This window comes from Mastigoproctus giganteus, chromosome 6 (assembly GCF_048544385.1).
Source record: "Mastigoproctus giganteus isolate SK-2022 chromosome 6, ASM4854438v1, whole genome shotgun sequence".
Classification (NCBI taxonomy): Eukaryota; Metazoa; Arthropoda; class Arachnida; order Uropygi; family Thelyphonidae; genus Mastigoproctus; species Mastigoproctus giganteus.
Window position 1 is genome coordinate 2,222,164 of NC_143580.1, and position 64,359 is coordinate 2,286,522.

Here is a 64,359-nt window from a genome sequence, read left to right on the forward strand (position 1 = left end):
TTCATTGAGCGGCAGAACACAACGGAGCATTTGGTCTAATTAGAAACACTTCTTCATAAAGTGAACATATTTGACAGAAGTGGTACCCCGTAATTAGAGACTAAATTTTGATTATAGAATAGATGTTCCTACCATAAGGTAGGAATGTGTTCCTACCATAAAGTAATGTTCCTACCTTATTGTAGGAACATCTATTCTCGATTTTTCTGTCTCTGTGTCATTAGTACAATGTATTTTGTTTCTACTGTAATCCAGTATGAAAGTAAAAGTTTTCAGTTGGTGCCCATTGTAATCATTCATGTATGTGTGTCTATTCATTGATTAATTGAATTTACTAGCATATTTTATTGTAATTTCTTGTCCTCATTAATTTCATCGTTATATCTTGTGCAGGTTGTGGAATACGTCCTGTATCTACTAGAAAAGTTGGTAAGTGTTTTCTCTAATCAGCTGATAATGTTTTATAGACGTCCTTTCGGGGTAGATGGATAAAACTTGAATTACTTCACCCTTTTATGATCGTTACTAAATTAATATATTGGTAAACTGCAGATATTATCAACCCTCTACAGGATGGAAGCCTCCTCAACAATTCGTGATGAGGGAAATGGACCATAATCTGCCGCGCTCTTCCAGTATGGCAGATCAACCGAATTCAGCAGTGAGGGACTTGAACCCCGGTCTACTCAAGGAGCGTGTGCTACTGCATTCCCGCTCCTGACCACTCGGCTACGGAGGCCGTTGTTCATTAAATACAAGAAGAAAAATCTGCACTCAGTTTGAAGTAGGAGCAACGGGCTGTGAGTTAAAGCGTTGAACAGATTTAGTGAAGTCATTTCGCTTATTGCGTTTGGGTACAATTGCAAATTTATGAAAAGCAATCATTACGAAAAACGTTACTTCAATTAGAAATGTTTTATTTATATAAAAACGTTTTTAATTATTTAAGTAATAATTTTAATTATTACTTAAAGAATTAAAATTACTTAAATTCAAATATTAAGTAATAATTTTAATTATTACACGTAGGTTAGTGCAAAAGCATCATTTTAACGTAGCCATCTACCAAAGTAGTTAAATTAATTAATTAAATTGGCATCGTTTTCGTTAATCTTATAATTTTATTATAATATAATAATATAATTTTAAAATATTTTATAATCTGTATCACTGCACACCATTAGGCATCTCTCATGTTGTGAAGTTACACTTCATAACTGGGTTGTCACTATTGTAACACCAGGGTACCTGCCACCCACCGACGAGAAGCCAACAAGCTTTGAAACGGTGCCGTCTGGGTGGTGGTATCCGCTGAGAATAAATAACAATAAATAATTGTTATTTATTCTCAGCGGATTTATTGTTGGCTTCTCTTTGGTGGGGGGGGGCATGTACCCTGGTGTTGCAATAGTGACAACCCAGTTATGAAGTATAACTTCACAATATGAGAGATGCCTGAAATGGTGCCGTCTGGGTGGTGGTATCCGCTGAGAATAAATAACAATAGTATTCTCCACTGGTGAAGTGTTACTTATTCGAGGTAGTACAATACCATGGAAACTCGTTGTGAAGGCATTCATAATATGAGATATAAGCAAAACGATGCCAATTTAATTAATTAATTTAACTACTTTGGTAGATGGCTGCGTTAAAATGATGCTCTTGCACTAACCTACACATTAGTCATTCTACCTCGCAGCATGAGGCCTTTGCCCTTAAATATTTTTTAATTATTACTTAATAATTGAATAACGTTACTTGTACTGTACATAGGAGGTAGAAAAACAAACGTTGTTCTGTGTACCATATGGTCTGTCTTGTTGATACACAGAACAACGTTTGTTATTCTGTTTACCATAACAAATGTTGATTAAAATTTAGCTATACATTGAAGAGCACTCAGAAACTGAAGAACGGTGTGCAGAAGCAATGAATGAATTTCATTAGTATTGCAATCAAACTGCAGCATGATCAAAAGAAATACCGCAAAAGATGCTCGAAATAAGCAGATTACGATTCTACTCCAAAAGAATTTCGAAAAATTTGGCTTCTGTAACAAGAATTAGCTGTTGAATAATAATCCTGATTTGCGTAGGTCTAGTGTGCTTAAGGTGTTCATTTAAAAGTAGGATTTTACATTGAGAAGATTAATTTTCAACTTGTTCCGAATCGCCCATTCAAAAGTTTCTATAAAACAGTTTAGCTTTAGAGATTCTATCATCAGACCTGGATTTTCCTCATATAATTACAGTAAAGTTACTGGCTTAAGGATGACATATGACTTTGGGAAATTCCTATTTAACCATTTGTTTACAACTAAAATCCAAACTACAAGTCCCGAAACGAAGCCTTGAACCCTTGAAGCCTTGAAAATCCAAACTACAAGTCCCGAAACGAAGCCTTGAACACAATATCTACATACTGACATGGTAAGAATGATTTTTCGATTTAGCATAGATGAAGACTGTCTAAAAATATTCATGGAATAAGTAATAGCGTCGAGAGCTACAATTGGCTGATCTTAGGCGTTGGAGGGCGCTGTCCCACTACAGAGAATCAAACTTCTTCTTCTTCTTTATCTTCGCCTTTTTCCCACGTTTATATGGGGTCAGAATTTCCGTCCTTAATTCTTCTCCTCCAACCCTCCCTATCCTTGGCTTCCTCTCTCCTCCATCCTCTCTCTTTTAAATCCTCTGCCACCTTGTCCTTCCATCTCAGCTTGAGTCTCCCCCTCTTCCTGTTCCCTATCACCTCCAACTTTTCACACCTCTTCCCCACATACCCCTCACTTCTTCGTTTCACATGTCCAAGCCACCTCAACCTAGATTCCTGCATTTTTTTACCCAGAGGCCCCACCTTAACCGTACCTCTGATGTAGTCGTTTCTTATCCTGTCCTTCCTCGTCACACCACACATCCATCTTAGCATCCTCATCTCCGCCACTTCCATCTTTTTCTTCTGGGCCCTTGTAATCGCCCATGTCTCAGCACCGTACATCAATGCGGGTCAGTCTAACCACAGTTTTGTACACTCTTCCCTTCATTTTACAATTTATTTTCTTATCACACAGCACCCCACTCATCTTTCTCCAGTTCAACCATCCACATTGCACTCTGTGCTGTATTTCTGCACGCAGTCCTCATTCCCTCTCAACGTTCGATCCCAGATACTTAAATTTCGAAACTGATAGTAGCCTTTCCTCCTGCAGTTTTATAGAGCTCTCATCTTCTCCACTTAATACCATATATTCTGTCTTTGTTCTACGTATCCTCATGCCTCTCTCTTCCAACGCTTTCCTCCATTCCTCCAATTTCTTCTCTACCTTTCCTTGAGACGTTTCGCACAGTACGATATCATCCGCGAACAGCATACTCCATGGTTCTCTACTCTTCGCTTCTCTCACCAACACATCCATTACCAGATCAAACAGATATGGGCTGAGGTGCTGATCCCTGGTGCAGTCCAATTTCTACAGAGAACCCCTCAGTCATACCTACACTACTCTTAACCTGAGTCACCGCTCCCTCGTACATTTTCTTCGCAAGCCTTATATACTTTTCTGATGCACCCTTCTCCCTCATGCATCGCCATACCTCTTGTCTGGGCACTATATGATTTTTCCAGGTCTATGAACGCTATGTGCAACTCTACTTGCATCTCCCTGTATCTTTCCATCACCTGCCTTAAAACAAAGACCGCATCTGTTGGTCCTCTTCCCGGCATGAAACCAAACTGTCCCTCTCCTATTTCCGTCTCCTGCCTTATCCTTCCTTCCACAATTCTTTCCAAGATCTTCATCGAATGAGACATTAACTTTCTTCCCCTGTAGTTCCCACATTCCTGCATATCCCCCTTTCCTTTATAGATTGGCACAAGTATACTTTCCCTCCACTCATCGGGTATCCTCTCCTGCTGCCACAGTTTTTCCATCAAGTCCTATAGGATATCGATCCCTTCTTCTCCCAGACTTCTCCATACCTCTACTGGTATCTGGTCAGCACCTAGTGCTTTCGCCCTCTTCATTTTTCTGAGTGCGCTTTCCACTTCTTTCCTGCTTATGCCTTACACTACTCTTACATTCGTCTCTCCATCCTCGCATAGTGCTCTTGGGTTTTCCTCATAAAGTAGTCTCTCCACCTTTCCTTAACCTTCTCCTTGTCCTATATAACCACTCCCCTCTCATCTTTAATCTGTTTTATTGATGAGAAGTCCTTTGATGCCTTGTCTCTCGCTTTGGCTATTCTCATCAATTGCCTATCTCCATCTTTCCTTTCCAGTTCCCCATAGGCCTCATCCTCTGCCCTTGCCTTTGCTATTGCCACAGCCCTTTTTGCCTCCTTATTTGCTAATTTATATGCTTCTTTATCTTCCTGGCCTGTTAAATCCCATCTTTTCTTCTTCTCCTTCTTTTATTTTATCACCGCTTGCACTTCCTCATTCCACCACCAGGCCACCTTTCCCTCTGGCACTCCCTTTCCCGATGTTTTCTCCAACAACTCTTCTCCAACTTTCCTTATGATACAACTATTTAACTTCCACCACTCTTGCACGTCTTCCGGTAACTTTATTCCTTTTAGCACCTTTTCCCTGAACTCCTTCTTCAAACCCTCCTCTTTCAATCTCCACCATTTTATCCTTTTCTCCCCCTGTCTTGAATATTTCCTACTTTTGTCCACTGCAACCTCCCAATCGACCACGAGCAATCTATGTTGTGCAGACACACTTTCTCCGTTTATCACCTTGCTGTTCCTCATTTCCTTTAGATGCCTCCTACGGCACATGATATAGTCAATCTGGCTTGTCCTTTCCCCCCTCTTGTATGTTATCAGCTGGCTTTCTTTCTTTTCAAAGTAGGTGTTAACTATCGCCAGGTCGAATGCCACTGCGTGTTCTACTATCCTCTCCCCTTCTCTATTTCTTTCCCCAAATCTTCAACTTCCATACACTCTTCCTTCCTCTCTCTTGCTTCTTCCTAAATGTCCATTTAAATCGCCCCCAACAATCAACCTCTCCTTCTCAGGTATTGCCATGACCACTTGATCTATTTCCATCCAAAAACTGTCATTTTCTTCTTCCCCGCATCCTACTTGCGGGGCATACGCACATACTATCGTGGTCAAGTGTCCACCCACTTCCAGCTCGATGCTCATAATCCTATCACTCCTTCTGTTAGACTCACACACTCCATCTTTTAACTCCTTATCAACAACAATACCTACTCCATTTCTTCTTCTCTCATCCGCTCCCCCGTTCCACCTTGTCTCTTGTAGGCATAGGATCTTCACTCATCTTCTTTGCATCAAATTCACAATCTCTCTGCTCTTTCCATTCATCGTCCCAATGTTCAATGTTCCTATTCTAACAATTTTCATCCTCTTCTTCTCTAGCTGGACTAACTTCTTTAACTGAACCCGTCCTTTGTTCGGTAGCCCTGACCCTTTTCTCACAGTTTCCGGGCGACGTGACTGTGCGTCGCTTATGGGGTACGCCCTAGCCATTCCACATCTATTTTCCGTCATTCTATCATTTTCTTTTGTTTTGGCATAGTTTTTTAGGGCCGGATGCCCTTCGTGACGCCAACCCTCACCATTTTATCCGGGCTTGGTTCCGGCACCTATTGAGGCTGACTTGCCCCCCTCGGTGGCAGGCTTACTATAGAGAATCAAACCCTCCCTGAAAATCAATGAATATAGTTAGCTCGTATTTGGCTGCTGAATTGTTAATTAAAAGAGTAAATTCACAATGGCCTCCTCACAGAAAACCGTACTTCTTGTTGGATAATAGTTCTTTTTCTTGGCAATAGATCATGTATTCTCAGGGCGATCAGTCTCTCAAATCTTCAACATCAACATCATCATCATCATCATCAGCAATTTTCAATCCACTGCAGGATTTATGCAATGGCCATCCATTTATTACCCACGAACTCGTGAATTTCATCTGTCTAAATCCGTTGTTGTCTTCAGATTTTCTTTTAGCTCCTCTTGGGTATCATTCTGTTATTTTCTTAGTCCATCTGTCATCATGTCTTCAAGCAATGTGCTCGAACTCCAAGTCCCTTTCAGTTATTTAGTTTTGATAAGAATTTCCTTTATTTGTGTTTGCTGCTTAATCCATGCGATTCACTTCTTATCCAACTTATCTTCCGTTCTTTTGATGAGTGCCCAAGTTTCACTTCCATAAGTCATGGTGGGGAGTATACATTGGTTCATTATTTTACGTTTCAGACAAATTGGGATATTGCTCTTCAGTATGTGACTATATTTCCTGAATGCTATCCATCCAAAATTTATTCTTCTCTTGACTTCCAGCCACTTATCATTATTACAGCTAATAACTTGTCCCAGATAAGTATATGACTCCACCTTTTCAATTACTGCTCCTTTAATCATTATGTCCCTTTCTGTGGCATACTTGTTCATCATTACTTTTGTTTTAGCCACAGTCATCTTTAGTCCAAAATCCTTACTAACTCTGCATAACTGATTAAGGTTTTCCTCTAATCCTTTCGGATCATGGCTGATGATCACAATGCCATCTGCGTATCGTAAATGGTTTAGCTACTCTCCATTCATATCGACTCCTTTCTGCGACCAGTCTAATCTTCTGAAAGCTTTCTGTAGGGCAGTGGCAAAGAACGTCGTGTGGCTCCTTGTCCTATTTACTATAACTTCCCTTCCTGCGCTATTTTGTCTCTTTCCAACCTTAGCATCGACGTCCCCCATAATAATGGTGCAGTCAGTTTTTTGTTCATCTAGAGTCTCTCAAGTAGTTCCACCTCTCAACACACATTTGATAATAGTGCAATTAGTTTATACGCTTTAGGATCTAATGATGGTTTTTCTGGTTAATGAATTAAACGTAATAGGGCAATTTTCCAGAACACATTTATTATATAATAATAATAATAATAACAAATATAATAACCTCAAATAAGGAAGGAAGAACCTGTACACCCTCACCCACCTAATGTACATGGATGACATCAAGCTCTACGAGGAAACCGAGAAGTACCTTCAGCAACTACTCCAGATCACCGAAGAATTCAGCAATGCAAGACCAAATTCCATTTGGTCCCACGGATTGCACCAGGTAATTCCAAGACCCACGGATTGCACCAGGTAAAATTAGTCAAGCGAAATTACCAGCAGCAGACTGGTAAAGAGATCGAAGCCATGGCTCAACAGTTACAGCACAAGGAAATTAAGGCCTGCCTGACCGAAAAATTCCATCAGAGGCTCAGAAACCTGCTGAAAGAAAAGCTGAATAGAGGGAACACAGTTAAAACCATAAACACCTATGCAGTCCCAGTACTAACATACTCCTTCGGGGCCATAGATTGGACTAACACCGAGCTGGAGGATATCATGAGAAAGACAAGGACAATGATGACCAAGAGCCGCCAACACCACCCGAGATCTGCCGTGGAGAGACTTACAATTGCCCGGGAAGAAGGAGGAAGGGGAGTGATACACCTCATTGAGCAACAGAAGACAGCGAAAGTTAACCTGATGTTGTTGTTATTTGGTTTTTAGGAGCATTAGCAACTAAGGCCATATTTCTCCGGGGATATGCGGTGGTCATTCCCTGACCTTTCCGCATCCTCTGTATCTGGTGGACACGGGCTCGAAACCCGGTCTAATGAAGAAGCGTGTGCTACGCACTGCTGCTCCTGCCCACCTGGCTACGGAGGCGCCAAAGTTAACCTGAAGGATTACTTCCAGAAACACACAACAGCACTCCACCAGACCATAAGGAAGATCGACAAGCGGTATATCCCACTCAACCGAAGCGAGGAGTCTTCCCTCAATCAAGAGGTACAAACGAAGCTAGAAAGATGAGCAGAGAAGACACGCCATGGCAGACACTACAATGATCACCATCAAGATCACATAGATAAAACTGCTTCCAATGCATGGCTCACGAGCGGAAGGCTCTTTCCCGAGACTGAAGAATTCATGCGGGCCATCCGAGACCACGTAATCAACACCAGAAATTGTAGAAAATACATCGCCAAGGAACCCGGAGTGTTAGATGACATATGTCGACGATGCCACCTGGCCTCAGAAACGATCCAACTAATCACCGCGGGGTGCAAGGTGATCACCCAGACTGAGTACACTCATAGACACGACCAGGTAGCCAGGATAATACATCAGAAGCTAGCGAGGAAATACCAGTTGACCAAAGCATGTGTACCATACTACAAGTACAAACCCCAGGCAGTACTAGAGACCCGAACCCACAAGCTGTACTGGGATCGCGCATAATAACGATAAGACCATCCCGCACAACAGAACGGACAAAACCCTTGGGAGTAGAAGGAAAAGACTACCTATCTGATTGATATGGCGGTACCCAACACTGGCAACCTGCAGAAAACCCATGGGGAAAAAAATCAGGAAGTACCCGAACCTAATATGAAGGGGCAAACAACTCATTGGTATAAGAGCTGAACGCTTGTGGTGTCCCACTGTTTAAAAGATTTCTAATAGTAGACATGTATTCTCATAAGGAGTTTTTCAAGAAAGTTGCAAAATAATGGCAATTAGTATGAGTCGGTAGGCTTGAAGACATTATTGAGACGAAAAAGAGGGTTTGGATTGACACATTGTGTAAAGCTGATTTAATGACAAAGATGTCTGTTTGCGATCTGTTTCTGATGGCAAGTTGAATAAAAACGAAATGACAACGAAGATCTTCACACCATTTTTCTGGACATGAAATCCGCTTTTGACTCAGTCCAAATAACACCCCTTCTTGCTTTACTTGAGAGATTCTACGGGATATCCGGAAATATGCTCGAGATCCTCAATAATTTGCTATCTAGGAGAATGCTTCACTTCAAAGGCGATGGCATTACAGTCACTAAAAGCGTCGACGTAGGGGTCACACAAGGTGGTTCTCTCTCAGCCTCGCTATTTGCAGAAATATTCGTTCCACTAATGGATCAAATTCCAGCTTTCCTATCGTATGCTGATGATATTGTATGCTATTTGCCATGAAAACGTCATGTTGGGGACTCACAAGAAAGACAAACCGCCTCTGAATCTGTAAACAGCTACCTAAATACATTCTATAAGTATGTTAAATTTTTTGGCCTGTCAGTCAATCCAGAGAAGTCAAACTATTTCATCTTTACTACAAGTCGGATGACTTCTTGTGGCACTGCATCTTCTCTACTTCCGGAATTGGTACGAAATGTTCTGACTCCCACAGACAGTGTCAAATTCCTAGGAGTAATCCTTGATGTCAACCTCACCTACAAAACACAAATACAGGTTCAGTATTTCAAAGCCCTGAGTGCGTTCTGGGGAATGAAAAAAGATCTGTGCAGAACGCACAATAAGCAAATAATCAAGAAATACCTCGCAACTTCTCCTCGAATTCTGGGTGCTGAAGTGGGCCAACTTGTGGTCGCACCAGATCTACACGACATCCAAATCTGCACTCTGCTCCAACCTGAAATACATGCCCATAGTCCACACAGCCCATATGATAAAAATAAAGGCATTCCTTCATCTGTGCTCAGCTAAGCAGGATCACATCAACATCTGGAACACGGTTGGTTGGCGTTTGCCAGGCAGACATCTCCGTAGTACCCCCTCCTTGTGCTCAAGGCTCCAGCGGTTACAGAATTTCAAGAGACACTTCCCAAATGTGACTTTGGACACTCTTAACTCGTTCAATCTCGACCTGCGGACTATAGACAAGGCATATCGCGATGGCATCTTGTCCCATCTTGCTGTTTGTAAAGGACATTTATGTAAGTGCCGATCTTAGTTAGTTAACCGATGTCATTTCATGTTCTGCTCAACTTGTAGTTCTTTTTCCTTGTAATTACTACTTCCTTTTTACATTTTGATTATCATCTTTGCTTTGATCTATTAATTATTATTTAGTTATTATTATAATAATTATTTTTATAAAACAAAATCAATTGTATAAACAACGAATTGTAAGATTCCTCTGGCTTTCTGTATAAGGAATCACTATTGTATAAAATTCATGTTAATAAAGAATCTTATCATTATTAAAATATTATATAAGAATGTTAGGTATGGATATTTGTTGTATGGAGTTGTGATGGTGTGTTTACTATTATAATAAATAGATTCTAAGCTTTACGATTTCGAAATTAGCTCGTCTTTTCAAAATCACATTTTCTATGTATTTCATATGAAATTTTCGAAAGCGCCATGACGGAGGTGAAGTAACTGAATAAAATCATCGGAAGGGAATCTGTGTTATTAAAAAATACGTGTTAAATCAGGGAATAACCCCGGGGCTCACATCTGGTGAGTATGGAATTGGCACACCCAGGGTCCCATAAATTATGGGGACTAGGCCTAAACACTACAATACAGCTCTGCTAAAAATCATGCAAGTCAATGCACAACGAGCTCGAGCAGTGGTCGAGCAACTTCGAAAGAAAGCCGACGAGGAAAACACAGACATATTGATCCTTCAGGAACCGTACACGCATGTTAAAAAAGTACGAGGTTATCCAGCCAATTACAAGATCGTCCAAACTGAAGAAGATACCCCCTGGGCAGCGATCATTATCCGAAACCCAGCCATTACAGTAACACGAATATCTCAACTATGCACGGCCTGGGCTGCTTATGCCCATATTATCTCCCCATTGGGCGCTTTCTTTGTGGTGTCCCTGTACTGCAGGCCAGGGGAGGATACAACCCTCGCAACTAGATATCTTCAGACCCTCTTGGACACATTGCCTAATCAGAGGATCATCATAGGGGCAGATGTAAACTGCCGCTCCCCGGCCTGGCACAGCAGACCCCAGACAGGAGAGCCACGAGAAATGGCCAGATCCTGGAAGATCACCTGGCAAACACTACATTTGAGATCCTCAATTTGCCACACCAACTGCCAACTTTCTGTAACACTCCGTGGGAGGCCACAATAGATGCATCACTCGCAACTGCGAACGTCGCCCGATGTATTAAACACTGGACGGGCCAAGACTCCTAGACCACGTCCGACCACAGAGTGATTACATACCAGATACAGAACCAACTCAGTAGAGCCCCGATGACAAAAACATCACTAAACCGCTTCGCAGTTAATAAGGCAAATTGGGAAACTTTCAAGGAAAAACTCATTGCTGAGGTTGGGGAGCACTAGCAGACTGCGAGCCGACCCAGAGAGGCAAATGACCTGCAAAGAAAAGTAACTGAAATCATCATAAAAGCTAGCGAACAGGCAATGAAAAGGAAAATCCCAAAGCCAGGCGCCATGCCCTGGTGGACCCCCGACATTGAAAACCTGAGAAATGAGGTAATGAGACGACGAAAGGACTTCCAATGGGCCCGGCGATCTTGGCCGGTCGCTGAGGTCGCGGCCATGAGGGATAGGTATAAAGACGCAAGGAATCGATACACAAAATTAATAAAGGACACCAAGCGCAAAACCTGGGAAAATCTTGTTTCCACAGCAGGGAACGCTAACCCCTGGGGAGTGGTTTATAAAGTAGCCACTAACAGACACTCCAGAGGAGAAGTCGCAGAAGCAACAATGACCCCGCTGGGTACCCTGACCACTACGTGGGATGACTCGGTGACCAATATTCTAAACACCATCTTCCTTGAACAGGTAACTCCTACCCTCCCAGAACAACTGCGGATCTGTCAAGAAAATGACTCACACTTCACTGACCAACAAGAAACACCCCTCACTGTGGATGAGCTGCATGCGGCCACCATGCAAATCAGAAGAAAGAATGCCCTGGCCCAGACCTAATTGAACCGGAAATTGTGAAGAAATCGGTGGAATACACCCCGGATCTGTTACTCACGCTATATAACACCTGCCTCCAAGAAGGAACCTTTCCTAATGACTGAAAAATTGCCAACATCAAACTTAAATTGAAAAATCCATCAAAGCAGCCAGAAAAACCAGAGTCCTGCTCCGTTCGCGTTACTCCCAGTTGTAAGCAAACTATTCGAGAGAATGTTGCACAAGAGGCTACTCCACTATTACGAAGGGGCAAACCTAACAAACAATGCAATTTGGATTCAAACCTGGCCTATCCACGATCGAAGCTCTCAAGACACTGCTGGATAAAGTAGAAGCCTGTACTACCAAATATTTTCTAGTTATCAGTATTGACTTCGCGGGGGCGTTTGACGCCATCTGGTAGCCGAGTGTCCTCGCGAGACTTAGGCGGGCTGGAGTGCCCCTAAACCTGTATAACACAATCAGGAGTTACCTAACACAGAGAACGATCGAAGTACATGCACCGTATAGGAAGCTAACTAGACAAATCCACAGGGCGTGCCCGCAGGGCACTGTCCTAGGACCCCTCTTATGGAATATGATTTTAGATGAATTCCTGGCCCTTGATATTGGCGAAGTCGGCGCCCAGGCCTTCGCCGATGATTTGATAATAACTGTTGCTGCTGACTCACGTTCGCAGATCGAAGAAAAAGCCAACCACGCGATAGGAATTTTGCAAAACTGGGCTGCAATCCATTGCCTACGGATTTCTCCAAGACCTGCTCGGTACTCCTAAAGGGCAGACTCGACCTTGCCAGACCACCACAAGTGAAAATCCAAGGCACCACAATAAAACTTGCTACAGAAATCAAATATATCGGAATCATCATTGACAAAAATCTGTCTTTTCAGCCCCATCTAAAGTACATTAAACAAAAGATACGGAAATATTCTGCATTGGTTGCAAGAGTGACCAGGAGGGACTGGGGGGCTTAACAAGCGGACCCTGTCCCTCTACTACAAATCTACCTTCATCCCGGTCATCACATATTCTTCACCAGTTTGGTACAAAAAGGTAACCATAGTGGTAAATAGAAGAACCTTGGACAGCATCCAGCGGTCAATAATTCTGACAATCATACGAGCTGTCTCCGCAGTCAGCACGCACGCACTCCAGGTTCTGGCCGGAGTCCTCCGGCTGGACTTGGAAGTCATTAGATGCGCCCTCACATATAATATGGCAAAAGAAATACCGTGCACTATCCTGAACTTCACGTTGGATCTCGCCAACAACAGGAAGCTTGAAAAAACCAGACTGCTCTACCACCTTCCACAGGAATGGCAGGATCGGTGGACAGAATCCAGTAAAGGGGAAATCACCAAGAAGTTCCTCCCTAGCGTAAACAGTCTTTCCAAAACTCCCGAGTTGGTTCCAACCAGGGCTCCACGTCACCTTTCTGCTCACAGGGCACGGACCATTTAATGCAAAACTATCTAACTTCGGAATCACTGAGGATCCCCGTTGCCTCTGTGGCCACCAGGAGACATGGCAACATCTCATGTATGACTGCGACCAGTATGAGGACCTGCGATGCAGGCTCACCACTGCTATCACCTACTTCCCGCAGAACATGGAACAGCATCTTCTCGACTCGGATCAAGCATACAAAGTCCCCTTACCATTTTTGCACAGAAACTCTTTGCTAGAAGGCGAGCACTTATAGCAAACCACCATGCACAGAACCCAGAAGCTGATGATGAATCCCAAAACCAGGACTAGAGAAAACCGGAATACACAAGAAAACTGTACCAAATAACCCACAACCACGAACATTACCATCATTTAGCCTTGTTCACGAGGGAACTGACAACCAGAAAGACCTAAGCTGAACCAGAGACAACCTGACACAGGACTTGATTCATGTATGACCCTGCGACTGGGATCTGACTCCTACATTGAAAAAGAACACCACAGAAGATCCGGTTGAGATCGCTTGGACCCCCACGTGCTCACAACTGTCAATGCCTGATGGCGATCTGTACCGGGCTCCCTTGCCTGTTACTTTTACTCCCTTTCCCCTGGTGGGGAGAGGAGACAGTCTCCTTTCCACCCCTGCCAACCCTGATTCTTCTCCTGGTGGGGCTTGGGCCTGCCTCACTGAAAATCCTGGGGTCGCCTTCTCCATCGTCTCCATACTTCTGTCTTTCCCCCCCAGCCTTCAGTCTTCCCCCCTACTCTGCCTAATACCACCGTATAACCCCACACAAACTGCGAAAACTTAACTTCGTCCAAATTAAACCGCATAAACCTCAATTGGCTTTTCTAATTCCAGCGCTCACCCCTACCGAGTGTTTTTTTTTTTTTTTTTGGCCCTAGTCACTGAAATCTCAGGAAACTAGGTGGCAGGGTCTGCCAGAGTAAAACTTCATTCTGTGTACCTGGTCTGCCTCCACGAAGCCAAGTGTGGACAATGTTGGGCCTCAGTAGGGGTCCAGCGGCTAAACGGCCAGATGAACAACGATACACAACACTACACATATACAAACTCCACACTCTTTTAAATCTCTGGCCTTCCCAGTGAACTGGTACGCCTACAATGAAAGCAAACCCCTGGTTCCGTTAGACATCAATACACTTTACATGTTACACTTACCTAGGGTCCCGAGTTGGATATCATCATTCTTCTCTTTCTTGGTGATTCCCTTCTACTTTTGACTCTCTCTCTCTCTCTCTCTCTCTCTCTCTCTCTCTCTCTCTCTCTCTCTCTCTCTGTCTTTCTCTCTCAGGGTAACTTGAAAACGTTTTTTTCCTGGTGCAGCATAAGCCTGAGGCTTCCTTGCACCATATGGCTCATAATAATAATAATAATAATAACCTAGAATTTTACGACAAAAAGTAAAAATCGATGAATATTTACTAAGTTTGGTCAGTGATTTTTCTTTGTTTTTCTCCTTAGATCTTCGGTTGTCATCGTACATAGTGGGCGGCACTGAATCAATCCCTCATTCTTGGCCTTGGATGGTATGTTGTCATTTTAGCTTAAATCCAAATAGGACGTTTATAATGAGAATAGACTGAGTACTATCATTTCTTAATAGGAACTTATATAAATCCTAATATGCCTTCGTTAATAAATACAGAAAAGAACAATGGTCTAGCACTGAATCATGGGGGACACCGCTAATAATATTAATTCATAAAAAGTACTGTCCATTGATTACCATTCTATTTCTTCTTCCACTCGACTATCTCTTTATCCAAAGCAGTAACTTGTCTTTAATGCCATATTGCTCCAATTTGGACAGCAGTCTTTTGTGTGCAAAAGTATCAAAAAAGCTTTTCAGAAATCCAAGCATATGACTTAAAAATTATTTTTTGTATCGGGTAATTTTGTTATTGCAGCATAGTAACAATGAAATTGGTGAGATTGCCCCTTAATAAAAATACACACTTTGACAGCTGTATAACTGTACACCTGTCTAGATGGTCCTGCATTGATTCTTTAACGAGTGACATCATTATTTTCCCTGGAGCAGAAGTTAAGCTAACAGGTCTGTAATTACCCATGTCACCCTTTCAGTCCTCCTTTTTGAATTACAGATACATTCGCACATCTGCGGTCCACCGGGACCTTCCCTGAATCTAATGATGCTCTCATAATTATGGATAAGGGTTTGGTTAATTCCTTTACTGCCTTCACATTATTGCGCAGATGCGATCCATCCCAGTTGCCTTCTCTATGTTTAACTTCGGCAATTTTTCTTCCATTTTACTCTCATTAGCAGAAAATCGTTTAGCTCTCTTATAGAGTTTGATAAACTTCTGGTATCCCCTTCCGTAAAGAATTCCTGTTATGTGAATGTAGACGCAAAATAACGATTCAGTTTTTCGGCAATCTGAACAGATCATTAGTAGCCGACCCATCGATATCAAGTAGACCAATTCGATTCATCCTGTTCCTTCTAGTATTTACATAAGAAAGATGTCTTTGCTGGTTTTCTTTGTCAAATATTTCTCGCTATCTGGTTGGTCTTTTCTTTCTCCAGACGATTCGTCACTCTCTCTCTCTCTCTCTCTCTCCCACACACACAAACACACACAATGAAACGCTAATGCTCTTCTCGATAGGTACTAATATTTTAAAAGAATTATAATTATTCTCAACAAAATGTGTTTGAAACATTGTGTGAACTAACGCTTCATCGTATAAGGAAGTGCATCCATCATCGACGCTCTTTGAACGTCGCATACCATGATATCCCATGATATCACAGTGTGATTTCGCATTTACGCTGCAACGGCGAAAACGCATCGAATTCCTCTTATTCCACAGTTATAGCTCAGTGTCAGTCGCGATACACAGAAATACTTGGGTTTATTTCCCTGCAATGCTGTCCAATCTTTGTGCATTAACGAGGTGGATTAAAACGAATGTCTCGCCACAGTCTTCTAGTAATCTAATAAAACTGTTGCACAGCGTAAGAGCTCAGTGAATTGAGAAGGAATCTCCTGTACATCGTTGGCAAAACCCTTGAGCAGTATTGGCAAGCTGTCTGCACTGTCAGAGAACTTCGTGTGGGACACAGGTTTATATGAACTATTTTGATTGTTTTCAAATCCTGAAGGAATCTTGAACGTTACAGCACACTGTTAGGAAACACCCTGCATATCAGAGATGACTGGAAATATTCTAAAAAAGAATCCTATTTTAAATGACATTTGGGGTCATTCAACAAATCTTCAAAAGATCTAAATATGAAATTTCACGAAAATTCGTCCACTAGGGTTCAGTTCTTATGCAGAAGGCTAAAACATTTTTAAAAATATAATAAAATAAAATAAAATAATAAAATGAAAATTGTGGGGAGCAGGTAAACGGCTAACATTTATTGAATCTAGTAAAGGCAGAGTAGGAAATAAAGTTTATTTTCTACTTTAGTTTTCACTCTAAATATTTCAAGTATTATAAAAATAATAATAATCATTTTGTGGTACTATATCAGCGCCTCTTTTAGGCAATGGTTCTTTCATACTCAGGAGGATTGTGTGGTGGAGTTGTGATCAGTCGAAGGCATGTCCTCACAGCTGCTCATTGTTTCTTCAGTAGCAGGTGAGTGAAATGTATATGATACTTTAGTTCATTTTTGTATTTGTTATTGTGACAAGCGAGGACATGGTTCTTACATACCAACTGAGTCCTGGGTTCAGGACGTTACAACCCAAAATGCTCTGCCAATAATTGATTATATGTATAATAGAAACCAAAAAGTAATCTACCATCATCAGTTTCAGTTTATTAAACTTGAATTACCCACCTGTACAGCTGGTTGACTAGAAGGGTGTGCACAGAATTACGAGTGAAAGCACATACATTAAAGGGACAGCTGACTTATACAACGCCTACCAAGCACTTGCCCGTTAGGCGTAGTACAAGTATACATATTTACGCGAGGGAGATAACTCAGGTTTAACCATGTAGACAGAAGAAAATTAATTAAATTTACAATATGAATTCAGTCAACAATTTATTCAAAACAATTTGTTAAACAGACAGCTAAAGTAGTTGTAGTAGTAGTAGTAGTAGTAGTAGCGGCACGTGATGCAAGAAAGCAAGTGTAGGAGCTTATGCAGCATCAGCCAAAAAAAAAAAAAAAAAAAATCACACCATTCCCTCCAAATGCCTGTCCACTTCCTCCTTAAATTTATTCAGCCTATCAACTTCCACAATGACAGATGGAAGTTTGTTCCAGCAATTAACCACCCGCTGGCTAAAGGCAAATTTCCGCACATCTATTCTACATCTGTCCTTTCTTAATTTGAATTTATGCCCCCTTAGGTTCATAAACTGAACAAGTGGAAGAATCCCATCACAATTCAGCATGCTCAACCCATTCAAGGCCTTATACACCTCAATCAGATCACCGCGCAGGTGCCTAGTCTCCAGCCACTGCAATTTGCAGAACTTAAGCCTCTCTTGGTAAGAGGATCCCTTCATTCCCCTCACCAATCTTGTTGCTCTTCTCTCCAAATAATAAAGTTCCTGATTTATACATCCGTAGATGGCAGGTGATGGACTGGTAGACGGATTTACTTGATCGCGTTAATCAGGATTCACTCGAGGTCGCTGCTTCGATGCCAGTCTTCCAGGATATTCTTCCCGTATTGTCATCTAATAGTTTGTTGGGGTCAATTTGCAGCTTGTTGAAATGTTCCCTAATGTTTGCTGGGAACATGTCTGTAAGACAGGCAAAGTTAGTAAGAGTCGACCGATAACGTTCTTTAAGTCGCTCTCTTGGATGGGTATTTGGGGCTGAAATGATTTCTTGCACGTTGGAGGATTCAATACTATTAAATAACAGTTTGGCAAGAGAGACGAGCTTCTTTTAATTAATTAGCTGGCAGAATGAAAAAAAAAAAACTCAATAATATTGAAATATAAAGAAAACGAGCAACGTATAGGTATTTTGTAATTAAGACCCTTGCAGGAGGAAAAGCGTGAAAGACATGAAAATAATTTAGAATAAATTAATTACTATTAATTAATTTATTCTAAATTATTGCAGAAATGCAGAAAATTTAAAATGGAATGAGAATAAATTTAAAGCGTGCCCACCTTGAATTTTCACCAAAGCTCAACGAGTGAATTTCACAAAGAATACTGAAAACAAACACAAAATGGTGGCAACATAACGAAGCGGGAAAGGAATTTAAAAAATAATAATAAATTGATTTAGAAATAAAAGGTAAAACAATGAAGAATTAAAATAAAAGCAACTAATTAAAAAATAGAATTAATTACGCACACTCGTTCAAGTTTCAGGGTTTTTGATGGTGATCCCTAACTTTATTGTGACACTTAAACTTTACGAAGCACAATTTATAGAAAATGTGGAAAAATCCTTCAACATCCTAAATGTAACGTGCGAAAATATCAGCACTTAGAAAAACAGCGACATAAATCATTATAATTATTATAACGTGACAGGAAAAGGTAATTATTATAAAATATTGCAATATGGAGAAAACTAGAAATGTAAAGCCAAAAATGTATGTGCCTAAAATGCAGTAATCAAATTAAAAGTACAAACAAAATCAAAAACCATTCACTCCATTCTCAACGCGTCAATAATCAGTGGAATGTCCTGATTTCGCGAATCTGCTTCTGTGCGCCTCCTAAACACGAAACCCCACAATAACATATGTGAGTGGAGATTGCAATAAGCCAAAATCGGAAATTGTAAACAGACTAAAACTTACAGAAAAATGAGCTAAACAAAACCTCTACAACCTGCTTCTTAAAATAATTGGCCGAATCTGTGGTTTGATATTATCCTTATACGAGTCTTTGTGTGCCCCCCCCCCCCGATGCTTTTTTGATTGAATTGAAACGAGAGTTGGGGAAATGTAACGTAACTTACCATAAAAACTGCACAATCGTCAGAAAAGCCAATGAATTTAATATTATCTAATAGCTAAAGGGACCACAGAGCAACACTTTTCTGTTAATTTACAGTTTTGGTTAGTTACACCAATGCGATTATGCATTAGGAACCGATAAATGTAAGTAAGATAGTTAAAATATGGTGATAAGGTGCGAATTAAATTTTAAATAAGAATAATAACCAGGCGTTGCATGTTTCTTAATTTGGGAATACTAGCCGTATATTGGGTATAAATTTTCTAGTAATTTCACCCTTGCTTGATGCTTGCTAGCGGTTTTGCGTACCTGCTGGAGGTATATGGAGAGATTTTACGTTCTGATCTGGACTCGTTTACAGGGTCCACAATGAAGTCCAAGTGGGTAGCTCCTCGTCCTTGGGAGAGTTGGTATACCAAACGATGGTGGGCAATCTCCAGATCGGGGGGAAGAGCCCCCGCTAGGGCCTGGAGCGCATGTGTGCTTACGGTGTTGCAAGCCCATGCGATTGTGAGTAGAATGTACCGCTGCGTGGTTTCCAATTTTCTTCTGTTAACGGCGGTGTTGTCCTTTCCGTACCACACACCTGCAGTGTACGTAATGACAGGCAGGAAGACAGTTTTATAGAACAATTTGAGGGTTCTTCTTCGCAGGCCCCAGTCCCTGCGGGCGACCCTCGCAAGTTGGGAAGAGTATCCTCTAATCTTTCTTTGAATGTAGATCAGGTGGGGCATAAATGAAAGGTTCTTGTCCAATATGACACCGAAGTGTTTTAGTTTCTTTGTGAACTTTATGGTGGTTCCATGGATGCAGATTTGAGGGGGTATCCTTATATCTAGGGTTCCTTTCAATAGTATTTAACTAGTTTTTATAGAGCATATGCGAAGGTTATTATTGTCGGCCCACTCCTGTAGGACATTAATGGGACGGGTGCCTGAAACTTCCAGCATGGCTCTGCTATCCTCCCTCAGTACCAGGACAATGTCATCCGCATATGCCTGGGATGCGACGCGGCCAAGGTCCAGGTTCAGAAAGCCGTCGAGAACCATATTCCAGAGCAGTGGTCCCGAGACTGAGCCCTGAGCCCTGAGGGCAGCCTCTGAAAATCTGTCTAGTAATGGAGCAGTAGGGGGGACTAAACGGTGACCGATCTGTTAGCGAGGTATGTCCTTATGCATTGGAAGAAGTCTGCTGGAATGTTGGCTTTCCGGAGTCGGCCGGGGACGCTTGGCTACTACAAGGTATCAAATGCCCCGGCAAAATCTATTGCTATTACCAGAAGGTATTTTTCGTTAGTTGTCTCTGCAGTTCTAGTGATGTTTTTTTATTATTATTATTATTATTATCTGTTTATTTCCATAAGGAAACCACCCCGGGACGGCAAAGTGCCAGGAGGGTGCTAAGTACATATCAGGGTACGAGATACTACGTGCAGTGGGTTACATATACTGAACACGTAGTCTCGTCCCGAAATATTATATACACATTTTATGTTTAATATATACAGTATTTACACATTAATGATTCTGTACATACATTATACAGCACATATAACTTACATATTAACATAACTGTTACAGAAGGTATATTTTTACAGTCAACAGATTATTGTTCTTAAAGCAGAAAGCTTCACTTTTATTCACAATTCTTTAGTACTTTGCAGCCGATTCATATTTCAGTAAGCCTGTACGAATCCTGGAAGATCTCTTTCCGGTATGTTGCATCCTCACACAGTTTTTCGGCATCTATCTGTAGTGAGTTAAATATTCTCGCTGCATTTGATGGGAAGAATCTTTGCAGGCTACTAAGATTGTTCAGGACTGAACGCAGTGGATTATTTAGTTCTCCGCAACGTCTAGCAGTGGCACGCGGTTTAACTAGAATATTATCCAGGACTGGAGCATCCACTCTGCCTGTGAGCATTTGTGCGAGAGTGTGTATGTTCCTGTTAATTGTCCGCTGCATCCAGGGTGTGATGTTAAGGTTTGAGTAGAGAATGGCCCTTGAGATAGTAAAAGGGTGGCCAGCAACTCTGTTAAGCCATCGCAAGAACCAGTACTCGATCCCAAGGACGGACTTATAATGTGAATCTGGAGCTGAAGACCAGATTTGCGAGGCATACATTGCAATTGGCAGGACACACATTAAAATGTACTTGGTCGCTAGCTGAGGATCCCTAATTCCTACCAGTTCCTGCCTAGTAGCCCATAAAGCGGCGAATATTTTTGTCTTCATATGGGCGAAGTGTTGAGCAAAGGTGAGTCTGTCATCCCACTTAAGACCCAGGTCCAGGTGAGAGTGCACTTTTTCCACACTAGACCCGTTCACAGAGATTGAGATGTCATTTTTATTCTGCTTGTAACTTATGGTCATTTGGGCAGACTTCTGTGCATTAATACGGAGCCCGATGCAATCCAGGTAGCTCTCAAATTCTCGGATTGTGCTATTTGCCATCTGGCAAATACTTTCTGCTGATTCATGGTCTTTGGAAGTGATGAAGAATTTTACATCGTCAGCATATGTTATAAAATTGTAGTACCGTGCAAGAAACGGCTCCAGGACGGCCGCGAAGAGAGTAGCCGAAAGAACTCCCCCTTGAGGCACTCCTTGCGAGATGGTAAAGCAAGATTGTAGCTTTTGGTGCTTAACAATAAGTTTCCTATGTTCTAGCAGGCTGCTTATTATAGTTAACAGATTTCCTCTTACATTAAAATAATTCTTTAAAATCGCAATGAGCGCTGGAATTGAGACGTTGTCGTAGGCTGCGGAGATATCCAAAAAAATAATATCAATTTGCTTTTTCTCATTTAGTGCTTTCTGCACGCGAAAAAGGGTTTCCAGTAAGTTTGTTATTGTTGATCTACCCGAAATAACTGAGTGCAAATGTGGTGGTCTATGGCTGAAGCAGTGTTGATTGATGGTGGGAAGAAGCGCTTTTTCGAATACCTTCTGTAGGGTGCAACTAACAGAAATTGGTCTGTAATCCTTAGCCAATTTTGGGTGTTTAATCTTTGGTATTGGGGTTACAATGTAATTTTTCCAAGCTTGCGGGAAAGATCCTGTCCTGATGATTTTCTGATAGATGTGCAGTAATAGATCTATTATAAATGGGCTACTTATCTTAAGGATGAACATTGGAAATTTGTCTGGTCCAACAGTGGCTTTATTGGGCAGATCGTTGATTGCTTTCATTACGCTCTCTTTGGTGATTTGTATTTCACTCAATGGAGGTCTTGTTGGTTCCTCTCTTGCCGAATAGTTTCGCTTGTTTAAATCTTTCAGGAATTCCAAAATTTTGTTACCATTATCAGTGTTCTCAATTTGATTCAGTCCATGCAGGTTACTAAAAGTATTATTAGCCCATTCCTTGAAAATGCATTCTGTCATATTCTCTGTGTTATTTCTATTGCTAGTAATTCTTTTTGCTCGTTTTAGTTTGTTATGAATAACACTGCAGTGTGCCTGTCGTTTTGCTTTGATGAAATGTGCTCTTTCTTTCTTATAACGAGTGTGATCGGCAGGATGACCCGTTCTTTGCCATTTTCTATACAGTTTTTGCTTCCTGAGGAAACTTGCTTTCAGTTGTGGGTTAAACCATTCTTTTGTTCTCTCAGATATTTTGATTTCTTTTGCTGCTCCTTCCAATGCTGTTTGGTATAGCTTTTTAGTGATCATTTCTAAAGCTTCATCTACTGGCTTTTCTTGCAGGTCATTCCAGTTGTAACTAGTCAGGTGACTGAGAATGACCTCTGCATTAATATACTTCACGGAGAAAAGATACTTCCTTTGCTTTTCCCAGTTCGTGTGGTTACCCTGCATGTATTTGTGTATCTTCAGTGCTGCTTCTATTTCAATGGGATTGTGGTCCGACTTAAATTTTATGCAGTTTTGCGTTAGCCTTATGTCTAAGGAACTATGGTACAACAGGTCAAGTTGCTGCATTCCCCTTGTCACTGGTGTCGGAAGCTGCGTTAAGTGCAATGCACCCAATGTCGCATCCAGCTCTTTCTTGGCCTCCCTGTGTTTCGGAAGAGGCAAATTAAAATCTCCCGCTATTACTGTGTCGACTGATGGCTTTAGATTTGCAGCAAGCCAAGCATAGAGTTCGTTTCTTGTCTCCTTTGTGTGCTCAGGTGGGAGGTATATGATGCATATCTGTATTTTCACGTGCTCTTTTGAAAAGGTAACGCAAATCCCTTCAAAATTATTTGAATTGGTTTTTCGTTCTCTTATAGACTGGTATTTATTTTGATAGCAAATTATAACTCCCCCTCCTCGCCTATCTGTTCTTCCGGTTCCCACACATTTGCAGTTTGCTGCCGCAGTTAGCCGATCTAACTGTTTTCCATTTCCCAACCAGGTTTCGATTAGGCAAATGAAATCCAGGTCCCCGTACATCATCATCGTTTGTAGGGTGTGGAGCTTATTTGAGATGCTCCTCACGTTTTGTGCAAACAGGTGGATGTGATGTTCTGCATCCCCAGCTGGGGGTAGTTTTCTTGATTGCTATTGAGCCCGATTCCTTGCATCATTTTTAACCAGTGGTCTGGCCCATCTGTCTCTGTAGGGCTTGACTAATGTACCTACTGGCCAGGCGCTTACGTCTTGTAGGCGAGTTGCCTTATCTGGTGGACAAGAGATTATAAAGGAGGAGTAAGCTGGGTGTCGTGTTTTCACTTGCTTTACTTCCACAGTTATCCCATGTTCGCCCTCACACATGGCTTTAATATTTTTGGGCTGTGTTGTGGGTCCCAGCCTTGATACAAAAATTTGCTCTCTGGTTGCAACGGAAGTAATGTTGTACATTTCAGAAAACCGTTTGTTTGTTTCTGGTGTGTTACAGGAAGACACATTAATACTTTCTCTGTGAACTGGATTACGTCGTCGGCCGTCCTCGGCGAGAGTAGGCATGAAATTTTGGGATGGGCGGGTTTTTCTACCCTCAAAAGTGTTATGCTTTTTAGGTAGCATAGTGATATGCGCATAAGTGAGTGGGTTTGCAGGAACATGATTTGAGGGGGAAGATGTAACTCTCGCGATCGTACTCTTGGAATACATGGATGCCCCAATCATTTCAGTTGATTCCTGTTGTCCTAATATTTCTGAGACTTCTTTATTTTGGTTTCGACTTTTCCTAGTGGAATGTGTGGAGCCATTTCCTTGTGCTGCCCCTAAAGTTTCACTGGATTTTGTGCTATTGCTTGCGAGGTCCTGCTGCAAACAGACAGTTCCCGGCTGGGCTTGAAATTCACATATTATTTGGCTGTCTTGTAGTTTTGCAATTCGTTCTGATATGTTTTCCCCCGAATTCAATTCTTTTCTTGTCTTCTGTTTCTGATTTTGAATGCTTTCTGTCCTCCTGTACAATCCATGCATACCACTTCTACTTTTCTTTGGGTAGCTCTGCCTCGCATAGCAAGTTTCGTCGGTTACGGGGGCCGCTGAGCCACCTTGTGCAACGAAGACTGATTCAAAGCATCCTAGCTTTTCCTCCAGTCGTTTAAGGGTGTGCAAAATTTTACTGTTTTGTTCTTTGAGAAGAAAATTCTCTTCCTGCAGTTCCTGTAGCATTTTATGTACAGGGATGAAATTGCTCGCGAGGTTTTCAGCGTATTCCACAGCCTGCATCGAAAAGGGGCTGATGCAGTCTGCAAGGATATCCTTTAATTCCGTACGCGAGACATATTCTTTACGGTTCTCCTCCTGCCTTTCATCCGGGCTATGATTGCTCCTCTGTCTAGCGAAAGCCCCTTCAGAGTGCTCGCAGTCTTCCGGGCAAATATCGCATCCCAAGGTTTCAAAAATTGATCCTACAGGATGGCCCAAGATGCCATTTCCAAGGTCAGTCTGAGAGAGGATTTCTCTTGTTGCTTGTTCAAGGTCATTAATCTGTTCTGTGCATGAATCTTCACAAATGACTTCATTAGGTAATTCTTCATTATTTTTCCCTGTTTGTTGCCTACAAGCGTCACATTCAAACTTGCGTTTTCTAGTTTTGTTTAATCTCTTAATATCTACAGAAGTACAATCCGGCTTATTGCAATAGTTTTTGTGACAAGTAACGCATTTAATTATGAAGTCATCATTGGTCAGACATATGCAGCAAGTAAGCGGCACGGCTGATGCGCTGAAATCTGTCATTCTGAAATGCAAATGGGAGCCGGAATTTCAGTAATTTCGAGGCAGGTAGTCTTTAGTACAACAAGATAGGGCACTTCTATCGTTCGATGACTAGCCTATGAAATATGCAGGTGGAAATGGGGGAGGTTTTAATCCCTAACTTTGTCACCGTTTGACCTTGTCCAGAGCTTAAGTGCCGTATTGCCTTAAGCAGAATATTGCTATGTTCCGCTGCACTGAATCGCTATAAACCAACCGTTCCTTTCAACTATTACACGAAGTATGAATGCTTAAAATCAAGATTAGACATATTACCTGTTCAGGATTCCATTAGTAGACACTATATCCGGATTCCACTTCTCATAAGCTCTCTGTCAATATGCAGTCAATGTCCTGTTACCCCAACAGGACACATTATCTAGATGTTCTGGAGGCAGAAACGTTTCAAGGGAGCAGGTAGCTAATGCAAGGGAAGAGAGCCCAAAAACTTCAAGGGTTGTGTTAAGGTTGTTCAATATACACAACAACAGTAAGTATTAATTGTTTATATAGTAACGTTAGAAGTGTCGTCAATAAAATGAACAAATTCGAACTGCTCGTTAGGACAAGTAATGCTGACATAATAGGGCTTACGGAGACACCCGGAAATTGGGGATGATGAGTTTCAGAACGGCTTGTATAATGTATTTAGGAAGGATAGGTTAGATAGAAGGGGTGATGGGGTAATGCTTCTTATCAGACGCAGCCTGAGTGCGACGATAGCTTTCCCGGATTCAGATGTATCATATGCTAGTATAGAGTCTGTATGGTGTGAGATAGTTGGAAACAAAGGTACAATGCGAGTAGGAGTAATCTACACACCAGGTGTTTGTCGTGGTCTGTAGATTACTTGTGAAGATTATGACAAAAGCCTCAAATTTCAAATGGAAAGGGCAAGTAAGCTTCAATGCCTTATTATGGGTGATTTCAATTTGCCTCTAATTGATTGGAGTAAATGGGAAGGAAACTCGACATGGGGAACAAAATTTTTAAATCAACTAGATGACTGTTATTTGTATCAACATGTCAGGGAAAGTACTAGAGAAAAGAATATCCTAGACCTCATCATCACACATGAATCAGATGACATAACAGGGCTGAGAGTAGAGGAACCAGTAGCAGGAAGTGATCACGGAGTTGTACGGTGGATGATGACGAGAGAGGTAGCAGAAGTAAAAGGCAAAGGAATGGGTTTTAATTTCAGAAAAGGAAATTACGATGCCTTAAGGTACTACATGGCCTCTATTAACTGGGTAGATATCGCGCTGAGAATGAATACAATTGAACTGTGGTACGCTTTTAAAACATTAATCACAGATGCCTTGAATGCGTATATACCAATAAAAAATACTCCACGAGAAGGGTTCCAAGTTGGATGAATAGTGAAGTTGCCACATTACTTGAGCAGAAAAAGGTGGCATGGAAAGGTTACAGAGCAATAAAACGTACTGAAGCCTATAACAGCTACAAGGTGATGTGTAATAGAGCCACAGAAAAGGTTCGACAGGCAAAGGCAGTTTATGAGAAATCACTAACAAACAGAGCAAAGAGGGGGGATAAAGAATTCTTCACATATATAAATGCCAAGAAGAGCAGGACAAACCAGATCGGACCTTTACGTAAGGGAAAGGGGATAGTAATAAATACACCAGCTGCCGTTGCAGATGAACTCAACAGTTATTTTACAAATGAAAAACCTATTGTGGCAATGGGAAATTGTGGGAGCCAAGTTAAAAAATATGTAATTAATGATATTGAAATTTCGCAAGATTATTTTATGAAAAAACTTTCGAGCCTACAGACCAGTAAGGCTCCTGGAGTTGATGGAATATACCCTATAATCTTAAGGGAGGCGGCAAGTGCGTGCATTGAACCATTGAGGCTAATTATGCGAGCATCACTAGACTCTGGCGAGATCCCCTTGGATTGGAAAAGTGCAAAGTCTGACTTCAGTGGTAGGGAAAATCATGGAGGCAATGATCAAGGGTGAAATTCAGAATCATTTGGATCGGATTGAAATTCTCAAGGATACTCAGCATGGATTTGTAAAGGGCAAATCACGTTTAACAAATCTTGTTCGCAATTTTGAAAGGGTCACTCACGAGCTGGATTTAGGGAATAATTTCGACATTGTTTATTTAGATTTCAGCAAAGCTTTTGACTCAGTCCCACATGAGCGGTTGCTTTATAAGCTGGAACAGGTTGGAATTACCGGGAAAATCCTTAGATGGATAGAAGGATGGCTGCAGGGCAGGAGGCAGAGGGTTGTGATAAATGGCTATTCCTCAAATTGTGTTGATGTAAGAAGTGGGGTTTCCCCAAGGGTCAGTATTAGGACCACTGTTGTTTTTAATTTTCATAAACGACATCGATGAAGGGATAGAGGGCGTTATGTCTAAATTTGCACACGATGTTAATATCGGTAGAGTAGTTAATAATCATTGTCAAGCTCAGCTTCTTCATAGAGACCTAGATAGACTTCAGGAATGGTCAGAAAATGGCAGCTATGCTTTAATCCAAGCAAGTGTAAGGTATTACACCTGGGAAACAGTAATCCCAAAATAACTTATTCACTTGGTGGAGTTCAACTAAACCCAGTACTGGAGGAAAGGGACTTGGGTGTTACGATACGGTCAGACATGAAATTCTCTGAGCATTGTAAACAGGTTGCAAGGAAGGCCCATGGTGTCCTATCGATGATCTATCGAACTTTTGCAAGTAGAGATAGGGACGTGATAATCCCATTATATAAGGCTTATGTTAGACCACACTTGGAATATTGTGTTCAAGTATGGAGACCGCACCTAAAGAAAGACATCGAGCTTCTTGAAAGGGTGCAAAGGAGGGTAACTCGCCTGGTGAGATCGGCAAAAGGGCGTCCTTATGAAGAAAGACTTCGAATATGTGGGTTGCAGAGTTTGGAAACTAGACACCTTAGAGGAGATTTGATTGAGGTGTTTAAGGCTCTGAGAGGCATCAGTAAAATGAATGAGGACGAAAATTTCAAGATTATAAATGATGCTAAAACTAGGGGACATAATTTCAAGTTACGGGGGGAAATGTTTAGATTGGACTGCAGGAAGTTTTATTTTAGCCAGCGAGTTATAAATTACTGGAATAGGTTGCCTTAATGGGTGGTAGAGGCCGATAGTTTGGGGAAATTCAAAGGTCATCTGGATAGTACTTTCGGGTAAGGGAAGCGCATAGGTTGATTGGTTTAATTTCCTTTTTTTTTTTTTTTTTCTTTTGGCTGGTGCAGCATAAGCCATAGGCTTTCTTGCACCATGCGGCCATTACTAATACTAATACTAATAACTTCGCATTTAGTTACGCAAAATTGACCCTTTTGAGATTGAATGGTTTAAAGCGTATGGCCATTATCAATTCTCATTTAGTATGCACCCTTGTGGTCCTTAAGGTTGTCACAGACATTCCCCAGATATGCCAGACAAGCTGCACTTGCTACCTGAGAGTCTAAAACGTTGATGGAACTGATATTCGGGTGACACTCAAGTTAAGTGGACCCAATTTCGGCGAAGTCCGGATGGTCTGTGACAGCCAAATCCTCTGCTTGCACCTACACGATGGTGGGACTGTTAATAATCCTGGGTATAACCTCCATGTACAAGCACACTGTAGGTGACAGCCCAGGTGTGAAACAACATAAGCAGAAATCGAGGTGTGCCGCCCACACTACATGGAGGATTTCCGCCCCGCTGTGATACCAAGCAACAGTAGGTGTGCTTGCTAGATGAATCTCACCAAACGGTGCAATGACACCATTTTGCTTATTGGAGGCTTCAATGGGTGGAACCTAGATTCAGTCTCCAGAGCTAAGTACCGGTCAACCCTTTCCCAACTCTTCCATCATGAAGTATGACTAATGATTTTCGAGTGTATGATGAACATCATGGCGAGATCTAATCTTTCTTACATTTCGAGTGTACAGCTCTAAAACGGTGTTCACAGGCCGGCCGCTACTCAGTACACCGGACCGAACCTATTGATAACTCTTTGGGAAGTAACTGGAGCGAGTCCGACTAGTGAGTATGCGGGGGACATTGTTGAGGCCACGTAATGTCAAGGATCTGGGTATATTCCTACCATTCCAAAAATTTCATTACTTCATACAGCATGTCCCACTCACTTTTTCTTACTATTGAATACACCATGAATTTTCAAACTAATAGAATAAGCTTATATGCAAAAAGATCTAAACCACCCAAAAACTTCCTAGTTCGTTTTACAAATATACGTGGTCTCAATTCTAATATCAAAGACGTCCATTTCCATTTGCATTCTACCAAATCCCATGTAATTTTTCTGACAGAATCTCAGTTATCGGTTGATTTAAATACTGCTCATCTCAGTTGCCTTAATTATTCACTGTATGATTCCTTTCGCCTCAAAGGTGGTACTTGTGTCACCGTGGAGTTGGCACAATGACCACCGATATTCGGTCCGATATTCCCTGTCAGAGATTTGGTAATTTGGAATCTCCTCTTTTCGATCTACTGTAGCTTAAAATCTCTCTACCTCATTTTTTCAAATTCATTTGTTGTGTCTACCGTTCTCCAAACTCCTCTAATCACATGCAGCTCTTTGACTTCCTCTCTTTGCAACTTGACTTTCTGCAATGCAACTTTCCTAACAGTATGGTAAATTTCCTTGTTGATTTTAATGTTTACAACTCCAGCTGGCTTCCGTTTTCTATTCACACCGACCCAGCAGGTCGAGATGCTGAGGCTTTTGCAATTACTAATGACCTTGCACAGAATATTCATTTATCTACAAGAATACCCGACAATCCTAACCATACAACAAACACGCTAAATCTTTTTCCCACAAACAAGCCTTCTAAGTACATGGTCGAAGTGAGTGGTCCTTTAGGCACCTCAGATCACAACTTGGTCATTGTCTCTTCTCCAATGGAGCCTTTATCTCATGGCTATTCTCAATCTCGTATTGTTTGGCATTACAAGAATGCAAAATGGGATGATCTGTGTGATTCCTTTTCCTCGGTCGGATTACTGTTTCAAAACTTCTGATATCAACGTTTGCTCAGACAATGACAGTGAAATTATTCTTTTAGGAATGGAATCCTTTATTCCACACTTAACTTTAAAATCTCCTCCTTTATATAAACTTTGGTTTTCCCTTAAAAGTGCTAAGGCTTTTCAAGAGAAGAACGTTGCATATCGTAATTGGCTTGTTAGCAATTTTTAAATTTTATTTTCTGCCTACACCAAAATTCGCAACAATTGTAAAGCAGTCATAATTCAGTCCAAACTAGATTTTGAAAAGACTACGAGTAGAAAACTTGCTTCTTGCCCTAATGGTAGCCGAGCATTGTTATCTCTTGCCAAAACTATTGGCCGCAACTTTTGCCCATCTCAGTCAGAACCACATGGTTGTGTTGTCACTTCAGCCAAGGATAAATCTTACCTGCTAACATCCCATTTTCCTTCCAACTCATGTATTAATGATCTAGGCAAAACAGCTTCCACCATTCCCAACACATTCCATTCAATGACTCCTGTGGTCTTCCATTAAAAGGACGTCAGTCAAGAATTTTCACGAATTTTGATGCTAAGAAAGCTCCATGACCCAATGGTATTTCTCCACTTGTTCTCAAAACCAGTGACTCTGAATTTACTCCTGTTCTTTGACACATTTTTTCACTTTCTTATCCCACAGGTCTGTTTCTTTCTGGTTGGAAATTTGCTCATATCCAGCCAGTTCCTAAAAAGGATGACAAAACCCCACCCATCCAATTATCATCCCATTGCAATTACTTCTACTCTTTCTAAAGTAATATTAACCGCCAACTCTTAAACTACCTAGAAACCTTCCGTCTGATCAACGATCGCCAGTATGGATTCCATCACCATTCCACTGGTGATATTCTGGCTTATGTTACCCATTTATGGACTAATTCAATGGAAAGGTTCGGTGAAACACAAGTAGTTGCTCTTGACATCTCAAAAGCTTTCGATCGTGTTCAGTATAAAGGTCTTCTAAACAATTTTCCATCTTATCTTATGGTCTGCCAATGTTTTTTGTAATTGGTTATCCAGTTTTCTCTATGATCGCTCACTGAGGGCGATGGAAGATGGCTCTCTGTCTTCTAACTTCTCCACTAATGCTAGTGTCCGCTAAGGTTCAGTTCTTTCCCCCACTCTTTTCCTCTTGTATATCAATGACCTTCTTCCATTTACTGGAAATCCTATCCATAGTTTTGCCGATGATAGCACATTGCATTCCACTTTCCATTTGGAGAAACCTTGCCCTACATAATCAGCTTACTTCTCGAATATTCGCTACCGATTCCTTAAATGCCGATCTCCAGGGAATTTTCCAGTGGGGCAAAGACAACTTAGTTGATTTCAACCCTTCTAAAACTCAGTCTTGTCTTATATCTCGCAAAAAGGATTCTTCTGCTCCTATGCTTATCTTTGGTGAACTCCGATTTCTAGGAAAGTTGATATATCTCTTTTGGGGGTTACCCTGACTTCTAATCTCTTTTTTGGATTACCCTGACTTCTAATCTCTTTTGGGGATTACCCTGACTTCTAATCTCTCTTAGCACAAGCACATTACGAATATTGCTTCTTCTGCATCTAAAAAACTTGGTTTTCTCTTTCGCTCTCGGCATTACTTTTCTTCCGAACAGCTGCTCACTCTGTATAAATCGCAAATCCGCCCTGCCATGGAATATTGTTCCCACATCTGGGGTGGTGTCCCCAAAACCTCTCTCAGGCTTCTTGATTCCATTCAGAAGAGAGCAGGTAGGTTAATTAATGATTCATCTCTAACAGAGTCTCTCCACTCTCTGTCTCATAGACGTACTGTTTCTGCTACATGCCTCTTCTACAGATACTTCCATGGGCACTGTTCTTCTCAATTGGCTTCTATAATTCCCACTCTCTCTTTCAAAACAGTCCGAACACTTGCCGCCAACATCCAATTACTGCCCAACTTCCAACTTTTCATCTTCCTCGTTTATTCATTCATCTGCCATTTCCTGGAACAACCTTCCTTCATATGTTTCCTGAAAATTACAGCCTAGAGAAGTTCAAGTCCAATGTCAACAAATATCTGCTTTCGTCTTCTCAACCTCCAACCCAAGCACGGTGCCAAATACTATAAGTTATAATACTTCTCGTGTTTGGCATTTTTATTTAAAAAGACTACCGACCAAAACTTCCAAGCAGTGAATTCGTCCACTAGCAACAGGAGTGACAGCGTCATGTTGGCTAGGAACCAGCATCTCATGAATTATGTCCTTTCAATATATAACATGTCAGCAAATTGCGTGGTCGATTGCTGTTTGCTGGGAGGGAGAAACCCTAGTCTCCTGAATAATAAAAAAAAACCGATTGTACTGTCGCTGAGATCGACTAACTGCGCCACCTTGTGAAAATGGTCCTTAAACATTTCTGGCGTCATTGGCTGGATTGGAACTCAAAAAGTTTCCTCGTCGGGTGGAGAAGGATGCCATTATACGAACTAAATATTTCCAGTTTTCCAGGCTCTTTAAAGAATGTCATTACTAGGACTGGTCTGCTGTGCGAGAACAAATTGGCAGCTCATCAGTGAGTAGGCAGGAATTTGAAGAAAACATTCCTAATGAAATTTATTTTGTGCTACGAAACCTATTTTAAAAATGCAGGTAGAAATCAAATTGAACTTTCGCTTTTGGGTGAAAAGTGAAGTGAGAAAATGTTTTAAGAAGGAAGAAATATAAGGAGAATAGAAAGAAAGTTACAAATTCTCCTATAATTCTAATGGCTTGTAAATTGTAGATACCAATAATGTTCTTGGTATCTTGGTATTCAATAATGTTCTTTATATTCCGGCACGACCACCAGGTCATTGGGATTTACAAAAAACAATCAATGCAATTGTTAATCGTATTAAGCAGTCACGGGCTTGAACCCCGGTCCACTAAAAGGGCCTTTGCTACTGCACTCACGCTGTTGACCACTTGGCTATTTCAGGCCTTAGTAAGATATCTATAAGGACACACAGAATAATAATGTGTAACCGAAGAAGTTAAGCTTAAATGATAATTTGTAGATCCAACAAAAACAGAAAGAAGTACCACAAAATACAAATACAGCGGTTTTACCTCTTCTGAAACCTTTTTTTTTCAGAAGTGGTAGAACCTCACGACACTCTGCAGCGGCAGAGTGTGGTACCTCTCGAGGGAGACCAAACCAAGAGAGATCTTGAGCATTAACAAAGTAGTGCGGAACATTTAGGGTAGCGTTGCACCCTAAATGAATATTGGCTTTTAAAATTGGCTCCTGCATGATGCGCTTGTCGATTGAATGTTTATCTATTATGGATCAGTATTTTTTCTCAATGGGCAGATATTTACTAACTGGTGTTTATCTTCTTTTCAGGAAACCCTCTATGTATACAGTCCGTTTAGGAGCCCACCGAACACAGAACGGTACAGATTATGCAGTTAGCACGATAAAGGTGCACGAAAGTTACACTAGGAAAAGACTCTATTATGACATCGCAGTGATCCGGCTCAAAAACCGAATTCAGCTTTCTGATAAAATAAAGGTGATTTGTCTGCCGAACTCGGAAATGGCTAAACCGAGCTACGTTTCTCGTACTGTGACTGTCGCAGGCTGGGGTGCACTTTACTCTGGTACGTTAATTCTTTTGTACTAATTATGTTCCTTCTGATCATTCTTGCACTCTCCCAATCTTAAATATTCGTCTTAATCCGGATGTATTATAAAATCAAAAATGTATTTTCAGTCTGCGCTCCGAAAATGAGGTAAGAAAAAGTCAGGATGCTGTTAGACCGAATTCGAACTAATTGGAATAGGTTGGATTTATGGAGTTTGGCATTACTGAGATTTCTTGAGCTTTACTGAGAATTTTTCTCACCCATCACATGTTCAGCCACAAACCTCCATAGTGTTCTACCTGGACGTTCCACGATCACCAACCTCTTGGACACACTGTTCAGAATTGAAAGTACCTTAAGCAACAAAGAGCAACTGGATATTGTGTTCCTCGACATTAAGGCGGCCTTTGACAATCTGTCCACCCATGCATTATGTACCATACTGTGCAACTACTTCAAAATCTCTGGTAACATCCTAGTTCTCCTTAGGAAACTCCTTCAGTCCAGGACCCTATGGATCTGAAATCAAAACCATAATCACCACATTCTGTGCTCCAGAGGGCTCCCCCAAGGGGGCGTTCTCTCTGCCGCCCTCTTCGCAGCATCTTTAGAACCCTTCCTATCAAACCGTACTAGTTTTACCACCTACGCAGATGATATCAAGTCTTCATCATCACAAAATGCCCCTAGTCTCTCCAGTCTATTACCGTGAGCTCCAACCGACAGCTACATGAACTGGAAAACTACCTTCATGCGATTGGACTCTCCATTAATAAAGAGAAAACTGCACAACTCTCTATCACCAAGAAGAAAAATACCAACGATGTGAACATCATTATAGCGAACTCTCCAGCTAAAAAAGTCACCCAACATAAAGATTTGGGTATCATCTGGGACAAAGACCTCACCTTCTTGCCTCACTTTAATGCCACTCGAACGAAAACATATTCGGCTTTATGAGCTGTAAAACAAGAGATCTCCAACTTCCATAACCCGCACCTTATCATCAAATACATTCTTCATTGCATTTTCCCAATTCCATTATATGCCTTGACTATATGGTCCTCAGCACCCTCATCATACCAAGCCAGATTCCTCTCCTTGGAATTCTGGATCTTGAAATGGCTAAATAGGGTTTCCGGGCTAACACCTACAATCTCAAAATCTGTTCTGGTCACCAATCTTAATACGCTTCCTTGGAGGTATCTCATCATGAAACTGAAGTCACCCGATATTTGGGATATCATCGCCAGACCGTCCGACAGGAGAAGATGCCAGTCCAACACCTCCCCATACAGATCGAAGCTGCGAAGCATGTCCTCCCTGGACAACATGTTTCCACATAACTCCTTCCAGATATTTAATAGATTAGCCATAGACGTTGAGAAACTTTGCAAGGACAGAACATACAGAGCTTCCATTCTTGCAGACATGTATCCCTTAGTCATGTTCTAGGTGGACTCTCTGTGATGCCGCACTATCCACGCTCCGATGTATCCGTTGCACTTTTATTTGTTGTAACTTTATGTTTTTGTATCTTCACCAGTGCCTGTTTAAGGCCGTATATTGTATCTGGCTCTGTATACAATGCATTTGCCGGTATTTTATGTTGCATCTCTGTATGTAACGCATGTCCTCTAGCTGCATAGCTGTAAAGGGACATTTCTTCGGAAAAGAATTGATAATAATAATAATAATAATAATAATATATTGAAAACGATATGTATGAACTCTGCAGAGTTCGTCCTTCACGATTCTGTTCATCCTTTGAACTCTGCAGAGTTCGTCCTTCACGATTCTGTTCATCCTTTGAACTCTGCAGAGTTCGTCCTTCACGATTCTGTTCATCCTTTTTAGATTTTCCATCCAGAAGTTTTATTAATGTCCCTCAATGTGTGATTCTGCAAACCTTTTGGAGAGGGACTTTTATCTGCATGATAGCCTTATTAGGTAAATGGAATCTATTTTATAATGATGAAATACATTTAAATAACGACGATGCAAGAGTTCTAGCCAAACAGCCATAAGGAAAAATTTTGATTTGGGAGTGAATAGGATAATATAGATACCTCATTTAAGTCAAAGTAACCTTTCCAAGTCTTCGCAAAATGAAATTTTTCGTCAGAAATCTCTTTCCACTGAACAGATGGAATTGGATGCTCATTGCAGAACTCTGCATCGCAAAAAACACTGGCTAAAATTATACAATCAGAGTTGGATAGTGATATCTCAAGGGGGAGGCAACGAATGACAAGTTGGATACAGGCTCCGAAGTTGAATTGAACTTACAAATAAAGCTAACTGAAATGGTACGCACCTGTCATTCTGGGAACCATATTTCAACTGCATAATGATTTTTCTGGGTTTCCTCTCCCAAGAGGGAAACAAGATTACTAAAACAGCTGGTAACATCCTAAGAGAAAAGTGGCACAATTTGGAAACCGTGACAATGTCACTTCTCATTGAAAACGAAAAACTAAAGGCGCTTAATCAGGAGGTACAAAACAGAACAGATCTCCTTGATAGGATTATAAATACCTGCCCGGCATTCGTGATGAATTCAGATACGGTCAGACAAGAGAAATCAAAGGATCTGATAGGATCCGAGGTTTTCGATTCTCAGCTGATAAGGGAGCCACACCTGTCATGTTCAGAACCTAATCATTCTGAGTTACTACCTGTTTCTCCTGTTCCTAGATCATATGCAGACACCGTTCGAATTTCGGTACAAAAGACTGGACAACCGAAAGTTAAAACTGATAATGTTATTATTCTTCGAGCTTCAGACACCAGTGGGTGCAAAACAAGTGGCGAAGTTAAAATTCTCGTTACTAAGACCCTCAAGTCTGATCTTAAGACTGTTAAAATTAAGTCCCTACGCATGATACGAAATAAAGGAGTTATTGTAGAAACTGCTACCAAGACAGACTTAGAAAATTTATCTGCTTCTGAGTCTGTTACTTCGGTTGGCGTCTCTCTCGGACGCCCTCGCATGGGAAACCCGTCTTTGTTTCTTTACGACATTCCAAAAGATTTAACTAAAGAAGATATAATCGAAAATCTTCATGTGAAAAACTTGGCTGACTATGGATTTTCCTTAGAGGAATGTAAACAGGAAATTGCTCTCAGATTTACTACCTGTGCAAGATCGTCGTCACTTGTGAATTGGGCAATAAGCTTCCCGCCAAGAATGTACAACCGCCTTCTGTCCCAAGAAAGGATTTTCTTATCTTGAGTGTTCTCACAATTTCCGTCGGTTTACAATTGTAACCAAGTGTTACCTCTGCTTAGGATATGGGCACACTACACAGTTTTGTTCCCACGAATCCCCTTCGTGCGGTCACTGTGCCCGCAGGGTCATGTTTTCTCTGAATGCCCTCATAAGGAAGAGGCGGCTTGCTGCGCAAACTGCAAGAGATGTAAACGGGAGTACAGCCATTCTGTAAAGGACACTGAATGTCCTGCACATAAAAGAGCATTAGAAACCGCAAAAATAAGGACCGCTTATGAGTAATTTGGCCCATCACTCTCTACATAATGTAAACAACACTACCTCTCTAAACGGTTCTACGCCAGTTTCCTCTGTGGGGGAGAAAGGCCGTCTGAGGATTATGCAGATAAACGGGCAGTAGCTGACGAGATTAGGCTTATGCCGAGACAAATTGTATCGACATTGTCGCTATACAAGAGCCTTATTTTGCACGCGTCCAGTCTGGACCACAGTCTAAAATCCTGGGTTACTCGTTAAAAATGAGAATAATACAACCCGTTGACCAGAATCCCAAATCTTGTATATTAATTCTTAATGACTCTTTAGACATCACGGTTCTTCATGGTTTTTGCACTCAGTTCTCTACCTGCGTTCTTGTCACACACTCCGTAATGAATTTTTACTTAATTTCTCTCTACTGCCCTCCATCGGAGGACTTTAATCACTCCCTTGCTCACCTCGAGACTGTGATAAATACTTTGGCACCGAATAGCAATATATTGATCTCATCGGACGTCAACGCAAAATCAAACTTTTGGCACAGCCCTTCTACAGATTCACGTGGCCTTCTCTTGGAGGAGTTCATAATTAATCATTGTGTTTCAATTCACAACAAGCCTAATCATCCTCATACTTTCTCAAGTTAGGCAGGAGAATCTAATATAGATATAACGATGACAAACTCTCACATCGATTGCAAATCGATGTGAGAGTTTGTCATCGGACTGGTGCACCAGTGACCACAAAGTCATCTTTTATATGCTTTCCCCTGATTCTACCGTTCCATCTTCACACACTTTCTCACAGCCAGAAATAATAAGATTTTCTATCAGAAATATTGACTGGAATGCTTTGACTCTTCCATTCTTCTGGACCTTGACGAACAGAAACTTGCTTCTTTTGAAACCTCACCTATTTCTCATCAAGTGAACTATATTCAAAATGCTATAATAAAAGCGTCATATAAGTCTTACAGGAAAAAGAGGATTAATCAGAAGACGTGTTCATGGTGGACGCAGGAGTTATCGCAGTTAAGAAGGTAAGTTCATCGAGCCTGTAGGTACTACGAAAGGCATAGAGACTGGTCCCAAGCCGACGTTAATCGTTTTTACCAGCAGTATTCTTCATTGAGGAAGAGCTACGTGAAGGCCATTGCCTCTCGAAAGCGTGAAACGTGAATGAATTTCGTTCACACCTCTGGAAATGCTAACCCTTGGGGTCTTCTATACAAGATTGTAAGAGGAAAAACCTCTTGTTCTAACATTTTTGGCTCAATTGTGGCGGACTCCGTGGAAACACTGAACTGGCATGATTCTGCAAATGCAATCTTAGATGCTCTTTTTCCGTTGGATGATCCTACCTCAGACCTACCTGTTCATTGTAAAATCCGATCAGACAATGAATTTTATGTGTCCTCAACAACCACCGAACCTTTTACGTTGGATGAACTGCAGGCTGTCTCGCATAAAGTTAATGTTCAGAAGTGCCCAGGACTAGATCTTATAGAAAACATTTTTATTATCAGAGTCTTGAAATTAAAACCTTATGTTCTTCTAAACTTATTCAACAGATGATTCAGGAAGAACGTTTTCCGGAAATTTGGAAGGTCGCTCTAGTTAAGTTGATCAGAAAGCCGGATAAGCCTCCTGGAGCAGGTAGATCGTACAGGCCGTTCGCTCTGCTGGCTAACTTGGGTAAATAGCTAGAGCGACTAATGGCCATTAGATTGAATAACCTACTGGTAGAACAGGATCTGCTTTCGAGGAGTCAATATGGTTTCTGTCTCGGACGTTCCTGCGAGGATGCTCTTGTGGACTTTGTCTCTTCTGTTCAAAACTCAGTACATAAATATACCCTGGCAGTTTTCATCGATTTCGAGGGCGCCTTCGACTCCCTTTGGTGGGAGAGCGTCCTGGAGCGTCTGCGATCAGCTAGGTGCTCCAACCACCTTTACCTTTTAATCCGTAAGTACTTTGCCAATAAAACCATAATAGTCAAGGCTAAACATAGCGAAGTATCAAGATCAGTATCTAGAGGGTGCCCACAGGGCTCTATATTGGGTCCTTTTACATGGAACATGGTGCTGCAGCAGTGGCTCTCCCGATCTTTCGGTAACGTCAAAATAATAGCGTATGCAGACGATCTCATCATCTTGGTAAATGGTAACTCTAGGGCCGATCTTGAAACTACCGCAAATATATTTTGTTCTCCGGGATCTCTACGATTGGACTGTGGCCAATAAGCTTAAAATCAGCTTGTCAAAAACAAAGATGATGATTTTTGGATCAAAGTTGGATATCTCTCGACCTCCGTTGGTCAAGATCAACAACATTCGTCTCCCCATAGTTAAAGAGTACAAGGTTCTAGGACTGGTAATTGATTCCAGTCTCAAGTTTATTCCTCACTTGACAAACTTATCATCTAAAATACGTAGATTTACTGGTGCAATTGTTAGGGTGTCCTGTGTTGAATGGGGACTCTGCAGAAAAACTTTAAGGATCTATTACAATGCAGTTTTCCTCCCTCTGATCACGTATGCTGCCGGTGCATGGTTTGACAGGGCATGGCTCAAACACTTCAAAGCAAACCTCGCCTCATTGCAGAGAACCATTTTGCGGTGTTTAGTTAAGGCAGGCAGGACAGTCTCGACGCAAGCTCTGCAAGTACTAGCCAGAACATTACCTTTAGACTTGCAAGTTACTTATAGAGGATTTTTATACAGATTGAAAAGGCAAATTGACCGAATTTCTTGGAATAACCATCAACCTTCAAGATGATGCTAAAAGAGAAAGAAGGAGACTGTGGAACGAGTTAGTAAACATCTGGCAGTCCCGATGGGATACAGCTCCGGTTGGTGCAAAAACGAGAAAATTTATACCACAAGTTTCATTTCTCCTTGATAAACGTGTTCGATTGTGGTTCTGCATGGACATTTCACGTCGCACCTGTTGACAGGACATGAATCGATGAACCAGAGTCCTCTTAGGTTCAATTTATCACAAACAGACCTCTGTTCGTGTGGATCACCAGAGAGTTGAGATCACATCTTGTTTCGTTGCTCCCTGTATGACGATCTCAGACTTCCTCTTCAAGCACTTACTCATTTTCAACCAGGACAGGAGTCGTCTCTGCTTCAAAGCTCGGAGTCATTTCAGATTCTTCAGGCTTTCGCTCAAGGCGTATTTCTTCGAAGGCGTTCAGTGTCGACAGATCTCAACAGGATGCAGCACAACGGTCCTGCTGATGCATAGCTGGTTAGATCTCCTTTAATAATACATAAACTCAAATCCTCAAGAAATGAAATTTTCCTCGGCCTGCAGACAAAATTAAGTGCTTTCTTCCTTTTTTTTTTTTTAGCAGCACCACTACCTTCTTCCATTTTACTTATTTTTATTTTATTTTATTTATTTTTTTATTATTATTATTTTTGACTCATTTTATTTTATTTATTTTTATTATTTATTTATATAAATGTTTTATTTTAATAATTTCGGTTCCAAATCCAGCACCACGGGTGATCATTTTTTTTCCTTCTCTCTGGAATAGGCCCCCAGAGGATCCTGGCCTACCTTCTGACAACATTAGGTGGGTCAGAGTCTCTCTTGAGACAGTACGTGCTTTACATGGACTGGCCCATTTGTAGTGCTACTGTTCTTCACAGAGATACGAGGCGGAGTTGAACAAACGTTCTAGGAGCCGCCCTTTACATATACAAAAAAAAAAAAAAAAAAAAAAAAAAAAGGTAACCTTGCCACCCACCTGACGAGTTTTTATGTAGCTGCAAAGCAGACCATAACGGAGATAGCTGCGATGTTTTTAGCCATTGCTAGGGGAAAAACGATTTGGACAAAGTCAACGGGCATTTCAGTACAGTAATCAGTAAAAGAACAGTTAGGCGTCTACAGTAGGGTCGGGTTGTTACCAACGAAATGAGAGAATTCGAACTCTCGAATTTGGAAAACTAAATCTGACATCAAAGTCATCAGAAACAAACTGAATATCACCCAGAAATAAGAAACGATGAAGCTCTGTATACTACGTATAGAGTATTTAGCAAATTTAATTTAATAGAAAAAAATAATATTCTATTAATATTAGAATATCTAAAAAAACTGTTATATTAGGGTCATCTAGAAAGTCACTTCCGCTATCCATGTGTATTGTGTCTCTAAATTACGCGCGTTCTCTGGTCGATTTGCCTGCTTCGGTGAAGGAAAAATCATGCGTTTATGAGATGCTGACCTTGCTGTCTATGCCTGAGACCGACTAACTCGGCCACGGAGTAAAAGGCTTATAAAAGTTCATCGATGGGATTCGAACCCGTGCCTTTTCCACCCGGTACGGGCAGGACAGTGATGATACAACTGTGCTATCCATGCAGACAATTAGAACTGCTAATGATATCAGAAGTGGAAAAGTCCACTTCCTGATAAAAGAAAAAAAAAAAAATTCCCAGATCATTTTCGGTATCGTTAAAATGTGACTATCCAATATCGCTTTGAACTAAACCAAACCCCTTTACCACCGCGGGCGGATAATTTCTTCCGGTGATCTACAAAAAGCTACTAGAAGGTAAACTTCATGAGATTCAGCCAGCCTCCTGTTACTTTCTACGATTTTATAGTCAAAATACAACTCACTGTCAACTTTACCGATCCTTCTTAGGATCAATTGTTTCCAGTTTCCAGTACAATGACTTTGAGGCGCTTCCGTAGCCAGGTGGGAAGGAGCAGCAGTGCGTAGCATACGCTTCTTGATTAGACCGAAAGAATTCAAAGAATATCCTAGACCCCATCATCATCCATGAATCAGATGACATAACAGGGCTGACAGTAGAGGAACCAGTAGCAGGAAGTGATCACGGAGTTCTACGGTGGATGATGACGAGAGCGGTAGCACAATTAAAAGGCAAAGGAATGGGTTTTAATTTCAGAAAAGGAAATTACGATGCCTTAAGGTACTACATGGCCTCTATTAACTGGGTAGATATCGCGCAGAGAATGAATACAATTGAACTGTGGTACGCTTTTAAAACATTAATCACAGATGCCTTGAATGCGTATATACCATTAAAAAAATACTCCACGAGAAGGGTTCCAAGTTGGATGAATAATGAAGTTGCCACATTACTTGAGCAGAAAAAGGTGGCGTGGAAAGGTTACAGAGTAATAAAAAGTACTGAAGCCTATAACAGCTACAAGGTGATGTGTAATAGAGCCACAGAAAAGGTTCGACAGGCAAAGGCAGTTTATACGAAATCACTAGCAAACAGAGCAAAGAGGGGGGATAAAGAATTCTTCACATATATAAATGCCAAGAAGAGCAGGACAAACCAGATCGGACCTTTATGTAAGGGAAAGGGGATAGTGTTAAATACACACAAGGTGCCGTTGCAGATGAACTCAACAGTTATTTTGCATCGATATTTACAAATGAAAAGCCTTTTGTGGCAATGGGAAATTGTGGGAGCGAAGTTAAAAAATATGTAATTAATGATATTGAAATTTCGCAACATTATTTATTGAAAAAACTTTCAGAGCCTACAGACCAGTAAGGCTCCTGGAGTTGATGGAATATACCCTATAATCTTAAGAGAGGCGGCAAGCGAGTGCATTGAACCATTGAGGCTAATTATGCGAGCATCACTGGACTCTGGGGAGATTCCCTTGGATTGGAAAAGTGCAAATGTGTCTCCAATACATAAGGGTGGCTCTAAGAGTGAAGTGGGACATTATCGATATATCAGTCTGACTTCAGTGGTAGGGAAAATCTTGGTGGCAATGATCAAGGGTGGAATTCAGGATCATTTGGATCGAACTGAAATTCTCAAGGATACTCAGCATGGTTTTGTAAAGGGAAAATCATGTTTAACAAATCTGGTTCTCTATTTTGAAAGGGTCGCTCATGAGCCGGATTTAGGAAATAATTTCGACATTGCTTATTTAGATTTAAGCAAAGCTTTTGACTCAGTCCCACATGAGCGGTTGCTTTACAAGCTGGAACAGGTTGGAATCACTGGGAAAATCCTTAGATGGATAGCAGGATGGCTTCAGGGCAGGATGCAGAGGGTATTGATAAATTGCTATTCCTCAGATTGGGTTGATGCAAGAAGTGGGGTTCCCCAAGGATTAGTATTAGGACCAATGTTGTTTTTAATTTTCATAAACGACATCGATGAAGGGATAGAGAACGTGATGTCAAAATTTGCAGATGATGTTAAAATTGGTAGAGTAGTTAATGATCACTGTCAAGCTGAGCTTCTTCAGAGAGACCTAGATAGACTTCAGGAATGGTCAGAAAAATGGCAGCTATGCTTTAATCCAACAAAGTATTACACCTGGGAAACAGCAGTCCCAAAATAACTAATTCACTTGGTGGAGTTCAACTAAACCCAGTCCTGAGGGAAAGGAACTTGGGTGTAACGATACGGTCAGACATGAAATTCTCTGAGCATTGTAAACAGGTCGCAAGGAAGGCCCATGGTGTCCTATCGATGATCTATCGAACTTTTGCAAGTAGAGATAGGGACGTGATAATCCCATTATATCAGGCTTTTGATAGACCACACTTGGAATACTGTGTTCAAGTATGAAGACCGCACCTAAAGAAAGACATCGAGCTTCTTGAAAGGGTGCAAAGAAGGGTAACTCGCCTGGTGAGATCGGCAAAAGGGCGTCCTTATGAAGAAAGACTTCGAATATGTGGGTTGCAGAGTTTGGAAACTAGACACCTTAGAGGAGATTTGATTGAGGTGTTTAAGGCTCTGAGAGGCATCAGTAAAATGAATGAGGACGAAATTTTCAAGATTATAAATGATGCTAGAACTAGAGGACATAAATTCAAGTTATGGGGGGAAATGTTTAGATTGGACTGCAGGAAGTTTTATTTTAGCCAGCGAGTTATAAATTACTGGAATAAGTTGCCTACATGGGTGGTAGAGGCTGACAGTTTGGGGAAATTCAAAGGTCATCTGGATAGTACCTTCAGGTCAGGGAAGCGCATAGGATGATAGATTTAATTTCATTTTTATGTTAATTATTATTATTTATTTATTTTTATCATTGTTTTGTTCGTTTCATTTTTTTTTTTTTTGGCTGGTGTAGCATAAGCCGTAGGGTTTCTTGCACCATGCGGCCATTACTAATACTAATACTAATACTAGACCGGGGTTGAAGCCCGTGCCCACCAAATACGGAGGAGGCGGAAAGGTCAGGGAATGAATACTGCATATCCCCGGAGCAATATGGCCTTAGTTGCTAATGCTCCTAAAAAAATAACAATAACAACAATGACTTTATTTCTGATAATCGTATATGTTCAGGTTTAAATTCGTTGTTAAGCGTGTTGGTCTCCTTATCTTTGATATCTTGTCTGGCTTTTAACTTGCAGTTATCTGAAATTCTCAAAACCTTTTTGTTTTTATGAGATATTGAGAATCGACTCGGAATTCCCTCTGCGAAGAGTCACCCTGTTTATGACCAAAACATAAAATATGGGCGTAGGATGGATGGTTGGATCCCTCTACAACAGAAGTTAAAATACCAATATAGATCGTTCACTCCTCATTCAAAATTTTCAGCTTTTCATTTTTCTCAATCCAAGGAATAATTATCATCGTTCAGCAGTGCAGAAACCTTCACTTGTCCAAGGATTAAATTTTTTTTTGGGTGACTTCGTTTGACTCACTTGTGAGAAAATCTGTTGATTACATTTTCAAATTTAAAATTCCAATGAAAGCGTTCTGTGTGTGTGTGTGTGTGTGTGTGTGTGTGTGTGTGTGTGTGTGTGTGTGTGTGTGTGTGTGTGTGTTTGTAATCTGTGTTTAACACTAATGGAACGAATGAAGGAAAAACCGATTAAATAAATTGAAGCTTACATTTATGAAAAAGGACATTTACTCCCATCACTGTCGTTGGATTTCGGCGATCCCTTTCACGAAAAGTGAAGAAGAAAGGATGGAGACATTTAAAAGTTAACATTAACTTTAAATGAGAGAGAGAGAGAGACCCATGAGTCGCATGACTCACATGTAGTTATTCTTTTGTTTCAGGGGCTTCGGATGTTAGCGATGTTCTGCGAGAAGTAACTCTTCCTGTCATTTCAAATAAATTATGCAACTCTTCTTATAAGACTAACGAAAAGTTTCCAAATGGTATTGTAAGCCATCAAATGTGTGCGGGTTTGTCACAAGGAGGAAAAGATTCCTGCCAAGTAAGAAAATAACTTTCTTTCTTTAAGATTATTACTATATTTAATACCATTTATATACCACGTGATATCAGTATTATAATTTATTAAAAGCTATTCGTCTAAACTACTATGCATTAAAGGTGACGTTTCAGGCAACTTAGCGATACCCATCATCAGACCATGCTGCTAACAGACTAGTCTGCAGATGCTCCTAGAAACCTGATGTGCATACATTTTTTCTCTTTATTTCCATGTTCAATATTCTTATACAGAGTGTTTCAATTAAATGTCACCGATGTCTGTCTGCATTATTTATAGTTTTCAGCTTGTCTTCTGGAACTTTATTGTCATATCTGGGCTGAAATATTTCAATCTCATGTTAAAATTGGACTTAGAATTACTCTATGTTTATATTTTCTAACTTCTAAACTGAATTATGAAACGAACGTAAATCGCTCTTTCCAAAAGAAGCGATATTTTTTCTTTAAATCGAGGACGGGGAACAACTTTCCCGTTTCGTAGCTGATTTGGCAAAATATTAATTTAGAAATCGTAAAATCTAAATGGCAAGCCGCGTAGCACAATTTTAATATTAAATTCAAAAATCTCACACCAAATATAACAAAATAAGTACAGAAAAATCTTTTACAATTCTTGCAATAAAAAGTAAAGGTGAGACTACTTTACTATATTTATATGCAACTAAAATATCATTTTATTGAAAAGCTATTTTAATTAGCTGATTCTGATTATCTCTTTTGAGAGGTCACTCATGAGCCTGATTTAGGGAATAATTTCGACATTAGCATTAGCATTAGTAGAGGCATTTGATGCAAGAAAGCAAGCTTATGCAGCATCAGCCAAAAAAAAAAAAAAAAAAAAAAAAAAAACCACTTCCACTTCACCCCTCTGTTCGTTCAAAATACCTGTCCAGCTGAGCTTTAAACTTATTTAGGCTATCAACTTCCACGACAAGGGATGGCAGTCTGTTCCACCAACCAACCACCCGCTGGCTAAAGGCAAATTTCCGCACGTCTATCCTACATCTGCCTTTCCTCAATTTGAATTTATGCCTCTCTCAGGTGATTATTCTGAGCGAGAGGAAGAATCCCATCAGCATTGAGCATGCTTAAACCATTCAGGGCTTTATACACCTCTATCAGATCACCTCGCTGGTGCCTAGTCTCCAGACACTGTAATTTGCAAAACTTAAGCCTTTCTTCGTAAGATCACCCCTTTGTTCCATTCACTAATCTTGTTGCCCTTCTCTGTACTCGTTCCAGCAGCTCTACATCCTTCTTGAAATGAGGCCTCCAGACCTGTATACAGTACTCTAGGTGTGGCCTGACCATCGCCTTATACAATGGGATAATCACCTCCTTATCCCTGCTGGAAAAATTCCTGTATATCATTGACAATACTCCATGAGCTACTCTTGCAGCCCGTCTGCACTGCTCAGAGAACTTCATATCTGCCTGCACAACCACCCCCAAGTCCCTTTCATTCTCTACCACTGTCAGTGTAGTACCACAGAGTACGTTGCTCTGGGGTTGCTGTTTCCCATGTGTAGTACTTTACATTTGTCAATGTTAAACTTCATTTGCCACCTCTCAAGCCCATCTGCTCAACCTTTCCAGATCCTGTTGCAGCAGCATAGTGTCAGTAGTGTCCTTGACAACCCTGCCAACCTTTGTATCATCTGCAAACTTGGACATTAAGCTTGATATACCATCATCAATGTCATTTATGAATACAGAAAACAATAATGGACCCAACACTGAGCCCTGAGGGACTCCACTAATAACATTAGTCCACGATGAGCAGTGTCCATTGATTACCACTCTCTGTCTTCTCCCGCTCAACCACCCCTTTATCCATAGCAGCAATTTGCCTCCAATGTCACACTGCTCCAATTTGTGTAGCAGTCTTCCATGTGCAACAGTATCAAAAGCCTTTCTAAGATCCAAGTATATAATATCAAAGTTATTCGCTGCATCCAGTTCCTTTGTGACTGCATCATAGTATCCAATGAAATTAGTCAGGCAAGACTTTCCCTTAACAAAACCATGCTGTGTCCGAGCTATAGCTGAAGTCTTGTCTAAATGATCCTGCAGTGCTTCTTTAACCAGTGCCTCCATTAATTTTCCTGGAACAGAAGTTAAGCTCACAGGTCTATAATTACTTGTGTCAGCCTTTGATCCTCCTTTGTGAATTGGGGGTCACATTTGCACATTTCCAGTCTATGGGTACCTCCCCTGAGTCCAAGGAAGCTCTCATAATTATAGCTAAGGGTTTGCTTACTTCCTTTGCTGCCTCCTTTAATATAACTGGATAGATCCCATCCACCCCGGGTGCCTTTCTTGTGTTTATCTTCAACAGTTTCTCCTCCACTTTACTCCCAGTTATTTCAAGATTCTGTAGCTTACTGCTAGAGTTGAATACACCTCTGGCATTCCCCTTACTGAATAACTCCTCATGTGTGAATGTCGATGCAAAATATTCATTTAGTTTGTTAGCTATCTGAGCAGGATCATCAACAGTTGACCCATCAATATCAAGTGGACCAATCTGATTCATCCCCTTCCTTCTAGAGTTTACATAAGTAAAGAACTCTTTGCTGTTTTTCTTTGCATCCCTTGCCAAAGATTTCTCGTAATCTGCCTTCGCCTGCCTAACCTCCTTTGTAACTTGGTTGCATATCAACTTATATCTATCGTACGCTTCTGTGTCACGTGTTAATTTATAAGTATCCCATGCATTTTTCTTCTCTGCCATATGCCTCATTAGTTCATCTGACATCCATTTTGGCCTAAACCTTGAACAATATTTCTTAATCGGTATGTAAAGCCTAGTAGCTTCCAAGATACGTTCTTTGAATGCTTCCCATTTTGAATTTGCTGTTGGTAACATCATCAGTTGGTCCCACTGTATAGAATTTAAATACTGTCTCAGTCCATCGTAGTCGCCTTTACGGAAGCAATAACCCTTCCCTTTACCCCTAATGGTAGTTACCTCTTTGAGTAAATCCCACTTCAGCACACTGTGATCACTGCCACCTAGTGGTTCATTTATCTGCAGATTCTTAATAAGAATCTGCAGATAAATGATTTGATTATCAGCATGAAGAATCACTGCTGATAATCAAATCAAGAGTATTGCTCCCTCTAGTTGCCTCCCGAACATGCTGATGTAGAAAACAATCATCCAATAAGTCCACAAAAGCCCTGCTAGTGTGTGAGTAACCAGCCCCCGAATTCCAGTCAATATCTGGGAAATTAAAATCTCCCATTATAAGACTCTCTGATTTACTGGCCCACTCTATTTCCCTGTACAGTTCCTTATTATACTCATCAGAGTCATTAGGCCTATAGCACACTCCTACTCTCAATTTTGATCTCCCAATGCTTATGTCACACCAAACTGACTCAACACTGCACTGTCCAGAGATGTCGACTGGATTCACTTCCTTGGTTTTTATGTGTTTCTTAACTAATAGCATAACCCCTCCCCCCTTCCTATCCTGTCTATCCTTTCTGTAGACGTTGTACTCCCCAAATTGCAGTTCTGCATCCCTTATATCTGTGTGACACCACGTCTCTGATATCCCAACAATATCTGCCTTTGATGTTTTGAGCAATACCTCAAATTCATCAAATTTATTTACCAAACTCCTAGCATTGGTGTACACGCAAGTATACCTGCACCTGTTTCTATTCTTAGCTACCCTAACACAACCCATGTGTTTACTTGTACCGCAATGGCTCCCAGCAGTCTCTGAAATACCATGCATCTTGTTTTTCAGGTTTCTGCTCATTCTAATAGAAGCAATGCAAGAATCGCTTTCTCCTCTGCCAGTGGCTACTGTCAATCTATTGGTCTTTGTGTCCCCCCAAGCTAGCAGTTTTCCGACCCACCTAACACTGCCTCGATAGCATCAGCAAATATTCTTGCACCCTTTCTATTTAAGTGTATCCCATCCCTGTAGAAGCAATCTCTCCTGTTAACAAGTACAGTCCAGGCTGAAAAAAATTCTACCCCTTGAGCCTTGCACAATCTTTCCAGGGCCGAATTGATCGACAATGCTCTCATCATATACTCCCTCCTATCGTGTCTGGGCAGAATTGCAGACACTTTCAAATTCAACCCTAATTCTCGGCTTTTGTTCAACAGTGACCTGTACTTGTTAAGTAATTCTGCCGGTCTCCTACTCTTAATATTATTAGTGCCAACGTGTACAACTATATCACCTTTTGTGCCCTTAAAAGATGATATTCGCTCTACAACGTCATCAACCTTTGCCCCTGGCAGACATACCCTGGTCCTGTTCACCTATCTTTTTTACAAAGCATGTTCCCCGTTTCCCTGACAATAGAGTCACCAACAACTACTAGTTCCTTCGGGACCAGCGCATTCTGCCTTGGGGGTTGTGTCTGTGTCACGCGATGCCCAAGTGCAAGCTCTGGCGTTGATGTGGGCAGCTGAGAGCTTGATGGGCCCCTCAATTTAGTTTCTTCGTGGGCATCCACCCTGTCCTTCAAGCTCTCATATAGGCCCACAAGAACGCCGAGTTGTTGCCTGATATCGACATTGTTTATTTAGATTTCAGCAAAGCATTTGGCTCAGTCCCGCATGAATTTATAAGCTGGAATGAGTTGGAATCAGAGAGAAAATCCTTAGACGGATAGCAGTATGGCTTCAGGGAAGGAGGCAGAGGATTGTGATAAATGGTTATTTCTTGGATTGGGTTGATGGCAGAAGTGGATCAGTGTTGGAACCACTGTTGGGTTTGATTTTCTTAAATAACATCGATGAAAGGATAGAGCGCGTGGTGTATAAATTTGCAGATGATGTAAATATTGGTAGAGTTGTTGTTAACGTTGTTGTTCTCCAAAATAACTTATACACTTGGCGGAGTTCAACTAAAGCCGGTAGTGGAGGAAGGGTACTTGGGTGTTAGGATACGGTCAAACATGAAGTTCTCTGAGCATTGTAGACTGGTTGGTCAAGTGTCTGCTCCTCTCTATCATGCCTTAAGGAGTTATTTCTCCGATCGCTTTATAAGTGTTAAAAATGAATTTGAAGAAATTACAAGGTCTGTCTCAAGAGGATGTACACGGGGGTACATTTTGGGACCCCTGTGTTGGAACAGGGTTTTCCATATATGGTTGAGAAAAGTTTTCTAGGCGTAGGCATGATTGCTTATACAGATGACGCTGTACTTCTGATAAAAGGAAATTCGAGGAAAACTTTAGAGGATACTGCAAATCTTGTACTAGCTGATTTACAGCACTGGGCAAAAATTCACAAATTTCAGGTCTCTATTACGAAGACGCATCAAATGCTTCTAAAGGGAAATTTGGATCCTGAACGTCCTCCTGCCATTAAATATAATGAGAAGGTAGTCAAATATAGTGCTACAGTGAAATATTTGGGCATACTATTGGACGATCGAAGGAGTTTCTTACCGCACGTAAAATATGTCAAGGACAAATGCAAAGTTCTTTTCGCCAAATTAAGACAAATCATGCGTAAAGAATGGGGTTTGAACAGTAGAACCTTAAGGTTATATTATAACTGTATATTTTTGTTAATTTTGGCTATGGACTGGTGTCTGGGACTTTAGATCTGATAAAGTGATAATGATTAAGCAATTGCAACAAGCTCAGAGAGCAGCCATGCTCCTGATGTCAAGAGCTTGCAAAACCCCTTCTACTGCAGCTCTTCGAGTGCTCCTTGGTAAATTTACAATACAGTACCAGGTGCAATTTAGATATTTAGTTTATCATCATAGGAGACAAATTCCTGCGAAAATTGGTGGCATCAGTCTTAACTTGAAGAATAGGCAAACCCAAGAAATGAAAAGGCTTCGGATGCTTTTTGTCAATAAATGGCAGTCGGATTGGATTCCAACTGATGTCGGTATAATTACTAAAGGTATTTTTTTCTAGTTGTTAGGGAGTTTGTGGAGAAAGATTCCCTCTGGCTATTCCCGAGTCTTCATACCACGTTTTTATTTACTGGTCATGGTAGTTTAAACAGCAAACTGTATAAATTTAAACTGGTAAATTCGCCTTTATGTCATTGTGGTGAAGAAGAAACTGTAGATCACATCCTGTATCACTGTTCATCTTACAGTGACCTCCAGATGAACTTAGAGGATCTGTAAGATGTAAAATCTTACAAGTAAATTGTATATAAAGATAACAGATCGTCGTTCCCAAATTGAGAAATTTAATAAGAAAGGATACGTCAGGAATCCTTTCATACGTCAGGAATATTGAAAAATTAAATATAACAAATCAAATAAATTGAACAAAGTGGATCGTTAAAAATATGGGGGAGATTAAATTAAGGAGAGGGCTAATCGAAGGCAAGGGAGAGTCATGGAAATTACTGCACGAAATTTCCAGCAACAGATGGATAAACACTCAGCTACAAGTACCGTAAACAAATCTGAAGGTCTAACACGGGTAGCAGAGCCATCAGTAAATAGGCGACAAAAAGGGTCGGTCGAGAACAATAGAAAGATGAGCCGAATTAGTCGGAACATCCCTTTGATCAGAGACTCCAGGAGACAAACAGGAAGTGAGTACAAGACTAATACTGTGTCCAAAACAATAGGGCTAGCGATTGGTAGTCTTGAATAGCTGGTCCCGAAGAAATTTATGGTAGGTGCCAATCTAGTAACACGTGTCTGTGGATTTGTCGGCCAATTTCAAAAGAAAACAGACGGCCTGGGAAAGGAATATTGATATTAAAATGGGAGGTTGAATCTAGCGGGGATGGACATAGCATGCGAAAACCACACTAGCGAATAGTCGGGATGTAAATTTAAATATTGAAGTACGAGCGGTTAAATTTCTGAGCGAAGGTGGGCCAGCACAAAAGAGCGGTACACAAATTCGGACAGCAAAAAGAGAGCGCGCGTAGCCAAGACATGAGCGTCAGCCAGTTGAAAAAGTTCTGCCAAAGTTAAGATGGAGTAATAAGTTGTGTAGGGTTAGATAAGTTTAAGTGCAGTCAGTAAGTTAACAAGAGCTAAAAGAATTTCATGATAAAGGAGAACAGTCGAGTAGTTGGTCATATGGTTGGTGATGGGGTAGTGGCTCGTATGCAAATGAGTGAAGTGTAAGGAGAAATAAGCCTAGTCCGTCATCCGAAGGCAGTGATAAAGGCCAATGCGCAATAAGTGAGCTGAGAAGGTAAAGTTGTAATCCCGAGCCCGCCAGAGTAGATGAACCGAAAGCTAAACAGCAGTATCGAAGACCAGCCCATAGATTCCTAAGAGACTCAGTGATGCCCTATCAAGACGTAGACTACAGCCCATTCAGAAACGAGAAGCCCTAAGATGAATGCCCTTGGCAAATGATGATGCCATTCCCAGACAAGGAGCTGAAGGCGCCAAGACAGAGAAGTTCGGTTCGTAAAAATTAAGTAAGTGACTAGTTATATAGTATTCTCCCTCACAAATAAAGGACTGTAGGAACTCTAATATCAGATTATTATAATGTTTAGAAAGATGTTAAGGGAAGGATGTACAAAAATATAAATATAGAGATAAGTCAGATGATAGTTACGGGTTTTGATTAATGTATAATTAGACATATGTAGAAAGGCAAAGGAGAGAAATTCGATATTTGTTATTAGTTATTGTCTAACATATAGGTATGAGATATTTTGGAAGGGAAGGGTAGAGAAATACACAGAAAGAAAAAAGAACTTCTGAATGTAGCTAACCCTTTGGGACAAGCATTAGTCCAGAAATTGGTGTCAAATGTACTATCTGTCTTGATTGGAGAAAGTTAGTGAAATTGTATTCCCCAAGACAAAATGGGACACTGATTAAATGAGGAGTTAAGAGTGAAATTCCTAAATAAATTTTTAAGGTAAGAATAAGGAGAAAGGGTGTTAACTAATCCTCTTAAGTAATTATTGTTCATGTGTGAAGAAAGAAGAAACTATAGCAGTTTTTTGTAAGGATATTAAGTTTGTTGTGTATAAAGAAATAACCCTTCTAGTGTAAAACTAATGTGCTAAATCGCATATATATCTGATGCTACATAGGCAAAATTGAATAATATTAGTACGTGCTTGACTTTTGATCACTTTATCATGTTTTATATATATGTAAATAAACTATGTTATTTATTAATTAGTGAGTTTGTCATTCTTGAGCACTCAGCCTTTCCGAAGGGAATTATACGTAATTGAGAAGTTCCCTTGAACCTGAATTCTCCTGTGACTCCAAAGTCAGATGTGTAAGTGGAGGTATAAAGAAAGGGGTCTATATATATATCTGTAATGGAACAAAACAAATAAGATATTTAATAATAATAATCAGGAAACTAAGGAAAAGAAGTAAAGACATTCCTTCCATTCTCCCCCCCCCCCCACAGATCGTGTTGATGACTTTTCTCACGGCAATAAAACGGTGTTGGCTGTTTCTCAAACTGTATTTGTAAAATTCAATACTTTTTACCAATCGTGCTTTCAACAGAAGAGAGTATTTGCAACAAGCTTCTTGATATGCATGTGGTGAATTGTTTGTTAAAAATTTCATCCTTGGAATTATAACTGGAAAAATTTTAGTAATGTTTCTTGCTGATCTAGTGAATCTCTTAGTGCGCATGAACTTTCGCGACTACTGGAAGTCATTGCTGCTGCTTACAATACTAGCTCTGAACATAGTGGTGCTCATCTTCCTCTCGAACTTTCACATACGGACGTCGATTATAGGACTTTTGATGAGGTATTGAATTGATCCTTCGAGATCTTGTGATACCTTGTTACTTTTTGTATATTATGTATTTATATTGTTGATTGAGGGTCTTTATAACAATTCTAACTCGGGTTCCTATGAACTTTCACCTACTGGAAGTTATGGGAAATTGGCGACCTTTCGAATTTTCGCTTTGGAAGCCGAGGGTTTTTTGCTGTGTTATACAGATGATATATTTGCTAGGTGTTACAATCAGCTTTTCTTTAGTTGCTTTGGCAGATGTTTTTGGCATAATATGGTTAAATTGATGATGATGCTAGCTCTGGCTGGGCTAAACGTTGGACCACAATTGTTAGTCTTGTGTGAGGTATTAATTGAATTCATATGATGTTTGTTAGCTAAACTTCTTTATTACCTTTTTACTTCAGTTAACTGCTATGTGTTAATTACTTACATCGGAAGTTTATTGATGTCACTGAATTGTCTATTTAACTTGACATTTTTGTACAGTCTTATAGTGTCTGTTTGATGTCTCGTTTGTTACTAGGAATTACTACGTAACGGTAAATGTCATATAAGCTGTAATACGCTGTAAATTCTTGCTTTTCTCAAAGCTTGAAGATGTGTCTGGAAACCAACGCCGATATTATAGTTTCCATATCATGTGAACAGTTGAAACTTTTCATGTTGTAGATAATTGCATCCCTTCAAGGTTTGAAGATATGTTTGGACTCTGCCTCCTGCTTTTATTTGATGTAATTACATTCTTTACACTACTTTACTTTATTTCTTCACAGTTTGTGGAGGGGACAGGGGACAATCGACTACTCTCTTTGACTTCTGCTGTTTTATATGATGTAAATATACGCCGTAAACAATTTCATTTCTTCAGAATTTGAAGAAGTTACAGTAAGACAACTTCCACTTTCTATACTATTCTGCTTCCTTTTTCTTTCTACTAACTGCTATTTCATGAGGGGTCCCTCTGTGATCCTTATCTTTTCTACTCTATTTACTCAATTCCATACTTTACCTAACTTGTATATATATGTATACCCTTTCTATTTCTGCTCGATTGCACCTAGAGGTCAATGCACTTACAGAGCTTTGACCTCTGTAAGTGTGGCAAGATGTAAGTTTATTCTGGTCGCCTTGCATGGCCGGCATTTCCATTGGCCTCGCCACAACACGTTTACGAGCGGCTAATGGGGGAAACCCTGGGGTCCGCTAATTTTAACATATGAATATGAATATGGTTGCAAGAAGGCCCATGGTGTCCTATCGATTTATTAAACATTTGCTAGTAGAGATAAGGATGTCATAATACCATTACATAAGAATATTGTTAGACCACACTTGGAATACCGTGTTCATGTCTTTTGTAAAATACAAAAATAAATTGGTAACCTCAGAACAAACCGACTGTTTTCCAAGACTGGCAAATCTCGTCTTAAGGTGATAGCAAAGAAATTAAAAACAGTTAATACGCTATTTACACCGATAAGCCAAAACATTATGACCACCTACCTAATATGATGTTGGTCGGTCCTCCACATGCAGCCAAAAGAGCTCGTATCCGGCGAAGCATGGGCTCTACAAGATTTCTAAATGTGTGTTGTAACTCCTATAAGGTCCGTACTTGAGACGCGCAGATCGGATTTGCTGTTCCAACAAAACCACAGATGCTCGATGGGATTGATGTCTGGGGAATTTGGAGGGAAAACTTGGAATACGGGCTGTTGTCTTGTTGAAAGAGTCCAGTGCCATTTGGATACGCAGTCATTGTGAACGACAAAACAAGGTCCGTAATAATGAGGAGGTATACAGGTATATCACCTTATGTAAGGCGGCTCCAGAACAGAATGTTTTTTAGTTCATTTCCGCCGTGGAACACTGCGATGATTATACAACTCTTTAAAATCCATCAAGGTATGTAATATCGTGTTTTTGCAGTGTTGGTGTGTTGTTTAATCCCTTCTGGCCACTTTGGTACCAGGAAGGCAATCGCCTAGAAAGCCTGTCCAGTGCCAGTGAATACCACGAAGAGGCGAGGCACAACTATGTATCTACCGTAGCTCACCTTTACAATGTCGTGCCCAATGCCCAAGCTTGAGATCATTAAAAAAAAAAAAAAGAAATGTAATCCACTCAACTCTTGCACATACCTGATAGGATAGGCGAAATTCAAATGACAAGTTATAAAAGCAAAATGGTGAGGAGTAATCCCGTAAGCGAGTCTATGCCAGTCTGAGGCCAGCTGTGATGGTGGTAAGAAGGTCTAAAAAGGATTCAATAGAATTCAGCACATGCAATTATAGCTCGGTAGCAGAATGTAGGGGGTATTTTCGAGGTCTTGATATGGCAAAGAAGTGGGCGTACTCTTACCGTGTGTACATCAAATCCAAAAATTTTATTACTTCATTGAGCGTGTCTTCCCCAACTTTTGTCACTATTGAATACATCACGTGTTCTGACACTAATAGAACAAACTTAATTGCAGAAAAAACTAAACCCCTCAATCATTTCTTCATTCAATTAACAAATATACGTGATCTCAGTTCCAATCTCAATGATTCCATTTCCATTTATAATCTGCCACACCCCATGTACTTTTCTGACAGAATCCCAATTATCGGTTGATTCAAACACTGCTCATCTCAGTTGTCCGAATTACTTCCCGTATGATTGGTTTCACTTGAAGCGTGATGATTGCGCATATATCTGCTCTGATATTCCCTGTCAGAGATTTACTTATTTGGAATTTCCTCTTTTCGATCTTCTCTGATTTACAGTCTCTCTACCATATTATGACAAACTTATATGTTTCTTCTATGGTTCTCCCAACTCCACTAATCACTTGGAACTCTTGGTTTTGCTCTCTTCCAAACATGACTTCCTCACGTCCAACGCTCCTAAGTTAGAGATAATTTCCCTTGTTGATTTTAAAGTTCAAAACTCCAGCTGGCTTCCGTTTTCTAGTCACACAGACCCAGCTGGTTGAGATTCTGAGGCTTTGCAATTACTAATGACCTCGCACAGACAGTTCATTTACCCACCAGAATGCCAGATCATCCTAATCATACAGCCACGCTTGATATTTTCCTTACAAACAGTCCTTCTAAGTACACGGCCAAAGTGAGAATCCGCTAAGAACCTCTGATCACAACATGCAGATGGACTCTTCTCGAATGGACCCTTTCTCACTCCTGGCCATTCTCGATCACGTGTTGTATGGCATTACAAGAAGGCTAATGTGATGATCTGCGAAATTTATTTTCTTCTTTTCCTTGGTCAGATTATTGTTTCTTCTATAATATCTATAATGTAATATCTGTATTGCAGGCAGTGAACAATTCGATGGATGTTTGATGCAATAATACCCATAACAGTGAAAATGCTAGGGGTTTAACATAAAATTAACCAATATAGCAATAATTACGTAAAACATATATTACAACATAAATCATATAATTGCATACAATTAAATTTTATGTTAACATGGGAAATGAAAGAACATTTTCTTTTTTTTTTCTTTTTTTCTTTCTTTTTTTCTCATGCTACACACTGCGCAATGAATAAATAATGGCACTCACTCGGCTGAAGACGAAAGCAATTCCCTCATGATGCGCTTCTGTACGATTTGTCCTCTATGAACTTTTTTGTAGTCCACATCCAACTCCTGGACGTTGTGGAGCATCTCCATGTGCAGAAATCTGTCGCCTAGCCTCAGCCTCCACGCCACAGACTGTAGATAGGAGAGGGCTCTTAAGGGTTCCGGGGTGAACTTCCAATTGCACATCTCCCGAAAACGTGATGTCAAAGTGTTGCTCAGACTGTGTTAGTGACACTAGGTAGGGTTGAATTACTTGTAGGGTTGAAATACTTTAATGTACACTCCACTTTAATAATATCTCGTCATTTATTGGAACTTCACCTGGCGACTTCACCGCATACTTTAACGTGTAGAAAACCACCGCGATGCTTGGCTTGGGGTTCGCCATACTTATCCTTAATATCTTTATAAATACTTGTTGCTTTTGCTTGTTTCTAATGAAACAGCGCTGCTGTTGCATTAGAAACGTTCCAATTCTTTGTGAAACCTCCAAAATCCAGTTATTCCCGGAATCACTCCTGTTTCTTCTTATGAAGCGAAAAGTGACCTCAGGAACCATCTCCTCTTTCGTCAGTCCCAAATGCAAAAGAGTTTTCTCATAGGTGTCACGTAGAAATTTCATCCTTCTGAACTTCCTTACTAATATCTTTCACAATTAACTTCATTCTAGGTCTTTTGGGAAATCCAAAAGCTAATCCAAGACGTGTCAATTGTTCGAACTTTTTTTATTTCTTTTTTCGTTTGCGTCTCTAAAACAATGTCACGATCAAATACTTTTCTTACCTTCCGTATCGTGACCCCTCTCAACGAGTTTCTCATTTCCTTATCCACAGCAATTAGGACATCTTCACTACTTTTAGGTACAGAGTAGTCATTAGCTTGAATTAATAAAACATGCTCACTATCATATGATCTAGCTGCTTCATCGTTGAGGAACTAACTTTCAAGCCCACGTCCTTTGCAACAGAAGTTACGTCACTCTTAACTACATCACTGTAAAGTTTCAGATTTTGTCGGTTATCCGTATCTTGCCTATTATTCTGAGTGGATTCATACATACATTGTATCCGTTCCTTAAATTTCTCATTCTGTATTCCAAGTTCCAGAAGAAAATCCAATCTAGACAGTATCACTGAACTCCTTGGCAAAGAGGAAATCTTCCAAATCTTTACGTAATTTAAATGTTATTTCTGTACTGTTACGAGTATTATCTCCTCCGAAATCGCCATCTGCGGGAGGCAGTTCGTCTCCCTAGAAGAAGTCATGTTTTTGGACAACAGGATTAAAATTCGTGTTTTCATTCCTAATTCCTTTTGAACACGATGACAGTGTCGTTCCCTATCTCAATTTCAGCTGAAGAATTTTAATTTTCCTCAGCCAAATCCATATCACTCTGAACATTTTTCTTAACTTTACCTAACTCCTTATCCCAATCAGTTTAGGCGCATAGATCTTGACTTTCCTCTTATTATTTCGTCTTGAAACGGGAGACCTACTGCACGATGAACACAGTGATCCAACTGAACTTTCTTCCCCACTGTTGAACAACCATCTTTGACGAAGTGTTTTGATAGAATATTCAGACCTACACGGTGTCAAAAGTGCAATGTCATATCATCCCTATTATCCTCACTGTCCAATTCTGTTATCATGATAGCTTTACCCGAGAGAACCCCCTCCCATTCCAGCATCTTCTCACCTACCCCTCCAGAGATAGAGACCTCAGAAGATTGTTTGCTTTGACTCAGAGACAATTTACCTCAAGATATACTTAGCTCCTGAAATTCTAGCTTACGAGAGCCAGTTCTTCCTTAATCTACGTTTGAAATTTGCCGAATTAGCAGTCTCTATAGCAACAGTGAGATCAGACTCCTTAGCACCTGCAATCTTAGAACCTGCAATCTCTTTCAATTCAACGCCATAAATTTTCCCACATGTACGAACAACCTTGAGTGCATCTGACTCCATTTCACAAACCTTTTTTTTTTTTTTTTTAAATTATGAGAGGGCACTAATAAACGTATAGGGGACACTATCATCCTTCTTTCTTCGTTAACCATGGCTGTATAGGTCTTTACTATTTAAATCTAAAATTCTTTAAAATTACATATATTTTCAGCTAGGAAGATATTTTATTCCAAATTTAAATGAAACTAATCAGCTTTTCCACCTGTTTTAAGTCCCCTTCATCCATACCTTGCAGATTTTAAAAAGTAGCTCTTCAAATTTTGAAGTAACAGCGCTATGCTGAAGCATAGCCGGTTGGAACTGACAGTTAGAACAGAGAACGCTCTAACTGCCAAAACAGACTTATCGTAAATCTAGATTGAATATTACCTTTCCTTGATTAGAAATCGCCAAACCTGGTAGACCTCATCAGAATATATTCGCTGGTGCACGGAAGCGATTCATTATTGCGTGTATTTAAGAAAGAAACAATTTTTTAAGGTTTTGTATCTTTCAAGGTTTTGTATCTTTGCAGGGTGATTCCGGAGGGCCACTGATGATCAAACAAGGCAGTAGATGGTTTGTGTTGGGAGTCGTTTCCTTTGGATTCGGATGTGCCCAACCCCGCTTTCCTGGTGTGTACACAAGAGTGACCTCGTTCCTGAATTGGATAAAAACAAACACCCGCTCATAATTGAAGAGTAGAACATATTTCCAATGGCTGGAGATAGAGAGAGAGAGAGAGAGGATGGACAAGATGGCACAAAATGTTTGGGACAGCAACTGCTGAACATCTCAATATATTGGGTAAATAAAGCACTTGACAGTGGCAGAAAAACTGCAGCTTATTTCGAATACTTGTTTCTCCTATAATATTATAAAACACCTCTTTGATTTAGATGCCGTTTTAAAGGATGGTACTTCATTGATTATATTCCTTCAAATGGAAATATATAAATAAACAAATAACAGTTGGTGCAATTGCAGCATTTAAGTGTTTGACTTTTAATTATACTAATTAAATTTTGTTTCTAGCGGCACTCCACTGCAGCTTGTTGCGTAGCCATCCTCGTTCCTTAGTCGCAAACTGCTCGATGCAAGAACTCCGTGTGAACACTTCTTTTATAAAGATCGTTGTTGACCTTTGCAAATTCTGTAATTGAGAAGATGACGTACATGGATGTGTACACTTGTATTCCACATTTGCCTATAATCAGTTTACAACACGCGTTTCAGGGATGACATAGCGGGAAGCGCATTGTTTATATTCATCCTCCCCCACAACGTGCCTAATGGGAGAAGCCTGAGTTCAAATCCCGTGAACGATTCAAGGATGTTTTATTGGTTTATTTTCATAACTTGGTAACATTCGATAACATTTCGGAACTGTAAAACCAGTAGAGCTTCATAAAGAAATTTACCATTTGAAATCAATGTGGAAAAATTCCGATAAAAGCAATAGACATTTGTTAAAAATCTAAAATACAAATGCTGATAATAAATGAGTGCAATCAATAATAAACCAGCAAGACTCACTCAAATCGGCGATTAATTTTCTCGACTTAAACGTAAACCGTAAGAAATCAAAGAAAATCAGTAAACTTATGATTGTCAAAGAAATTCCATTCATCCTTGATGCCACCACTTTTAAATCGCACTGGTTCTGCTATATCCCCCTCAAAAGATAATGCCCACAGTACTTTTATAAAATTGGATTGCGATAGCTGCAAAAGTTCTCAATAACATTAATCGTCAGGTCGTCCTGGGATTTCTAGAAGGAATGGTGTGTCACAAACGGCGATCGTGTTGTGGAAATGTTTCTAAAGTAAGTTCCCTTCAGAAAACGCCCAGTTCAACACCGTCAGCAGTCTACGGCAAAGCAATATCGCTGTCACACTTTCCTCGTCCTCATCAGGCCTTGATCGATACCGAGATATTCAGATACCAACGACTCAGACACAGCTATCATCCCAAACCATCACCAATGTGTGGAGTGCACAAATATGGTCAGGAAAACAGGGCCTGTGGTGTGTATTTCGTTGAGAACCGGGCAATGTAGTGCAAGAAGAATGTGCTTGCACCCGAACGTCTCAATTGAACAAAGAGAAATGACGCGATACATGAATCTCGCAGATCAGTCCAGGTACAACCCGATGGAAAATTCTCATCGGATCCTAATGTGGCGTCAAAGAGTAATCCGGAAGAAGCCTGCGTAATTGCAGAGTTTTTCTCGATTCCTCTTTAGTATTCCTCATTAGGCAGTTGCAAAGAAACAGTGTAGTTTTTCTCCAATCGTAAACAAGGATTTCTCTCCAACTTTATTGTTTCAGGCAGAGAAGAGGCAAACGGCCACCCATACATCCTTAAATGTATAACATACGTACAGAGGTTTCCATTCAAGTAAAATGCTTAAATGCAATACAAAGTTACCGAATAAATTTATAAATATAATATAGTTATGGAAGGACGTTAGGTGCTTTAATTAATATCCAGTATTATACCACGTGAAATTAATAATATAGTTTATTAAGCTTACAGCCCAAACTACTATTCATTAAAGGTGACGTTACAGGCATCTAACCGAAACCCATCATCATGCCATGCTCTTAGGTCTAGAAGAGATTACAATTTGAATCGAATTCCAATAATTATTAATTGTGAATTTTAAGTCTAAAGGATTTTTTGGATTAAATTTCTGTTTTGGTTACACTAGGAAACAGAGATTAAGAATAGGTAAATATACTGTATATGGATATTACTATTACTCTATTAGGGTTACCCGTAAATGATTACATTAACCCGTATTCTTGTCTGTATATTGGGTGGGTTCTCTGGTCGATTTCTCTGTTTTTCTGGACGAAAAAACCCCAGTTTCTGAGGGGAAAAACCTTGCTATCTACGCCTGAGACCGACTAACTCAGCCATGGAGTGAAAAAAGCCCACTAAAGTTCCTCGCTTAATCGATGGGATTCGAACCCGGGCCTTTTCCACCCGGTGTGAGGAGGACGGTGACGATACCACTGTGCTACCCACGCAGAGACTATATATATGGATATTATTATTATTATTATTTTAGGGTTTCCGGTAATTAAATACATTAACCCGTATTTGTGTCTGTAAATTGCGTATGTTCTATGGTCGATTTGCCTGTTTTGCTGGACGAAAAACCCCAGTTACTGGGGAGAAAACCTTGCTATCTACGCCTGAGACCGACTAACTCAGCCACGGAGTGAAAAAGCCCATTAAAGTTCCTCGCGACATCGACGGGATTCGAATCCAGGCCTTTTCCACCCGGTGTGGGGAGGACGGTGACGATACCACTGTGCTAACCGCGCAGACACTGTACATGGATAACCATACATAAAAATTAAATTCTTACCTGCTGTCAGATTCCTTCTTGCCGATGCTCAGAACCTGATGTGGCTACTGGCGAGAAGCGCTGCTAACAGTTAATTTATGGGCGAGGGATTAAATCTATTGACCAATAGTAAGATGTCAAATTTTTCTATGCCGGATCCAGTACTTCGTGCTGTATTGGAAGCCTTCTGCTGAATTTCGCCCTCATACTGCAATCGTGTCTTGGTTGCTGTGCAGGCTGGTTCTGGGGCTCTGGAGGTCTTGTACGTGGGCTGCTCTTCCGAATATCGAGACTAAATTACCCAATCGTAGGTTGAACGATCAGTCCTCAACGGCTTTCACTTTTCCTCATATGGCAGCGAGAGGATCAAAGTGGAGCAAAGGGTGCTAAGAATCTCGAACAGGCTGCCATGCACGGAAATTGAACTTGGCCGGATACAACGTAACATTGTTCATCGGTGAAGAGAGATGGAAATGGAATCAGAAAATGTAAATTGGAATAGCATCGTCTTTTTTTTTTATGTGAACCCCAAACACGAGAGGTATTAGAACCTGTAGTACTTAGTACCGTGCTTGGGTTGGAGGTTGAGAAGACGAAAGAAAATATTTGTTGACATTGGACTTGAACTTCTGTAGACTGTAATTTTCAGGAAATACGTATGAAGGGAGGTTGTTCCAGAAAACGGCAGTTGAATGAATAAATGAGGAAGATGAAAAGTTGGTTCTATGAGTTTGAAGTTGGACAGTAAATGGATGTTGGCTGGACGTGTTTGGACTGTTTTGAAAGCGCGAGCGGGAATTATAGAAGCCAATTCAGAAGAACAGTGCCCATGGATGCATCTGTAGAAGAGGCATGCAGCAGGAACAGTACGTCTATAAGACAGCGAGTGGAGAGACTCTGTTAAAGATCAGTCATTAATTAACCTGTCTTCTGAATAGAATATAGAAGCCTGAGAGAGGTTTTGGGGGCACCACCCCAGATGTGGGAACAATATTCCATGGCAGGGAGGATTTGCGATTTATACAGAGTGAGCAGTTGTTTGGGAGAAAAGTAACGCCGAGAGCGAAAGAGAAAAC

At 40.6% G+C, this 64,359-nt stretch overlaps 1 protein-coding gene across 1 annotated transcript; it reads left to right on the top strand.

Annotated features, from left to right (window-relative positions):
- Window positions 1-33,836: 33,836 nt before the first annotated feature.
- LOC150083795 (clotting factor B-like) lies at window positions 33,837-60,619 on the top strand (the record flags this gene model as incomplete). The annotated part of the gene is made up of 3 exons (XM_090375358.1): window positions 33,837-33,981; window positions 45,507-45,667; window positions 60,461-60,619. Coding segments are annotated over 3 exons (465 nt in total), but the record flags the coding sequence as incomplete, so codon positions are not given.
- Between the last annotated feature and the right edge of the window lie 3,740 nt (window positions 60,620-64,359).